This window comes from Saccoglossus kowalevskii, chromosome 3, assembly GCF_978046115.1.
Source record: "Saccoglossus kowalevskii chromosome 3, keSacKowa6.1, whole genome shotgun sequence".
In the NCBI taxonomy this organism is placed as follows: domain Eukaryota; kingdom Metazoa; phylum Hemichordata; class Enteropneusta; family Harrimaniidae; genus Saccoglossus; species Saccoglossus kowalevskii.
Window position 1 is genome coordinate 23,759,018 of NC_140643.1, and position 72,089 is coordinate 23,831,106.

Below are 72,089 nucleotides of genomic sequence, written 5' to 3' on the forward strand. Positions count from 1 at the left end.
AAAAAAAAAAGGGAAACACTACCGCCAAAGAATTTAACATAATATAATAAAGTGCATCACAATGCCATTTTTTGAATATATCTAGCCATGACCGATTTCTTTCTTTAGTCTTGCTTCGTCAGGTCATCGGGGTAATGTACAGTTATAGTATAAATAGTTCTGCGTGAGAGTACTGTAAAAGGGTTAATTATTCATTGGGTTTTAATTTTGCTTATTTCGCTGACTGGAAAATGCGCTAAATTTAAACCCAGTGAATATGTAAAATTAAGCATAGGACACATTATCTTAATGATAAAACCATGAATTTAAAACCTACTGAATATGCCTGAAATGCTATATCAATAAAATTTAAACCCAGTGAAAATTAGTCATTTTACAGTATGAAATAAGATTACTACCCCGGTAGTAGTATATGTTAATATTGGGGTGGACAATTTGGTCTTATCCTTAACGTATAATTTTAACATTACTGCTGTAAAAACCTACCAGAATTTCCACCTGAGTAATGCGATCATAAGGTCATTTGTAAGAATGTAGTGGAAATTACATAAAACATTAGACATGTGCATTGATACTGGTGGTGTACATTACAAGGTGGATGACCTCGATCGTCAGAAAGTAATTACATTGTCAGGAATTACCTCAATGAGTGAGTTCACTCACAGTTCAGTCGCTTTGAAGCGGAAGAACGTGAGCAGGAAATACGGCAGAAATATTAACAAGGCTACAGTTCGAATGCGGATTTGAGAATTAATTTCATTTGAATTATTTATAAATTGAATTTTTATTCGGTCGACCCATGGAGGTATTCCTCCATGGTCTACCGCAAAACGGCACACCCGTCTTCTCGCTTCCGCAGTAATATTTCAAGGAAATCGCAAAGAAGCAGCGCCCTCATTAGTGCAATAGAGAAGTTTATATTGATTCGATCATGGCCGCCGATGTTGCTTACGGGTTTTGTCCAGCGGGGTCTGAAGACGGCTTAGGAGATTATGACGATGACGATTTCGATCTTGGGTGCGGTGGTTTCGATAAAGACTGCAGGGTGAGATAACACAGTGTTTTATTACATGTCACTGCACGATAAACGTTACTGCTACCGTCACATTGACGGTCTATCAAAACGCCCACACGTGGCCTTTCGAATTTCATTCATTTTTGAACTTGTAAATTTGCGTTCGCTGATTTTTTTTGAGCAATGCATACTCCGTAACGCTTTCATCATATAAAGCGTATAAAATAGCTTTAAAATATCCATTCTTTTCTAAGTTATCACCACTCCTGTCTATTTTTACTCTGCGTGCATGGCCCCATATCCCATAAAAATGTTGAATGTTTATCATCACGTAGTGCGCTGGTATAGATTAAAGAAGCGCCCTCTATAGGTGGATTTGTTTTTGTTTTGGTGTAAGAAACTTGTAATATAATAACAGGTTATAGAAAAACAAAGTGACCTGTACAGACTTTGATGTCATTCTATAATTGGCTTCTAACATGGGTGATACCAATACAGGGAAAAGCACACATCTGGGGCTTTACTTATAAATGTATTTATAAAAAAATTGTATAAGCCGATCATCAGCCACTATTCAAATATTTAATAGTGATTGGTTCAGGAGCTGAACATTGTCTACACCCATAATGTACGCACATGCCTTCACAGGACATAGCAATTGTGGTCGCCCACATATTCAAAATGAGGTGTCTGCTGATTGGATAATGATGATCTCATTAATGTTAACTAGAACGTTGATGTCACAATACCGTTTCCGGATTGGTCAGTTTGAATTCTACCATCTATGTTGATTTATAAAAATGTATATTTATAAAAAATTTATAACAACCACAGTTTTATGCCCTTTACTGTAATGTATGCTAATTTGATCTTATGTTATGTCTGTCTCACCACTGATGTCAGTGTAGAATCTTATAGCAAAATTGATATATATGTTGAATAGTTTGGCTAAAAATTGAATTTGTTTAAAATCATGCTTTCCAAAATTCTCTCATCTATGTGTTTAGCATTCTGTGATCTGATTGGTGGAAATGGCCATGGCTCTAGTGTTTACTGTTGTAGAATTCGTAAAACTTCAGCTTCATTAAAAACCTGTTATGTGTTATATAATTAAATCTGACCCGTATCAAATCACACCTACAGGTTGGATTTTCACTTGGTGCCCCAGAAGCGGATATTTTACCACCGACGCCCAATTCCAACTTCAGGGCACCTCTTCCTGAGTTGAGAAAAAGATCTAATAGTTTTGGCCGAAGGAAGCGTAGCCCTCGTCGTCGTGATAAACAAGGGTCCCCATTGGTTGTTGATGATTTAAGATCAGCTGTGATCAGAGGCAATCTGGCTGAAGTGCAGAGTTACATCGATAAAGGTATGGCTCCCTCAGTGTTGATTTCAAGTAAATATTTTGTGCTTAAATATCAATTTTATCTGGAATTGTAACACAGTAAATATATTTAAGTAAGCTGCTTTAAAGGGACTTAATCTGCGTTTTTCACCAATATTTTCATATTTTTTGGTCAATGTTATATTGGGCCAAAATGACCTTAGTGGTAGCAAATGAGAAAACATGTTTTTTTAATAGAATAAAATACTGTTTGCATATAAATGTTAATAACTATTTACCCAATGTATGTCCATTTGGTAAAAACACTGACTATTACAAGAGAACTAATATGTGTCGACCAATAAGCAAATTGACATTGACTTTGACAATGATCGATGATGAGGTCATTACTTGGTAATGCTTACAAATATCTGTCTTATCTGTAGGTGTACCGGTTGATTCCATTTTGAAGACAGGGTGGACAGCATTGATGTATGCAGCTAGTTTCGGCAGTGCTGATATTGTGAAATTACTGCTGGACCGAGGAGCAGATGCCAATTTTCACAAAGGTAGGTAATTCAATTTTGAAATCAAAGCATTGCATCCCTATGTTTTCACAAAAAAATATATGTCAAAAAAATTCAAAGCTCCAAAAAACTAAATTTTGATTTATTGAAGCCCTCAGACACAGATTTTGTCGAGTATGTGAAAGCCACCATACGTACATTTACCCCTCAAATAATTCTGTCTGCATGCGCAATTGCGTCCACTGTTCCTCCATGTATTGAAACAGTGAATGTGATGAGGGACAATAATGTAGCACTTTTTGCAGGGCAAAACAAGTCTTGCGGTTCTCTCACTCTCAAAAAAATCTCGGCGGTCATTTGAGAGTATAGTTTATTTGAGTTAGTGAATGTTAATTTATACTGTAGACTGCTTTAAGTTTTTGCGAGACAAATTTTCGCAAGTTTAGAAAATGGCAATATTTTTTGGAGGTGAACAAGTATATTACACACGGATCAAAAGTAAATGTATGTATTCGTACTATTACCATTCTTTAGAAGCATAGCCATGTAATTTTTTTGTTTGCTTTATTAATTGGGTACTGTATTTATGTAAAAGTGTTGTGATTCTAATAATTTGTTTGCTGTTCATTTCACCACAGATAGATTCACTGTGCTGATGTCGGCGTGTACCTGTAACAAAGAAAACGAAGCCGCAATACTGAGTTGCGTTAGTGAATTAATTCAGCATGGTGCAAAAGTCAACTGCCATGATAGGTAAGCATGTGTACAATGTTGGGATTTCACATTACAAAATTTCTTACACTGGAAGAGGAATAACCTTTGATTATGATAAATAATTGTTTACAACTTCTTGTGTTCAACTGGGCTTGGTTGACATCGGAATAGTGCATTAAATTGCCATTATGACAGAATAATCACACCCTATTGTCAAATATTCTCAAACATGGACACTGTAAGTCAGCATGTATTATATTACCCATAATACCCTTTTTCTTCCTAGGTATCACATGACCTGCTTGATGTATGTGTCGAGACAAGGGTACCAGTCACTTGTGCGGTGTCTCCTTGACAATGGCGTTGATATCGATAAACAGGATGTACGAGGATGGACAGTAAGTTTTGAAATTATTTCACTAGTTTTTATTTTGCATATATGTTTTTTTCATTGTTTAATTGGAAGTGGGTACTGGAGGTGAAACTGAAAAGTACAATGAAACGTTGTATCCTGCTCCTCAGTCGATACATGTATTATGCAATCAAATTATTTTGTCTCAAAGATGTCCGTTTGTTTGTGACTTGTTTCCTGTACCTGGTAGGCATTAACTTGGGCAGCAAGTAGAGGACATCTGCACATTGTAAGAACATTACTGGAGTTCCATGCAGACGCAAAGAAACTAGCGTGTGATGGTCAGACGCCAGCTGATATAGCGTATGCTCAAAACTATACAGCGGTGAGTAATATTGAATTAAAATATTATATAATAACATTTGTGAATATGTCTTGGTCTGTTTGATATTGATCAATAGCAACAGGACAAAGTAAAAAGTTATGGCAAAAGAGCAAAGTATAAAAGCCCTGCTGCTGTCAGTGTTGAAACGTAATAGCGCCCTCTGGAGGCACATTATTGAAAAATTTTCTTTTAATCTGGAAAAATTTCTTCATGATATTTTAGGTAGAAATAATTGTGTATATTGACTAATCATGGATATCAGCTGCAGCTCTTCATAGTTCAGAGGTGGTTTAAAGTTATTTGTCCTAGTACCAGGAAATGTGACCTTTAACCTTTTCACCACCAGAATTTCTCACTCAAATTTTTCTGCAATTTTTTCTTCAATATCTTCGGAAGCAAACTGTGATTTTGGAGCCAGCAGAAAAATTTTCAATTTTTACTCAAAAAATTGGCATACTATAAACGGGACCATTTTGTGAATTTGTGATGAAAAGAGGGATCTGGTGGTAAAAAGGTTGCACCTATTGACACACGTCAGGTTACAGGTCAAATACTATGGTTAGGGACTGACCATTTGAAACCATGGGGGTGGTGGATAGAAGATTTGTTGAACAAAAAAAGGTGCAAGTGAGAAAAGAAGAGGAAAACAAATTGCATGCATGGTGATTTGGAAATGATTGTAGGCAAAATTAAGAAAAATATAATGTGCAAACAAGACTTATTGAAAAATAAATTGCCCTGATCATACTCTTCCAGTCACACCCCATGAATTCAGAAATTTTCACATCTAGAAGCACACATAAACTAAATATGACTTATTTACAATGCAGACACACCTCTATCATTTACGTAAGTGCTTTTGGCGGGTGTCCACGATTTGATATTTTCCTCACCATAATCTGCACCAAACACGCACGGTAATGAGTGCCAACCTTTCTCTGATTTCTAGGTGGCTGATTTATTGGAATTGGCAACCAATCCAAGTCAGCTGGGAAGTAAAATAAATCATAACTCTTCAGAAGATGCTTCAGAAACGACCAACATCTCAACAATAAAGTAAGTCAACTTTTAAATAAACATTTTTCTGTTTTTATCATAAAATCTTGATTATTGTTTACATTTGTATTACATTTTTTGATAAGTGTGATGGTACAGAATATTTGAAAAATTAAAACAAACACAATGCTTTATATTTTCAAAAAGATGCTATGCTAAATGCCCATCATCATATGTATGTATGTGTTCATCTTCCACTGTCAAATTTACAGATTTGTTTGTTTTCTCAGAAAATCATCTCCAGCTGAGAAAACACACTTTGTTCGTTACGGCGAGCTGGAATTATTTCTTTGTGGATTGGAGTTGGCACATTTAGTTCCACTCTTCCAAGAACAAGAGATTACATTCTCTACATTTCTACGACTGAATGATGCAGACCTTGAAAGAGTAAGTTTTGAAAAATAAAAAAAAACAAAATGGCTGCCAGTCAGGCATTTTGAATTAAGGTGAAAACCTACTCATGTTTTTCTAGAAAGTAGGATGTAAATCACATGACAATATTCATTGGTTCATTGTGTATAACCATGAATCTATAGATCCATATTTTGAAAATTAAACTGGCTATTTTAAAACAATTCCACACAACATTGTGTTAAAAAGAAAAAACTGGTCTTTTCTGCAGCGCCCTCTATATTTGTCACCACGTTTTCTTTGATATGTGGGACTTTCGTACTGACTTTGAATGACAGATAGCTTAGGTTCTGCAAATTCTGTTCCTTTGAGAAGTTTTTTTCTGGGGCAATTTTGAGTATGTTACGCAGGCTTTTGATTTGTTTGGCTTACAGATGGGAATTCGTCAACTAGGATATCGCAAGAAAATTTTAGAAGCAATTCATCATGTCCATGTGACTGAATGGAAACCGACGAGTTTGACTTCAAATAATTTACATTTGCAGAAGAATATCAGGTGAGGATTGTTGATTGCCCTGTCGGAAATGGCGTACTGAAATGAAAAGTTATGAATATAATAGTAAATCTTCACATGAGAATTGAATACAATGGTACTTAGCCTGAGCTAAGCTATGGTGCACACTTTGTTAGCCCTTGCTAAGGATCTTGACCAGGTCTTAAAAACAGATCAGATTTAATCCGTACTTAGCGTTTCCTAGCCGTGTTAAGTGTCCGCACTCGTTTTCTTTGCACAGGCTAAGAAGTTGTGTGTAAACGTTACTATTTTTAATAGTTATTTAGGACTACAATTACCAAATATTATCTTCTATATATCACATTTATCAGTCTGAGCAGTGTTTATTAATTTATAAACTACTATTTTGAAAGAAGTAGTGAGGTTTAAGGATAATATAGAAAGTGAAGTTTAGATGCAATCCTGTGTAGAATAAAAAGTCACTAGTTTGCGGAAGGGTCTGGTAAGAGGTTAGATCATTTAAATAGTGGGCAATGCAATACATACTGAAGTTTACATAGGAGATACCATACAAAACATAATGGTGGGATATCTGTGTACTTGTTGTGATTTAGACAGTTAAATCAAGTGGAATTTCTTATTATTATGCCCATGGCAATTAATTTCTCATCAACTTTTTTAGAAAAGTCAGTGTTTAACTCTTCTCCAAATAAACCTGTCTAAATTTTATTAAATTTACTTTTTAAAATATTATTTTGTTAAAAAATTATATTACAATTATTTATTTTTTATGCTGGACTTCAAGTTTAAATTTGATTTAATTAATTGGTCATTTTATTTAATATTTGTATTTTTGTCAGTTTTGGTGAATGTAATGCCATGATTCGTAACATCCATGATCATTGTGACTACATTGGAAGTACAATATACTACATCAGACAGCATGTACCGTCCTCCAGACTGACCGCCAATAACGACAAGGATACTGGTATTCTGACTACGTACTCGCAGCAGATTGCAAAAACCATCACAAAAGTTGGAGCTTTACAGAATGAGCTTCGACTTCTTGAGGCTGAAGTGAAACGGGTATGTTTTCTTTTCAGACAAAGTTTGATATAGGGGACTATTAATTTGGGTTCTTTCTGTATGTCCATCCGTGCGTCAGAAGCCATTTCTCAGACATGCACATTTAATTTAGCATACAGACCATTGTATGATTACTTACATATGCACATCAATTTTCATTACAAATTGATCAAGTAAATGTGTCCAGATCTATTTCTTAGAGATGAACAGGGCAATTTCATTCAAACTTTGTATCATGATGATGCATATTGGATTACATGTGAACATTTTATTTTTGGGGGGATTTTAACAAAAATGGCTGACTAGGGGCCATATTTTTATTTCTGTACATGCTGATTCTCCACTAATATATTGCCTAATTCAGTTGAAAGTTTGCATACAAGTACTATACTCTTAGATAATATCGTAGTTTGTGTTATTTTGTGATTTGTCAAATAGACGGCCATTTTGAACCTGAAATCACCAATTATTAAAATGTCCAAAACTGTTTCTCTGAGATGAAGAGGATGATTTTGTACAAACATTGTATCATGAACATGCATATGGAGTTAAAAGTACATGTTATGTTTTTTTTTTAGAGATTCCACCAGTCGGCCATTTTTGTTTCATTCATGATCATGCCGATTCACTACGTTCAATTACCCACCATAGACTCCGATCAGTCAAAATGACTATTTTGAACTGTAGGCATTAATCAGCGATTCTGCCGGTGACGGAGAGATAGAATCCAGGTCAGGGGAAGCCCCACGACCTCAAGATTCTTTTACCCCTTACGTCACGAACCCACGTGACCGAGGCCACCTGGCAGCGCCACAGGTAGCCGTCCATCACTCTTATTTTTTCTCCGCCTCGAGTGGAGATGAAATCTAGCGAGCTCTGCTGGATCGCCTGCTTTTTTTTTTCCTGTCCAGATTTATAGCTTGGGTTGTTGACATTGTAGCTGGTAGGATAAGTTTTTAGCAATATATAGATGTAATGACAGCACCAGGGCTCGCTGCAGTTTTCTTTCCGGTCTCCTCGTGTTTCGAGTCGACCGTGCAGTGGTTATATTCAGAATTTACCAGCATAGAACCCGCATCCGAGATACTTTGTCGTAGCTACGTGCGGGTTTCAGGTTTTTTGCGTAAAAGCGTGTTTTTTCACTGGAGTTCTGAAGCCTGAGATTTTCTTTCAGAGCCATCAAAAGACTGACCGCATCACAGCAAGGTCGCGCGTCCAGTAAACAAATCGGTTAAAGTGAGTTGCGTGTTTTGCTTGAGTGGAAAGTCCTCACGCTCGGCTACCAGCACTTCATGTACCGGGACGTCGAGTAAGAGGCCTGACGGTGGAGGTACCAATATTTTTCTCGGTCTCCCCCGCTGATCGAAGGGCATCCTCACAGTTTTTTCAGGCGGTGTTTTACCGGCTACAGTGAGGCTGTGCCCCTGGGGGCTTTCCTCCTATGGGGCCCGTTGTGGGTCTCTTTGTGGACCCTTCCTCGCACGGCGCTGGGTTTGCTTTTGGGTTGAGGGCTTTGGTCGAAGGACTGTCGGGGCAATTGCGTCCCTGGCAGGCCGGGTAGATCAGACGCAGTCGGAGCGAGCTGTCTCCACTGTGTCCCCTCGATGGACAAGCAGGAAGAGACACGAAAGCATGTTTGCATTCAAACACGTCTCTTCCGGGGAACCCCCGTTCCCAGTCACGGCTCTCCCACTATTTTGGGGGGTGGCTGAGGCTCAGGCTAATTGCACCGGTCCTTCTCTGGATCCTCGGGCACTGAATGCCATCGGGGTGCTGACAGCCAAGTCGCCGATCTCGGGCCAGGGCTTTCAGGGCAGGGCACACGTTGACCCCCCCCCCCCACTTTCAGCCAGCTAGGATTCGTCATGCGGTAACGGTACAACGGTAACAAATTTATCCTTGTGTCTGGTCCTCGCTGTGGGTTTTGACTCCTTTCTTACCGACCCACGGGCGTCCCCAGAGGAAACCGACCCTGTCATGAGACGCACAGTCGAACACGCTCCCTCTCACATATTTAAAGTGAAAGGAGACGCAGTTCGCTCGCGTCGGATACAGCCAGTACTCCTGGGAGTCCCTCAGAGTCTTCCATCTGTATGACTCGGTGAGCCACGCTTTTGGGGTGAGGCGGAGTATCATCAATCCCAGTGATACGATGTATAAACCCCCACCCTTGATCCTAAAGCAACCACCTAAGGTTGCTTCAACGCTTATGGGATCACGGGCATCGGGATCCAAAGCAACCCCATTGGCACATCTCTCCCTGTCCGCCTGAGTGTGGCGCAGAGCACGCAAACGGTGTTGATGGGGGGCGGGTGGGGATAACATTAGGCAACACTTCCCACTGGACCAAACGCTACCCGGTCGGTGTGGTTTCGGGATCAGACCCCATAGCGTGGGATGAGACCAAAACGCCCCCAACCGGATTCCAAGGCTCCTTCCCCAGACCCCGGTACCACTTATTTGGCAAACCGGGCAAAGGGGGATAGCCGCGTTCCATGGGTGTTTTTGCCAATTGAAGACGACCCACCCAGTCCCGAGGGCAGAGTTGCTTGAGCACATTATTATGCGTGACCAGGCACGTGTTCGGTGAATGGCCAGGTCACAACTTAGTGACTACTTCTGGCCTTGGGGAACTCACCTCATGGGGGAAGGGAGCACCCCCCCTCGCAACTGCCGAACACATGGCCACATATTCCTGTCGTAGTCCGGTTTGGAGACGGCGGGTGACCGATCCCTGGACCTTTCCAGGTGGTGACATCCATTTACGGGATATCGCTGAAATCTCCATTTCCCCCCCTCAGTGTCTCCCCTGTTGGGCACTGCCAGGGGAGGCCCGCAAGGCGGAAGCAATCAGACAGGAAGTAGCAGTTTGCCGGGGAAAGACGCCATACACAGGGTACATCAGCCGGAACTAAGGCCAGGCTTCTACCCAAATGTGTTCGTAGTACCAAATCTACAAGTGGCAGGCGTCCAGTTTTGGACCTAGGCAGACTGAATCAGTACGTGCTCCTCGATCAGTTCCACATGGAGACACCATTCAGGGTTCTTCTCTCCATCCACCATTTTGACTGGCTAGCCCCGCTAGACTTAAGCGGGGCCTGCCTGCATGTACCGATCGCCCAGCTGGGCCAAGTATTCGAATTTCGGGTGAACCCCCAAACACTCCCCAGGCCGCACTATGCAGCCGCCCGGTATAACGATTGTTATAACTCCGAGCTCTCCTATGGGAACTAGATAGGCGGGTTTCGATCTCGGACCAAGTGAAGGAAGCCCTGCCCTGGTGGTCATCACTGGCCAACCTCGGACAGGGGAGCCCCTTGGGCCCGCTCGCCGCAGGTATGACTCTGGTAACAGATATCTCCCCCAGGGTTGGCGAGCGCATCTATTGGGCCAACAAGCCCAAGGATATGGCCCCCGCATTAGTTTCAGGACTATCATATCAACCGGCTCGAACTGAGAACAGTGTACTTAGCACTACCACGCTTTCTACCCGTGGTTCGAGACCACAGAGTCCTGCTCTGCACAGGCAACGCTGCGGTGGTCTCCTTCAAGAAGGAGGGGGGACGCATCCCCCATCGTTGACAGTCTTAGCGGAGCAAAATCCTCCTTTGGTGCCTGGAATACAATGTGGAGCTAACCGCACACCACCTTCTAGGGGTGAGGAACAGTCTGGCGACGCCCTGTTAGGGCGGCTCTGTCTCCAAAACATGGAGTGGCTGATACCCCAGTGGGTAGCCTCCAGGCTGTTTCGACCGTGGGACGGTCCAAGGTTGAACCATTTTGCCGCACCCCGTAATGCCAAGCTCCCGACGTACGTAACACTCCTGCTGACTCCAGAAGCCTGGGCCAGGGTCGCTTTGCTAGCCCCGTGGACCCACTTAGTTGTGTACACCTTTCCTCCCTTCCCGCTAGTTCACCGGGCACCGGAGAAAACTTCGACAGGTGCACACCTGCATATTATCATGGGTTGCACCCAATTGGCCAAGCAAGGCCTAATTTCCACTTTTGTTGCAAATGCTAGTCGAAGCGCCAGCAGTGCTTCCGGACTTATCGGACATGCCGTCCCAACCAGACGGCGCACTACCAACGAGCCCAGCAGGTATCACTTACACGCATAGAGGCTCTCAGTAGACCCGCACATACGAAAACCTTATCTGAGCGGGCTGCCAACGTCCTGGCCAGGGCGAACAGGGATTCCACCTACACGGCCTACATTTCTAGGCTGCAAGCATACACTGATTGGTGTAGCGGAAGGGAGATTGATCCATACCATCCCTCTATTGGCCAGGTAGCAGGCTCCTTCGTCCACCTGTTTGACGAAGTGGGTTTGTCCTACGCAGCGAGCGTTGGCTACAGGTCGGTCTTGCCTCCCACCACTCAGAACGTACGCGAACAAGACTAGCCGATTGTCCTATTATTAGGAGACTATTTACTGCTTTCCAGACGGCAAGACCCCATACAAGGAAGCCGCCCAACTGGGACTCGTCGGCTGTGTTGTCTGCTCTAAGCAGACCGCCCTTTGAGCCTCTCCAATCAGCACCACTCAAATTTTTGACGTGGAAAATAGTCTTCCTACTGGCCCTCGCCTCAGGTAGGCGCCGGTCAGAGCTTGGTGCACTGTCCTTCGCGGACGGTTGTGCCGCTTTTATGGGCAATCAATTTGTACTAAAGACACGAATCGTGTTTCTCGCCAAGAACCAAATCCCAGGACACGATCCTCAACCGATCGTCATCCCCCGGCTGGCAAATATTGTCGGTCCGAAGGATCAGGAGGAATTGCTTCTCTGCCCGGTCCGAGTGCTGAGTTGCTACGTGAACCGTACCAGGTTTTCAAGACCGGGAACCAAACACATGTTTTTGTGTTACGGCCCTGGCAAACAGGATAATCTGGCTTCCCCGACTTCCATCTCCAGGTGGATTACTGCGACTGTACTGGAGGTCTATAATACACTATCCTCCTCAACACAGACCTTGCAGAGACACCAAGTACGAGAACATGAGGTTCGTGCGATTGCTAACTCACTAGCGCTAGCGTCACACGGCAAATGTGATATCCCAGAGTTCAATGCGTTTTGTACCATCCAATATACACTTTATCTCCGCATGAGGGCGCAATTTCAAATTGAAAGAAAAACTAGCATACACGCTATTACCATTCTATGACCTCAATTGACCCACCAGCCTCATTCCCAACTTAATACTGGAATTCTCATTTTTTTGATGTATTTAAAGTTTTTTACCCGGATCGTTTTAACCATTTCAATAAATAGTTATAGACTATAATTGATTATGCGAAATTACTGCATTTTTGGTGGTTTTTGGCCTACTCCTCTCACTGTTATGTTAGAATTACCGCGAGAGTGCCTCCTATGGATTGCCAACATGGCGGCTCACAAAGTTACGTTCGGTAAGTCCTTTTTTTTTACGTTTTACACACAAAAAAAGCAATTTTTAGAAAATAACGTGAGGTTTTCTTCAATTGTTGGCGCCTTTTGTGTTGCAAAAATGCTGGTCGTGAAAATGAAAAACATAATTTTGTTGGGGATTTCGAGAGCTTTACAACGATATGTAGATCGACCATATACACGTTATGTCCCTCATAGGAGTAGTGAATAAAGTGTCATAATGTATTTTGTCATTAATTTGCATACCATATATTCACTATTGAGATAATATATACACTATTGAGATACTATAGGTATAGGGATAAAATGAACATTTTCCATGTATCTGTTTTTGATACCAATGCATTTCATTCGTTTCTCTCAATATTATTTTCTGACATATTATTCATAATAAATTATGTAATATTAAAGTGAGAATATACTAAATATAGTTAATAACAAATGATTTTCAAAAAAAAATGTGCCACGCCCCCTCCATTTGCCCCATTTCTCCAGTAAACGTGACACACATTGATGTGTTTGAAGTTGAAGAATTAATACCTAGAAAATAGTGTCATTACAAATTTGACAATTTAGGCTGACTTTAGAATAGTTTTACCAAGTGTAAATAATAATTTATTATTATGACAGATTTTTTATATTAAATATTGAGATTAGTTTAATAACAAATGATTTTCAAAGAAAATGTGCCAGGCCCCCTCCACATGCCCCATTTTTTACAGTCAAAGACTTCATAGAAAATAGTGTCATTACAAATTTGACAATTTAGGCTGACTTTGGAATAGTTTTACCAAGTGTAAATAATAATTTATTATTATGACAGATTTTTGATATTAAATATTGAGATTAGTAATGCATCTTGTGTTTTGTTTCAGATCTTTTGTGCTGAACTTACCATGGACAGTTTGCATGTGACGAGTGATACCTGGCTTGATTTTATATACAACATGGAGATGTGATGCACATAGTGTGCATTTGTATTCCTTGTGTGTGCCAAATAAAATTTCAAAATGTGATTCAGCAGAATCCAACAAATTCACTTCAATGTGTTCAGTGTATTTAATTTCAAATGCTAGTGAAGCTGCTTCAAGTTTCTTATCAAGTTTGTTAAGATCATCCTTTTTAGTAACTTGAAGTAACTTTGCTGAATGATTTGCTTCATTAATTTCAACCTTGGTATTAAATTGGTCGACCAGTTTTGTTTCATATTGCTTCACATCATGTTTTTGATCTTCAGATAACTTTGCAAACTTTTGTATAAATTCCAGTTGTTGGTCGATCTTTTGAGCCTCGTTGAAGAGCTTGTCAATTAGTTTACCCATGTTTCTCAATTTAGCATGAAGGTGATCCATAGTGTATTCATTTATGGGGTCATACTTTATAAGAGGATGATTACTCTGACCATTACTTTTTTCTTCTGCCTATGAATTCATATCTGCAAGAGTGATAGACATATCCCATTCATGATTTGGATTGTGACATTTATGAACTGTAGCCAAACATAAAGTGCAGAAAAAACTGGTACTCTTTCTCTGCAAGACCAAACTTTTATATTTTTCATCTCGTTCCAGTTTTCTACAGTATTTCATCCCCTTTATACCATGTTGGGCAAATTTTTCAGTGCATGCCAGAACAGGAAAAATATCAACTTCTATCAGTGCATCACTCTCTGGGGCATTTATAATGGCAAATGGAATGCGGCTTGCATCAGAAGACTGAATTTGGATTTCTCCATACTTCATTACCATTATATTTTATCAGACGTATAGCACCACTGATGGCAAATACTTTGAAATTTTGGGACACTCCCTTGAAATCTTGGAAAGTGTAGCCACCCTCACCTACAACTATTTCTAACTTCTGTCTCTCATTTTCATCATCAAGGTCATAATCCAATTTCTTTTCAGTCAATATGTTGAGGACACTTCTCCAAACCAGGCCTTCAATATCATGAACAAACCAGCCCTTTTTATTTTGAGAGGCAGTTTCTGACACCATTTCAAATTATTTCACAAAGTGGTTAATTTGAGAATTCTTGAAACATTTTCTTGTGTTCTCAGAGATTTCTCTAAACCATCATTGTCAGATTCAGATAGACCGCCCCCCTAGATGGATAAATATGTGTTCTGCTTCAGAATCATTCCATAATTTAGTGTCATTTGTAGTCTGATCTAATTTCTGGGAAGATGGTGCTGCTAATAAAGCCAATTTAACAGAAGGAGGCAGAATATCTGATGTAATGGCTTCCTTGAAAAATGATACAGATAATACTGATTTGGCAAATGTTTTATCTTTATTTAATCGTAATTGCCAAAGGGCACTCTCATCAAATCCAGACAACTTTTCACCTACTGCCTGGTGCTGATTTAAGATTTTACTGATGTAGGCTCGACTCCCAGTGGCTTTCTTAGAAATTGCTGATCTTTTCGTGCTAAATAGAACTGCAAGAGAGACTTCCAAATATTTCTTTGAATCAACCCATTCGTGACCCTTTAAATTTTCCAGCAAATTTCTCACCACTTGTCTTACTTGAGATGACCCTTTTTGAATGATCAAATCGGAAAGTTGCCCTATTTCATTAGCAACGAGCGATCTCGCCTTCATCAGCTTAAATCTGTGAAAAGCACGGCTGGCAATAGAGCTTGCCGTCATTCCCATAACGAACAAATCATTCGACGCGATAGCATAAAATCGCCTACAAACCATTCAAAGTGAGCACATCGTTTTAACTTTCTCAAACTGTGAACTATAGTCATCACTGTCATTAAAAAAAGCAACAAAACCCGAATATTCGAGTCAAAATCTCGGAAGAAATATCAGAAAGCGAACAACCTTGTGTGCCGACGGACAACATCGGCGATCGAGTGAGCAGTTGAAGCCAATTTCCCATGTAATTTTGCGGCTAAACTTGCCTGCTTGACTCTTTTGGATACTCTTAGCATGATTGTGTAGGAATACGTCCAGAAAATGTGATATTGGTACAATAAATCGCACGATAAGCACATGGAAGGCTAACCCGGAAACAACTCAAGCGCTAAAAACGTTTTTTGCGCAGAACGATGCCAGAATTTCAGTTCTGCGCATAGCAATATGCGTTGGTACAGAACGTGTTGAATTCTGGGTAAAACCTCGTACCGTGCGTCAGGTGCCCCCCTCAAACACATTCTGAGGGCAGGCTTCTGGAGAACGCAGAACGTCTTCATCAACTACTACCTAAGAGACACCCAATCTCTTCAGGTTAGGCCCTGTCGTAGCGGGTCAGGCCTTGTTTGCTGACCCAGCCCGAACGACCGCAGGGGCCTCTGCGCATAAGCGATAAGTCAGTCTCTGCATTTTTGCGGGCAGATTGTCTGTTCCACTAGCACTTCCTGGAAGCTCCCAGATTTCGCTTCGGTCGACCTACGCCCTCATGCGAACTGTTTCGGTCCTACTTCAAGCTTATCACCCCCGAATTCTCAAGCACACTGAACCCTGTCACCACAGCAGCATTGGCTTCTTGCTTCGTGGACAGCACAGGCAAGGTAAGACACCACCTTTCTTGGGTCTTAACTTAGGTTTTTGGGTTTGTTTTCATCCCGGACTGGGGAAAAGTCTTTCATCATTCTCCTTTTTTTTTTTTCTGTTTGCTCGGAAAAACACGCCACCTATCGGTGTCTGACTCGGCCTACAGTTCTAAATAGTCATTTTGACTGACTGGAGTCTATGGTGGGTAATTGAACATGGTGAATTTAGGCGAGGGTTCTCCGAACCCGCCTATTCACATAGTTCATACCCATCATAGACTCCGGGTCCCCCCCCCCAACCCCCCACTCTTTCCGTCGCATTGGTCTAAGTCCTAGAGGCGGAGAGAAAGAAACCAGAGTGATGGACGGCTACCTGTGGCGCTGCCAGGTGGCCTCGGTCACGTGGGTTCGTGACGTAAATGGTAAAAGAATCTTGAGGTCATGGGGTTTCCCCTGACCTGGATTCTATCTCTCCGTCACTGGCAGAATCGCTGATTAATGCCTACAGTTCAAAATAGTCATTTTGACTGACCGGAGTCTATGGTGGGTATGAACTATGTGAATAGGCGGGTTTGGAGAACCCTCGCCTAAATTCCTAATATACTAATATATTGCCTGATTCGGTTCAAGTTTGCACATTAGTACTATGCTCATACCCTAAGCTGTGTTAGTTTGTGTGACTTGATCAAATTTGTCAAATTGATGGTAATTTTGTCTAAAATCCTGTTTTTCCAGAATAATTTTTCGCAGATGAACAGAGGTTTGTATCAGGATCATACAAACTGGGTTGCACATCGTTTTAACAATTAATTTGATGATCATTTAATTTCGTGTTTTTAGTGTATTGAGATATATAACTGATTAGTCCCCCTTCTGACGATGTCTGAAAACATCTGTTCGTTCACATCCAGCCATACCTTATACATGCCTTGACCAATCAAATTCAAACTTCACCAATACATCATACATTAGGTTGTATAAATATATATAGGTTAGATCACGGTCCGATGTGACTATGAGAATTTGAATGATGGCCGTAGGCCCGGGTTCTAATTCTCATAGTCACCGAGGGGCGTGATCTAACCAACTTCGCACTGGTCAATCAGCCTGAGAAAAGATTTGACAGCAATCAAACTTGTGAAATAGCATTATGTTACATTTTGTCAATGTTGAAGTGATGGCGTACGTGCTGCCAGTAGCGTCAGTTGAATCGAACGCAACTCAGTGGATACTTTGTATCTCATCTTGGTGTTACTAATATATTGTTGCAATGAAAATCCTTTGTTTTCTTGCGTTGTTTCAGCCGTGATCTAAGTGAATTCGTGGTGGATTAGAACCACACTTTAGTGCAACTCTGATTGGTCTAGGGCTGTTGGCCATGTGCTAAATATATCTTCTGTCTATAAAACAAACAGGGACTATGTCATTGACAATGACTTGTTTTCCCCAGATTTGATTCAAAAAGACTGACCGGTGACCTTTTTGTTTTTAATGTATGGTGTTTTTGAACATGGCGCGATTGATCATGTTCAAACATTACACATGTAACACATTTGCACATATATCTGTTTCAGAATCTGATTCAAGATGGCTGACCATCATTTTCATGTTACATGAAAGTAAATATTAAGCGCTAATGTATTATCCACTGTATGGATTGGTTCTATTGACAGTGTCTAACATAAACATTGCTTCAAAATCTTGTGATGTCATTTCTAAATCTAAATAATACACAGTATGAAGTTATTAGTTCCTGTTCTAGCGTGATCTGAAAACAGGGACTTATGGATTGACCTCTATGTATGCGTCTATGTACTCATGCATATGTGCGTCATGACCTATATCTTAGACATGCCTGGACCAATCACATTCAAACTTCACACATACATCATGCATGATATTATACATATGCACATCAATTTGTCTCATGATCTGATTCAAGATGGTCGAATGATGGCGATTTCCGGCATTCCGCAAACGAATCTTGGCTTTTTAAATATGGATTTTCTTCAAACTTGGTACATACATTAAACATTATGGAACCTTGATGTACGTCATTTTGTTTTTACCTTGCCCGTACCATCAAAGATGGAAGGGAAAGGTATATTAAGGGAAAAATTTTGTTCTTCGTTGTCGTTGTTGTCGTTGTCGTCATTGTCGTCGTTAATAATTGTTATTGTGTGCATAATAACTTTACTAATTCTATTCCAAACTTCATCAAACTTGGTCACCGTATTCATCAGTATAAAGTCTTTCCTGAGTTTGAACAACAGATGAAATGAAAATATCATGCAAAAATTGAGAAAATCTGATAAAATATTTTGACTGTTTCTACTTGACTGATCACTGGTGAGACACATCAAAGGTCACTGATCTCAGTGGAAATGTGCATTGTTGTATGTGTTCAATGAAGCAAATGATTTATCTTGTAATAATATCCTTGGTAATGTATCTCAGAATCCAATACTGGGTTTCAAAACCAACTCATGGAGAGATTGCACAGTCTGATACACATTTGCAAACCTACCAATAAAATCTTTACAGAAAACAAGATGTCAGAAAATCAATATAAGCACTCCTATGAACTAGGTACCAAACTTTGATCAAGATCTGAAGCTAATAGAAAATCTGTTTAGTTAAAAGTTATCAAATCAAAAACAATACATAAAAAATACATAAAAAGCAAAACATTTCATCCACATTTTAAAAAGAAAATTGTTCTAAAATATATGTATTCTGTATTTGACAAACAGTTCATTCGACAAATGAAAACTCACAGGAATATGTTTCAGCTATTAGAACAGAATGATAGAGTTTTTATAATACTGGTTTAAAAACGCACTTCAAAGATTGCAGTGTTTGAAGATGTAGATTTTCAGGAGGCAACAGTACTGTTGACTTCTTCCTCCACTGGACACCAACTAACTATTTAAGTTGATTTGCATACAAAGCAGAGCTTGCAACATGATAGCTATTCATAAAGGGTGTTTTTTTTTTTACTTTTCATATAATACAGTAGTCACACAATGAGGCAGTTCATATTTGTCTCAGTGAATCATTAATTTTTGACAGACACTTGTACAAAATACTTGGATAAAAGCCAGCTAAAATTTTCTGTTATCTTGCATGTTTTATGAATCTATTCACGTCTAAATGCAGCACTTTTTTTTTTGCGATGAGGCATTTGTTTTTATACTAAAATATCTGAATTACTTTGAATAAAGCTGGAAATTATGTCCCTTAAAATAATTAAACAAATAAGGCACCAATGTTTTTGTAAGATATTTACATCTTTTAAGGACATTCGGTAGACTGATTCCCCACTGTTGGTTCAACCCCAAAACTTGTTTGTATTCAAAATTAATTATGACAATGCATATTTATATTGAAACAAAATATGTTAAAGGGAATTATATTATATAACAAAGGGCAAGGTCACCAGAGTTCAACTTTGTTTTCATATTGTATTCATGAGGACTGACTGGCAGCCATTTTGTTTTGATGGATGCTGTTCTAGAGCTATATCTCTGACATGCCTTGACCGATTATGTTCAGAATATATATATTCATTCAGATGTATTCAAAATGGCCAACCAGGGGCCATTTTGTTCTAATTAATGCTGTTCCAGAGCAATATCTCTCAATATGGATGAGTAATTGTTTGATGATCAGATACAAAATGTCTGAATGACAATCATTTTAATATTCAAAAATCATCATAAACAAGCATCAGCTTCTGGATCCATATCTCTGACATAGTTATGTTCCAACTATATTACTATAAACAAAACTATATATCTTAAATTTAATAACAAACAGGGACTGTGCCATGTTTTTATAGCCTGCATAAATTAGAGATTTACCAAATTCTTGCTCTACTTACTGCACCCTTTCAGAACTGGACACACCAGGGCACACTGTACATAGACCCTTTCAGAACTGGACACACCAAGGCACACTGTACATAGACCCTTTCAGAACTGGGCAAACCAAGGCACACTGTACATGTACCTTTTCAGAACTGGGCAAACCAAGGCACACTGTACATGTACCTTTTCAGAACTGGACACACCAAGGCACACTGTACATAGACCCTTTCAGAACTGGACACACCAAGGCACACTGTACATAGACCCTTTCAGAACTGGGCAAACCAAGGCACACTGTACATGTACCTTTTCAGAACTGGACAAACCAGGGCACACTGGACATATACCCGTTCAGAACTGGACAAACCAGGGCACACTGTACATGCACCCTTTCAGAACTGGACAAACCAAGGCACACTGTACATATACCCGTTCAGAACTGGACAAACCAAGGCACACTGTACATGCACCCTTTCAGAACTGGACAAACCAAGGCACACTGTACATGTACCCATTCAGAACTTAACAAACCAGGGCACACTGTACATATACCCATTCAGAACTGGACAAATCAAGGCACACTGTACATATACCCGTTCAGAACTGGACAAACCAAGGCACACTGTACATATACCCGTTCAGAACTGGACAAACCAAGGCACACTGTACATAGACCCTTTCAGAACTGGGCAAACCAAGGCACACTGTACATATACCCTTTCAGAACTGGACAAACCAGGGCACACTGTACATAGACCCTTTCAGAACTGGACACACCAGGGCACACTGTACATAGACCCTTTCAGAACTGGACACACCAAGGCACACTGTACATAGACCCTTTCAGAACTGGGCAAACCAAGGCACACTGTACATGTACCTTTTCAAAACTGGGCAAACCAAGGCACACTGTACATGTACCTTTTCAGAACTGGACACACCAGGGCACACTGTACATATACCCATTCAGAACTGGACAAATCAAGGCACACTGTACATATACCCGTTCAGAACTGGACAAACCAAGGCACACTGTACATATACCCGTTCAGAACTGGACAAACCAAGGCACACTGTACATGTACCTTTTCAGAACTGGACAAACCAGGGCACACTGGACATATACCCGTTCAGAACTGGACAAACCAGGGCACACTGTACATGTACCCATTCAGAACTTAACAAACCAGGGCACACTGTACATATACCCATTCAGAACTGGACAAATCAAGGCACACTGTACATATACCCGTTCAGAACTGGACAAACCAAGGCACACTGTACATATACCCGTTCAGAACTGGACAAACCAAGGCACACTGTACATAGACCCTTTCAGAACTGGGCAAACCAAGGCACACTGTACATATACCCTTTCAGAACTGGACAAACCAGGGCACATTGTACATATACCCGTTCAGAACTGGGCAAACCAAGGCACACTGTACATGTACCTTTTCAGAACTGGACAAACCAGGGCACACTGTACATATACCCGTTCAGAACTGGACAAACCAGGGGACACTGTACATATACTCTTTAGAACTGGACAAACAAAGGCACACTGTACATGCACCCTTTCAGAACTGGACAAACCAAGGCACACTGTACATATACCCGTTCAGAACTGGACAAACCAGGGCACACTGTACATATACCCTTTCAGAGCTAGACAAACCAAGGCACACTGTACATATACCCTTTCAGAACTGGACAAACCAGGGCACACTGTACATGTACCCTTTCAGAACTGGACAAACCAAGGCACACTGTACATGCACCCTTTCAGAACTGGACAAACCAAGGCACACTGTACATGTACCCTTTCAGAACTGGACAAACCAAGGCACACTGTAAATGTACCCATTCAGAACTGGACAAACCAGGGCACACTGTACATATACCTGTTCAGAACTGGACAAACCAAGGCACACTGTACATACACCCTTTCAGAACTGGACAAACCAGGGCACACTGTACATATACCCTTTCAGAGCTAGACAAACCAAGGCACACTGTACATGCACCCTTTCAGAGCCTGACAAACCAGGGCACACTGTACATATACCCATTCAGAACTGGAAAAACCAGGGCACACTGTACATGCACCCTTTCAGAGCCTGACAAACCAGGGCACACTGTACATATACCCATTCAGAACAGGACAAACCAAGGCACACTGTACATGCACCCTTTCAGAACTGGACAAACCAAGGCACACTGTACATGTACCCATTCAGAACTTAACAAACCAGGGCACACTGTACATATACCCATTCAGAACTGGACAAATCAAGGCACACTGTACATATACCCGTTCAGAACTGGACAAACCAAGGCACACTGTACATATACCCGTTCAGAACTGGACAAACCAAGGCACACTGTACATAGACCCTTTCAGAACTGGGCAAACCAAGGCACACTGTACATATACCCTTTCAGAACTGGACAAACCAGGGCACACTGTACATAGACCCTTTCAGAACTGGACACACCAGGGCACACTGTACATAGACCCTTTCAGAACTGGACACACCAAGGCACACTGTACATAGACCCTTTCAGAACTGGGCAAACCAAGGCACACTGTACATGTACCTTTTCAAAACTGGGCAAACCAAGGCACACTGTACATGTACCTTTTCAGAACTGGACACACCAAGGCACACTGTACATAGACCCTTTCAGAACTGGACACACCAAGGCACACTGTACATAGACCCTTTCAGAACTGGGCAAACCAAGGCACACTGTACATGTACCTTTTCAGAACTGGACAAACCAGGGCACACTGGACATATACCCGTTCAGAACTGGACAAACCAGGGCACACTGTACATGCACCCTTTCAGAACTGGACAAACCAAGGCACACTGTACATGCACCCTTTCAGAACTGGACAAACCAAGGCACACTGTACATGTACCCATTCAGAACTTAACAAACCAGGGCACACTGTACATATACCCATTCAGAACTGGACAAATCAAGGCACACTGTACATATACCCGTTCAGAACTGGACAAACCAAGGCACACTGTACATATACCCGTTCAGAACTGGACAAACCAAGGCACACTGTACATAGACCCTTTCAGAACTGGGCAAACCAAGGCACACTGTACATATACCCTTTCAGAACTGGACAAACCAGGGCACATTGTACATATACCCGTTCAGAACTGGGCAAACCAAGGCACACTGTACATGTACCTTTTCAGAACTGGACAAACCAGGGCACACTGTACATATACCCATTCAGAACTGGACAAACCAGGGGACACTGTACATATACTCTTTAGAACTGGACAAACAAAGGCACACTGTACATGCACCCTTTCAGAACTGGACAAACCAAGGCACACTGTACATATACCCGTTCAGAACTGGACAAACCAGGGCACACTGTACATATACCCTTTCAGAGCTAGACAAACCAAGGCACACTGTACATATACCCTTTCAGAACTGGACAAACCAGGGCACACTGTACATGTACCCTTTCAGAACTGGACAAACCAAGGCACACTGTACATGCACCCTTTCAGAACTGGACAAACCAAGGCACACTGTACATGTACCCTTTCAGAACTGGACAAACCAAGGCACACTGTAAATGTACCCATTCAGAACTGGACAAACCAGGGCACACTGTACATATACCTGTTCAGAACTGGACAAACCAAGGCACACTGTACATACACCCTTTCAGAACTGGACAAACCAGGGCACACTGTACATATACCCTTTCAGAGCTAGACAAACCAAGGCACACTGTACATGCACCCTTTCAGAGCCTGACAAACCAGGGCACACTGTACATATACCCATTCAGAACTGGAAAAACCAGGGCACACTGTACATGCACCCTTTCAGAGCCTGACAAACCAGGGCACACTGTACATATACCCATTCAGAACAGGACAAACCAAGGCACCCTGTACATGTACCCTTTCAGAACTGGACAAACCAAGGCACACTTGTACATGTACCCTTTCAGAACTGGACAAACCAAGGCACACTGTACATATACCCTTTCAGAACTGGAAAAACCAGGGCACACTGTACATGCACCCTTTCAGAGCCTGACAAACCAGGGCACACTGTACATATACCCATTCAGAACAGGACAAACCAAGGCACCCTGTACATGTACCCTTTCAGAACTGGACACACCAAGGCACACTGTACATGTACCCATCCAGAACAGGACAAACCAAGGCACCCTGTACATGTACCCTTTCAGAGCTAGACAAACCAAGGCACACTGTACATGTACCCTTTCAGAGCTAGACAAACCAAGGCACACTGTACATGTACCCCTTCAGAACTGGACAAACCTAGGCACACTGTACATATACCCTTTCAGAACTGGACAAACCAAGGCACACTGTACATATACCCTTTCAGAACTGGACAAACCTAGGCACACTGTACATATACCCTTTCAGAACTGGACAAACCAGGGCACACTGTACATATACCCTTTCAGAACTGGACAAACCAAGGCACACTTGTACATGTACCCTTTCAGAACTGGACAAACCAAGGCACACTGTACATATACCTGTTCAGAACTGGACAAACCAAGGCACACTGTACATATACCCGTTCAGAACTGGACACACCAAGGCACACTGTACATGTACCCTTTCAGAACTGGACAAACCAAGGCACACTGTACATGTACCCTTTCAGAGCTGGACAAACCAAGGCACACTGTACATATACCGTTCAGAACTAGACAAACCAAGGCACACTATACATATACCTTTTCAGAGCTAGACAAACCAAGGCACACTGTACATGTACCCTTTCAGAACTGGACAAACAAAGGCACACTGTACATATACCCTTTCAGAGCTGGACAAACCAAGGCACACTGTACATGTACCCTTTCAGAGCTGGACAAACCAAGTCACACTGTACATATACCCGTTCAGAACTGGACACACCAAGCCACATTGTACATGTACCCTTTCAGAACTGGACAAACCAAGGCACATTGTACATGTTCCCTTTCAGAGCTGGACAGACCAAGGCACACTATACATATACCTTTTCAGAGCTAGACAAACCAAGGCACACTATACATGTACCCTTTCAGAACTGGACAAACAAAGGCACACTGTACATATACCCTTTCAGAGCTGGACAAACCAAGGCACACTGTACATATACCCGTTCAGAACTGGACACACCAAGCCACATTGTACATGTACCCTTTCAGAACTGGACAAACCAAGGCACATTGTACATGTTCCCTTTCAGAGCTGGACAAACCAAGGCACACTTGTACATGTACCCTTTCAGAACTGGACAAATCAAGGCACACTGTACATACACCCTTTCAGAACTGGACAAACCAAGGCACACTGTACACATACCTGTTCAGAACTGGACACACCAAGGCACATTGTACATGCACCGTTTCAGAACTGGACAAACCAGGGCACACTGTACATGTACCCTTTCAGAACTGGACAAACCAAGGCACACTGTACATGTACCCTTTCAGAACTGGACAAACCAAGGCACACTGTACATGTACCCTTTCAGAGCTAGACAAACCAAGGCACACTGTACATATACCTTTTCAGAGCTAGACAAACAAATGCACACTGTACATATACCCTTTCAGAGCTGGACAAACCAAGGCACACTGTACATATACCCGTTCAGAACTGGACAAACCAAGGCACACTGTACATATACCCGTTCAGAACTGGACAAACCAAGGCACACTTGTACGTGTACCCTTTCAGAGCTAGACAAACCAAGGCACACTGTACATATACCTTTTCAGAGCTAGACAAACCAAGGCACACTGTACACATACCCATTCAGAACTGGACAAACCAAGGCACACTGTACATATACCCGTTCAGAACTGGACAAACCAAGGCACACTGTACATGTACCCTTTCAGAACTGGACAAACCAAGGCACACTATACATGTACCTTTTCAGAGCTGACAAACCAAGGCACACACTGTACACATACCCATTCAGAACTGGACAAACCAAGGCACACTGTACATATACCCGTTCAGAACTGGACAAACCAAGGCACACTGTACATATACCCGTTCAGAACTGGACAAACCAAGGCACACTGTACATATACCCTTTCAGAACTGGACAAACCAATGATTGGAGAATTTTTAGCGTTCCTCAAAAGAACCTTGGCTTCTGCCCTCAGGGCCAGATTTCCTTCCCTCACATCCTGGCCCTGGTTGCGATAAAGCATAAAACTACAGGTAATGTTTCATTGCTTGAACCATGTAGCATTTCAACTCTTCAGCTGGCTTGTCAAGTTGCTTTATTGCTTTTGTTTGCCTCCGAATGCCTTTTTTGTCTTGTGTTCTCCTTGAAAATTGTTAACTAAGTGACAGTCTACTAAGCTGATCGGAGGAGCACTTCCAATTCTTTGTCTGGGTTATTTGATTACTACACACTAATCTGTGCTGTGTTCCTCTGTCATTCTCTGTGAATGGCGCAACATTTCTTTGCTAATAGTGTGGGTGGGAAAAAGGTGGTCGAGAAGGGGAGCACCTTTTGTCAGATTTTCAAAACAACTTGCCTTTTGTCGAAATCCTCTTTATTTTGATCACTTGGTGAGGCATTAAATCCAAATCATATACGTGTAAAATGGACTGCAGGCTGTAATTTGATATTATTTATTCTGTACTTTCATATTCATGATGTTTCCTTCACTTCATTTGCAACCAGACATCACAAGATATCAAAATTTATATCCTGTGTATTCTTGCTTTCAACTATGCCTGAAACAAGTTGATTTGTCTTTCCAGGTGTGTAATGAATCTGGTAGTGACTTGCCAGTGGATTTGATTGTTAATGTCCCGGAAGATCATTACTGGCTTTGGCGAGTCATCCCTTGGATTGGAATCGGCAGCTGCACGATCTTCGGATACTACTGGATAAAGCGACATTTGTGAAAAAGAAAACTGAAAAAAGAAATTCAAACAGAACTTTAATTTGAACCGGGATTGTTGATTGGACTAGTACAGAAGAGTGAATCGTATGTGAGAAGGTTAAATAGTCTGAATGTACGTTTGTGACGAACTGGGGATTAAAAAAAAACCTGAGCTGAGTCACTGGATTGTAATGTGGCTCTAGGCAATCTCATGACCTGTTTACCACACAACTGGTCTTTGTGAGTGAAACGAAGTAGACGAAGCAATTGGTTCTTTCCCTCTAGTTACTGACGACAATTTTTTCTTGTCAACTGAGAAAGCGAGAACCAACCATCGTTGAACCGATAACATGTTTATAGTTTTTTACCAGTTTATTTATTTTGTTAATTTTTCACAACCACTCAAGGATGAGTCTCTTCATTTCACATCATGTATATATATATTTTTTTCTAATGTGTTTTCACTATTAAATAACTTTCAAACAACACTATTGTAAATACAATGTTTCAGGATACAAGTAAAGTTAATGAAAACAAACAAACCAGTGATTCTTAGTTTATTTCTTTTTATTTGTCCACCATATAGAAATGGTATTTACACCTCGGCCTCACAAATTTGGCTTAATTCCACCCACCCCCATGATGCGAGATCTCACTGACAATCAAGTGTTTCAATACATATTTATACATTTTCGGATTTATTTTGAAATTGTGGTCCAGGCATCGGTGCAGTGCAGCCAAGTCAACATGCAACTCTTTCACCAAATTTAAAGAGAAAAATTCCAGATAATTTAATTTTATTGCGGAATGGTTATTTACTAATGTACAATTGGAAAAATTTTAATTGGGAAAATATCTGTTAATTAAAAAAATAGTCCAAGGTACCTTGAGAATTTAAAAATGGCCAATTGCGAAGAAAATTTCAGGAAATTCCTATTCCAAAGGTGTGTTAATATCAATTTTGACAGATGTTTTACAGGATTACCTGTAACATAAAAAAAAATCCAGCATTAAGTGTGTTGCTTAGAAATGTCTATTTGTCAACACAATGTCAGTTCTGTTCAAAATTAGAATTATTGCTATTATAATTGGGATAAATCAGGATGATTGACAGCGCATGCTCCAATGTACGGTCACGGAGATCGCTGTAGTCACGTGACTATCATAAATTCGTAAATTTTGTTTGTTTTAAATTCGTCTTTTTTTTTTAGTCTTCACTCTCATTTATTTACAAACTGTAAGCAGTTTGTGTAAAAATCATGCAATTTCAGTCGAAATACAAACATGCAAAAGAAACAGCCACTTTTCTGTTTATGTTTGTTCAAGCGAAGAAGTGTGCCGGCGGGAACGGTAATTGCCGTCAGTGTGGTTGGATGGTTTTCAATCAGCCGTCGCCAATATGTGTGGGCCCGTCTTCAAGTTACTCGCCTCCTCGTAACAGATAATTCCATGAAAACGCAACTTTCAAAATGTCGCCCAGTCAAAACAATGTATTGTGCCGAATTTTGAAAGTAACACGCGGTCGAATAAGGGTTGTAAAATAATTTACAATATGGTTGCCATGAGTTACGTATTCGTTAACGTCTAACTAGGCTGTTTTTTATGGAGGTTTTAAAACAGTTTTTTTTCTAGACACGTGTGAATGTCATTTTATTGAGGTGTGACGTCAGAACACCTTGCCACCGACGTGACTTGTCAAACATCGCGCCGTTATGCCATTGTGTTTTTGTTTCAGTTTCCGCTTGTTAATGTGATCCGTCATAAACATGTTTCTTTTGTTTTTATTGATGTCTGTTTTTTATGTTTACGCCAAAGCCGTCTTTCTCCCCCCGTGCCGATATGATGGTCATGTTTATATTCCAACAAGAATACGTCATTAAAAGGTTGCATTATTTTGAATATTAGAAATATGCAGTTTGTTATCGTTTTTTTTTTTTGCCAGTAAACCTCTCCAAAACACTGCGCATTTTTGTCCTATCCTTTGAAGTGCGATATAATTCACCGGATAATCGCGATCATTCATGGCGGATGATTTCTACCAATTGGTAAAACACGTACCCCGCACCAGTTCCCTTGATTTTACCTTGGACATAGGTGTAATTATGATAATAATGTTGTTAGAATTTATTTGATTTTGGAGTGTCTTTCCTTTGAAAACATTATTCTCATGTGTTGCATTTAAGATTTATTTCCAATGATTCTTGACTGGTTTATCGTCGCGGTCCAGACAACGTTGACACATCGGTACTATCAATGTTGACACATCGGCTCTGTTTGCACGCGGTCTGGACTCAGAATTGGATGAGAATCACTGTGTTTACTTGAGTGTTTGGTCTGGTATGTAGTGAGAAATGGTAAACACTGGTGTAGACGCGCACCTACATTCACGCGTCATTATCACGGTCTCCCAAGCACAATAGTATTTTCGGAACGCGAAGCGGTCGATGATGGGGTATCAACACAGTTAATCAAATTGTAACATCAACAATAGAGTCGACGGATTGATACCTTCAGCGGGATATACGTGAAGACAATGGTAGATCGTCAACGGAGCTAAACACAGAAGCAACCACTTCGAACATGTATGGATTGTACGACGTTGCTGGTGGAATTTCGGGGAAAAAAACTCCATTTGTTTTTGCAGTAACTCACTGGGTTAAACTAGGAACTGGATAGTCGAGTAAATCCTTTTATTTCGTAACACATTTCAACGAAATTAAACTGACTTTCAGGCTTGTACACATGATCATCGAGGTCAAATGCCAAGTTGAAATTAACATACTCAATCATAGCGTGTATTTCTAATTACCCTTCTTATAGACTCAACGTAACCACCAGAGTGAAAACAGTGACAAAGAATCGGTTCCTTTGGAGTATCCAACTCAATTAATACGAGATGTTTGGGTAGTTGAACCTTTGTTATGAAAACAACAATTGTTTTAAAGCGTAAACTTGATCGTAGTCTATGCAATCATTGAATATCCCGAGTATATTGAAATGAAACTTCGAGCGATCAAGTCATTTATGTTTATCTGTGGCATGCTAAACATAGCGTTCAACTGGGATATGAACAACTTACATTGTATACTTGAAATATTATGTTTTCTTCCACGTATTATAACCAATGTAAGTCTTTGTTTCACGTAGACTGTATTCTCTATATACTATTACAAAAAATATACACATTTAAACAATGTAAATGTACTCGACTGTTACATGGCCCAGATGCTCCTTACGTCCATCGATGCACCGACGACAAATTCCCCCAAAAAGCAAAAGGTACAACCATATATCATGATATGGGGAAAAATAATGACGTAACCATTGCGATAGCATATTACGTAAAAAATATTTTCACCTCGTCGGGAGTCACACGCCTTGAATTGTGTGATATTCCCCCTCCTCCCTCCGCCTTCCATTATGTAGCCGCAGTTACAAAAAAAAAACCTGTACATGCATAGCCCCCAGTAGCGGTCGCTTTGACTACCCCATTTGGCCAATCAGCTGACGAGGCGCATTCTTTGAAGATGCCCAATATAGGCATAGTATGGGGGAACTGGCGAACAAATCTACGGTGAATCGCTGTCCCTAGTGCATGCCGGAATCGGTAAATGCTTTGAGTGGGTTTAGTGGGACCTGTGAAATCGCGCAAAATGGCACACAAGATAAGGATTTTATATTTTCTCTTCTTTTTGATATTTTACTCCGACCAAGTAAAGTCCACGTGGTGGTAAGTATGGGTAGGATTCCAAATTAAATTCCTTGCAGTTTTATTTTTCCGATTTTTTTTCGAATACTCGGCGTGATTCGCATAGCATTCAATTTTATTACGACGCCGCTAAACCCCCTTCTCTTTTATACTGGCTCGTTATATATCACGGACACGTTGTACCATCGTGGAGTAACTACTAGAGCGAAAGCCGTCGACGCGACTTTTGTTTTGTGCTTTATTGCTGATAACAACAATCCCGCTTATCTACACAAGACTACGGTGATAAGGCAACCCAATCTCTGCACTCTGTCTGTAAACAGATAGTCCCCTTACATTTCGCGGTTTTCGTTTCCCAACCTGACTAAGCCATTGTTTATTTATTTATCGAGACTAACTGGAATCCTGACTTTATTTTATTTTATCGTCAAGGTTTCTCAGTCAACTTTCCGTACATGCAGTCGGTACGCGAGTAATGTGCGATAACATCCCTGGACTAGTTGGCAAGCAGCGACAGCTATGCCGGACCAAACCCGATGTTATGGTAAGCATAGGCCAGGGAGCTAAAGAAGGGGTAAAAGAATGCCAATTTCAGTTCAAAAACAATAGATGGAATTGCAGTAACTTGGATAAAGATTTCTCAGTGTTCGGCAAAACCATGCTGAAAAGTGAGTATATGCTAGTTCTACCAAGCATCTTTGCGTTACGCCATGATGTTTTTTTTTTTTTAACACCGGACTCAAGCAATTTTTGTCGACCTTCTTTCATCGTCCAGCAATGGGTCATCCTTTCGGTCTCGCAGAAAGTTTTGTTCACATTATATATTAGTAGATAATCCTATTGCAAGCGTCGTCAATAACGAAATGGCGACTCAATGTGTTGTACAAAAAAAAAGAGAGAGAGGAACAGAATCCCTCTACACAATGTCGTGCGTGGTGTCGTGCTTTGTACTGTTTGATTCGTACTTTACCACCACCACAACTTCATCTTCTACTGTCGAAAGTTCCCCGTTCCCGTTAGTGCAATTACGGGCGATCGGAGCGTAAGAAATTCGAGGATTCTCTGTAATTATTTGTCCTACCTTCGATGAATGGAACATTGGAATGGTAATGCGATGTTCGTTGTTTTGATTGCACCAGATTGTATCATTGTGTCGCGGTTGAAATCACCCATTATTGAATTTGAGTAATTTAGAACGGGGAACAAAACAAAAACAGCCTAGAATGCTGTCCGAATCCCCAATAAGTTTGCCCCCACCCTTTTTAATCAGTGGGATCATGTTAATTAAACCACACTTGTTGAGAATCGTGTAATTCTAATTTGATAGTATAACCGAAGAAGACGGCACCCCTTTCGTCGCCTACGTCCCCAAAACTACATACCTACCCATAGGCTACATGTGTACATACATCTGGCAAATCATCTCATTGCGTCGAATGGGTGGACGTCCTCGGTTGTATTCAAATCATCTTTTACAATTGTATACGTGTTTCACGTATATAACGGTTTTCCCAGTTCCATGTACTAGTATTAAGAACTTGAAAAGCAAGTTTCCTATGCCCAAATATTCGTAGTTTATTGAAACATAGTTTATAGCCTGATAGCTAATTTCATTCGATCTGATACACACCGTGATCGTATATATATACACTGCTTGTAAGGTATGTATTTCCCCCGGGGTCTATGACTCGCTCATGGGGTTATGCAGCGGTCTGTGTATGTAAAAGATCTGGCGGAACAGTTCATGCGTGTACGCGGTTGAAGGGGCCTCCTGAAATGAACGCAGTCGCTATATGAAATACCACCCATGCAACTCGTCCATGAGAAAAAAAAATTGAACTGCGATGCAGAATGCGTCGCTACCTTGTTTATTTCATTTCGATGTGAATGGGAATCCACACCAAAAACATACAACTGAATAGATACACTAGTTTTGTGCTCCGATCCTATTGTAAATCTAGTAAATTTTTTAAACAGAGCAGGAATTTTAATCTGCCCCCTATTGTATGTCTGTCCCGACTTTTTATTTTTAGTTCGCCACAGCTTGTGATGTTTTGTGTCCACATTTCCAAGTGGACAAATTGAATTGACGGCATACAACCAATTAAGATGTACTGGTCCTTAAAATAGTAAAAAGCACAAACACATAAAGGCCATGCGAAAGTTAAAAGCGACATATATATATATATATATATATATATATATATATATATATATATATATATATATATATATATATATATATATATATATATATATATATATATATATATATATATATATAAAGTCACTGCACGTAAAATACTCACCGGTAATAGTTCACCGACCTGACACCTTACCATAAATCCACACTGTTATATCACAATTTGTCGCATCTTACTGACAATGAACCGGTTGGACCGCTACGCGGACCGTCAAGTAAAAAAAACAGAAAATCCACGAGAAATATAATCTAACATAGGTTCAAATATTTTGGCTACCATTTAATTGCAGTATTGTCAATTTGTCGTACTTATTAGGGGTTTCCACCTCAGTACACGTACCAGTGCCTGCGTTTCAACACACCAACCCATTTCGGGACCAGCTTTTCAGCTGATGCGAAAGTCCAACAAATAAAGTCTTGACTCACGAAATAATATTACAACGAAGAATATTGTATTTGCACAATTATATATGAGTGAAAATAAGAATAGATAGGACATACAGTAAACCATTCAAAATTGTATTCAATTTGACATCAAATATATTATATTATAAGTTAAAATTATTCAACAGAATTGATGTTTCCATGGTCTCAAAACGCGTATACCATTACAGTATAGTCGAGTAACGCCTGGTGATATGAAATATTCAGTAAAATACGCTCAGCGCGCCGTGGGTACAGCGACCACGTTCCAACTCGCCATGCCAACAAAAACATATAATATGGTCTACGTACTTGTATCGACGCGGCAATTTTATTGTTCTATACGATAATTGTAAAATCACTGGCTATGACGCGAAATATCCATTTTTTAATTATCAAAGAATGAAATTATCATTGTGGGCCATTTTAATATCAGTCATTTATAAAATTAATCCATAACACGAAAGCATGAAAATCAAACCTTTGTTGTGACAATTCGACGATATGTGGTTATTAAAGTGCTACGATCTAACGGACATGTAATGGGACGTCGTACACAGTTTATGAATCGGTTGGTCTCGTAGTTGGCGGCAATAAAAGGTGGACTGAATGTCCCCAAAACAGAATAACCGTCGTCATTTAGTACCTATGGGGATGTTTGGTTTCATGATAGTCGAGTTTGTTTAACGTATAGCATACGCTTACGTCATTTGCGCCAATGACTGGTCGACGGGGACCAATCGGGACAGGTGATTCCGCGAAAGGTCTTGAAGATAAACAGCTTTTACACCAAAGATTGCGTTTTACGAAACCCTAAACATGGCTGAAACGTTTTATTTCAAACATTGGTAAACGTATTGGCATGTCAATTACTGTTAATCGCCTCCAGGATCACGGTGGTAGTAATACCCCGTGTTCGCATGACTGCCGGGTGTACCAACAACTGATTTGTCGGAAGTTTGTGCGATTTGATCCCACCCACTTCATCCAAACAGGATGCCTTTCCATACATCCCGGGGTTTCATTAATCGGACACACTGGTCTGGTTCATGTCGGTGAACGACTAAAACTTCGAATTCAATACCTGTACAATTGTATGGTATTATCTGGGGACTACATCAAAAACAGATAGACAAAAGTCCGTATGAGAATTTTTTTTTTCAATATTTTTAAATAAAGAAGCCCCTTTTTCATTTTTGACACAACCACCTTCGTCAAACACACACATACATACAAAATGCCGTCATGTAGGGGTTATCTCAGTTCAACTGGTTCGCAGAAACCGTGGAAGCACGTACTCAAATCACGTTCCTTGAAAACAAACCAGACGAGTTAGATGAATTATAAATTATTCCTAGACTAGCTTTACAAGATCAAGCCCCGGGACTACGTCAAAGAACTACGTACGGGTCCATTTGCATAGGCTACGTGCACTTAATGCACACAGTGGATTCAATCTATACCACCGATTTAAACAATTCGTTTTCATAATTTATTCTCCAAAAAACGTCTGAAAATTAATAATTGAATAGATCTTAAATCGATTGCATCACTTTAATCGATCATATTACTGGTATTCGTATGTGTGACTGGTATTCGTGTCTCCGTAGAGTCAATATTTGCAGAGACCACGTACGTCAATACATAAACACGGTGCCGCTGCCGCATATCAATAATTGCACTCAAGAAATAAAATGTTGCGTGCTTGTACTCCGAGCACAAATGCGGATGCATGTTATTTTCACTCGAAAACGTACATTTCTTAAAGAGTATGTGTAGGTTTAAGTTGCTGGCACTTTTTTCATCAAGGTCCCGAGGATTTATTTCATGACGCCATTACTGCAACGAACCAGGTACCTCGACGCATATTTTATTATTTCGCGATCAATGGCATTTAAATCTCCGAATTGGCTCCATTTATGCACACGTGATAAATAACACGACGACGATTTAGCCAATGGCGGAATTGGATGACAAATAAGAGTTAAGTCAATCAAGACGCGCTTCTAAAACAAGTCTGACATCAAGGAACATCTGGAGTACTTTAAAATCTGGAATTGGAAGGATTTCGCCAAAGGCGTATGTTATCAGACGAGTTTATTGACTCAGACCAAATGTACATATCAGTGCTTCGTCGGAAATGGATCGGGTTTTTATTAAAATGCCGCCAGTGACGAATAACCATCTGAATTTCCAATAGTCTGTTGAATTTAATTCCGCCATGTTTATATGGGTATATTCATTCACGTCAATACCCCCCCCCCACACACACACACACACACACAGGCACACACACACTCGGCGTTCGTTTGTGGCCTGATGATGTCTATATAGACAAAATGTCGATTTGTATTTTATGTAGAGTTCAACGGTCAAAGGTCGTGTCAGGTCAGGCGAATTTCACATCATCTGACAGTCAGAAGCCTCGGGCTGACATCATTACTTATGTAAAATGCTAATGGGCTAGCTGGGATGTTAGGTTTCTTTTCAATTTTTTTTGAGCGATTGAAAGAGTAGGTCAATGTACGTAGCGCGTCCATTATTGTCTGTTCGCTTTCCTTAAATAAGTGAACTGCAGTTCTCTAACTTAAAAAAAATAGTTATATTTTATTTAATAACAATTAATAATATCCCTTATTCTCTCTTTGTACAAGAATGTCTAGACTGGTTTAGTTAAATTCTGTGTGAAAATTATTAGCTTAATAATGACACTTTTCCCGACTATGCCGGCGCCTGTGATGGTATACTTGCTATATATGTTCCTTGTGTTTTTTCTAGTTTCAAACAAAATAACGATAACGTATTGCCGATACTACTCATGAGTAATTCAAATGTCACTGTTGTCATTGTTTCACAGCCGCGAGTCGTGAAGCTGCTTTCGTCTACGCAATCTCATCAGCCGGTGTCGTGCACGCTATTACGCGCTCCTGTAGCAAAGGGGAATTGTTCGACTGCGCATGTGACTTGTCAAGGAAAGGTAAACACAATAATAAACACGGAGAATTCGACTGGGGTGGTTGCAGCGACAACATCAAGTTCGGCAGTGATTTCTCGAGGCATTTTGTGGACGCCAGAGAACGTAAGATACGAGATGCCCGGGCTCTGATGAACCTTCACAACAACAGAGCTGGTCGCAGGGTAAGTTTACAAATCCCAATGACGTCACTCGATTTTTTACACTGTATTGTTTATAACATTTATATTGTGTTAAAGGGTCAATGTTTCAATTTCTGAACATGGACTTTGGAAACACATAACATTCCCTGAGTGCGATTTTTTAAATGCTAAGTTAAACAAATTGCGTTTTGATACACACATTTCATAAACTAAAGTCGTTGTTTTCACGGCAAAAATAGCTACATTCGTTCAATAAAATGTAATGCGCATGCGCCTTATATTTACCAGTACGTACAGGTAATTAAAAACTCATGTTTGCAGTGTCCAGTTATTATTATCATTATTATCAAATCATATCTCAATGTGTTTATCGAGATGTAGTATCAAACAAATATTGTATGGAAGTGCATACTAACATGTTCGTTACGTATTAGAAATATCAATTGATCATACACCGAATATTGATAAAACGTTTCGCACATTTTCTTTATTCAATCTTTTTCTTTGATCATTATGAAATGTACATATTTCGATGAAGTAATGCTTATCTTCTTCCAATCATTCTAGCTATATCAGTTGCAAATAAATATGCCGGCGATGCCCAGTAATACCGTGACATTTTCCGCGACGGATCGCACATTTATTTTTAACATAATATCAATTTCCTGTTGCAATGGTTTAATACGTAATACTGACATAGGTCCATATATCCATCGTTGTTTGTGCGAACCGGTTTCTGTTAATGAGTGACCTTTCAAGAACTAGTCACCGTGTAATAAGTGCTGTAATCTCAAGGTTTTCTGATACAAAACTAGTTTGACTTCTGACAATGGCCCTTTTTTTCCCGGGATAATTTCTAATTACGTGTTCCCTACAAAGAACGCAGTATTTTGAAGCAAGTACTTTCTTGTTAAACGACTATTCCAAAATAATATGGTATTGTCAGTTGCAGTAGAACTAACTTGTGAATGTATAGTTACTCACTCACGTTTACGCTGTTTAATTCCCCCCACATTATAATAGAGAAAGCGATTGTGTCATGGAGTTTTTTGGGGGTGAGTGGTTATTTGGATAACGCCTCCAAGACTATTTGGTTAATGCATATTTGCTTGTTAAAATCACATATAATTTAGTGACAAAGATGCATAAATCTATTCCTAGTGCGATTACCGAATACCAAATACAGACAAGGCAGCTGACGAAAAGAGTTTTGTATTTCAAGATGGCCACTTCCGTAACCCCATGATCCGGCGACGACCAGGCAGTTTCTCGAAATTTTTGTATTTTGCAGTTTTTCGAAATGTATTTTTCCGATACTAGTTTTTGTGTAAGCTTGGGTTAAATCTCAGACAACTAATCAATTTATTAGTTGTCTGAGGTTAAATCTGTATCATTAAAACAAATATTTCCGTCTATTGTTTTTATCTCAAAAATAACCAGGCGAAACTGTTTCTGATTGATTAAAAATTATCGATAGGAGTATTAAAGATGCCAAAATCGTTATCAATAAGTAAAAATGGGATTATCAATGTTTCGCTAATACACGATGTTTATTAAGTTACGGGATACCCCAAATAATGGTCTACGGCGTCAAAGTCACTCACGTCTGAGACTACTATAAAGTGTGTGCCATAGTAGTCTGGGCTCACGTGTGTGCAACCATGGTTGTCGTTGAAATTTAGGAGTAAGCTTGGTTTGTGAATCACGTGATCATATTTTAATTTATTGTGTGTGTATGGTATACATTATACTATATAATTTTCAATGGCGGATCTAGGGGGCGGTTTCTTGGGGTCCGGACCCCCCCCCCCCATTGAAAAATGTATTCAATTTGTTTTTGTATAATATAAACAAATCATTAACTTAGTCAGGCGATTTTAAAGTTTGGATCCCCCCCCATAGAAAAAATCCTGTATCCGCCCCTGATTTTGGTCATTGACAAACTAACACAAGCATTGAACCAAATAAGGAAATTCAATTGGACTCATCAGCTAACTAATCGGAACGCAAACTAATGTTCAATTTTTATTCATTTTGAGTTTGCCGCTCATAATCGATAAAACCGTAATATTTTTTTAGGCAGTTCAAAAGAACATGAAATTGGAATGCAAATGCCACGGCGTCAGCGGGTCGTGCACGATCAAGACATGCTGGCTGGCGATGGAGGAATTCCGCAAAGTCGGCGACTATCTCCGCGTTAAATACAACGGCGCAACGGAAGTTATGATGAACCAAGAAGGTAGAGAACTAATGGTGGCCAATAAAAACCACAAGCGGCCGACCAGATTGGACCTTGTTTACTTCGAGGCATCTCCCGATTATTGTGTTGCCGATGAAAGCACAGGTATGGATGATTACTAGTAATTGAATTGACTGAACGAGGTTGGCGGGGGGGGGGGGGTGTTACATGCTTTGGGCGTCTAGTTCAGTTACTATTGAATTCAAGATTGGACAATCGTTCTTTTCCACCCCCTTATGTTTCTTCATACCAATCTGGCAACACGCAGTTGTGGAAGTCGCCAATTACGCTCGAATCTCAACTACTTTCAAAAATAGCGGTGCGAGAAACCGTATCGTGGCCCGGTCCACTTTGTTCAGCCTATGCGGTCCCCACAAACAACAGCTAACATTTAAATTGTCCACACAAATTGGTCAAGTGACAAACTAGTGACGATAATCCTTGAATTCCCGCGGGGGACTGTCAGATTATCACCACACTTGAAGACTTGATGAGGGATTGATTCATGTTCCCACGTTCCAGCTTGTTAATACAAGGCGACACGGGAATGTTTGCAGTAATTGCCAACGATGAGAGAATCGGTCGCCAGAAAACAGTGTACCAGTTGTCGCACGCATGATACTTTAACAACATTTCCTTTTTACGAACACCGTTCACCTTAACTTGTCTCGTTTTCAAACCAACAAACACGTCGTTTAACCTCTTAAACATACGGACATTATCTAGAAAATGAACCAAGTTTATTTCCCGTGATGCACAGCTGCATTAAGAAGTGCACTTTCCGTCGTCAGCATGAATATATTTATCTTTGACTTTGGAAAATACAATACCTTGACTTGGAATGTACAAAGGGTGATAAATCATATAGACATGTTCGTTCAAAAAACTGGACCAATATCAGTCGCGATCGGCTGTGCATGTCGAATTCTAGTTATTGAGTACTTTACCACATTATTTAGGAAACACAAGTAATTATTGGTTGTGTCATGATGTTAAGATAAAGAAGTCCGCCGGCTCCACACTTTCTTCAGTTTTCTCTATTCGATCGGCAACTTAGAGTTCAACAACTACGGCCATGGAATACTGGCATAAATAGTGCGAACTTCAACTATTTGACATTGGTTTTGGATATATTTTAATAGTTTAGTCATCTTCTGTGTTTTTTTTCTTTTGCATTAATGAAATCAATAACATTTTTTTTTTAATTTAGGCTCTCTTGGGACAGCTGGGCGCGTTTGTAACAAGACGTCAATGGGAACAGGTGGATGTGACATAATGTGTTGCGGACGAGGCTATGACACGACTCGGGCTAAAAGGACAACTAAATGCGAATGTAAATTTCACTGGTGTTGTAAGGTAATATGCCACGACTGCACGGATATAGTGGACGTACATACATGCAAGTCCCCGCGCACGGATCTCAAAATAACACACAGAAACACGCCGGGAGATGGCGCTGTGCATTTGGTGAGCCGAGATGTGGATTCGCTGGGTAATTTGAACCGAGAAGAACGGCCGGTGACGTAGAGGAAACAATCATCGCGCGCGATAGTTCTCGCGAAAACTGGAACTCTTTATACTGAAGCACGAGACAGTGAACTCAACATTCCAGCCCCAAACGAAAAAGACAATTCGACGCAGTTTGGGACCCGGTCGATGACTGTGATGAACGGTAAATGCCAAAAGAGTTCTTTTTTTGAGCTCGACAATTGATTTACCATAATGTAAATATTTCCTTTTCAGTGAAAAGTTATATTCCCGAACAATTTTTAGAATTTGGGATATCGCGGGAATCTCTAGGGTGACGTTTATAAATATAAATATATTTTTGTATATGAACTCTTTATTTTGACCTTGAAAAGTGTATTTTGATACCTTTTTGTCTGACGTTTCTCAATATCAACATGGTTCGAACGTCCCCAAATTTTAGATTTTTAAAACAACCAAAAGCAATACGGAAAAACGAAAGACGACCTCTACTCTTCCCAGTGCCTGTTTAAAACAATATGACCAAATACGGATTATTTTTAGACTTATATGGGCAAGAGAAATGCGTCATCAAATATGACCAAATAAGAATTATTTTTAGACTTATATGGGCAAGAGAAATGCGTCATCAAACTGGCAACGTATACACGCATCCCAAGAAAATATTGTTTGTGCCTGGAAGACGGCGTTGTCGTAGAAACGTTCACATAATGTAGTATCTGAGTGTAATAATAATATCATAATCATAAAACTGAATTCTGATGAACTGTTTTTATTATGCGTCTCTACTTTGTTTATACATAAATTATTTATCCGTTGATGTGTACATATTTATCGCCATATTTGGGCATTGATTGACTCACACTGCGCAGTAATCTATTGCGCAATACATCATCGCTCTCGGCTATTTTAGATAATAAACAAATTACAGAAAGTTGTCATATCGGTTACTAAAAGTTTATTAAGTAATATTCCTTCCCGCTTTACGTCACCAGGCATGCAAATCAATATAATATCTACCGGGACGTACGCATAGAAAATAATATGGATTGTACAGATAAAATCTACTTGTTTCCTAGCAACCAAAGATAATTAGTACATACCAACATACTTCCGGCGGCCAGACAGTGGATTTTTAGATTTATCCAGCGAAATTCAAGAAGAAAGCTAATATAGCTGCATTTTGTCGGGAGCCAAGATAAATAACGAAACAAGTAAAGCAATACTATCGGCTAAATATGGCCTAGTCCGGGTTGCTCTCGCGCACCACACTTGATTAGATTCAGCCATGTATTGTACCGACTTACTAGTTCACCAAAGCCACAATGTCATATATTATGTATTTGTTTTAAAGATTTCATCTATAAGTTAACATTATTATATTTTTTGCGGGGTGTACCAGACGTGCTTGCTATATTTATGAAGTAGTTTCCATGACGACTTTCGTTTCCAGCTCGTACAACCACTCTCCGGGGCTTAGACATAACAATGCTATGATGCCATCCTGTTCACACTCGAAATTCAATGAAAAGTGTAATCCGCTCGCGATAATCCTTCCATTACGAAATTGCCAATTGTAACCAAATTACAATTCCATTGAGGAAGCGTCCGCTAATCTAGGAAAGTTGGTGTCGCTCTACGAGAACTAGATCCAGTGGCCATTGAGCGCATAATATACAGTCTATAATTTTCGTAGCTCGACAGTAAAATTAAACTTTTCAGCCAAATAAATTTATACCTTCACTTTCATAAATAAATTATTAAGCAATTAAAACGCATTGCTCTTTAAAGAGCCCCAGCAGTGACTGTGAATTAGAATGGACGTTTGTTTTGTTTCCTCGAGTGAGGCGAACTCTACGTGCCCCCAACAGAGGGCGCTAAGCAAGACACGTGTTGTTGCATATATATATATATATATAATATACATTATTCTACTAAATGATTTACGATTGGTGATATGTCTGTGTGTTCGCAAAAACGCTATCGGCTTACTTCATGTCTGCGCTCTTCTTTGAACTAAAATCCCGCTTTGAATTTTGCATTGCGCATCTTGATATGCGCAGTACGTCACCATCGTCGACATAAATTAATTAGTAGCGTTTAATGTGGACCATGCTTTTTTTGTGTTTTTGTTTTGTTCTGTTTTTATGACAATATTTTATTGTTATTTATATAAAGCGAATTTCATTTTAAAAGAAATGTGTAATATTACCAATAATTACCCACAAGTCATTAAACATTATATTAAGAAATATGAATGTGAATGTGAACTTGAATATGAATATTCTATGTTGTCTTTAAAGGGAGAACGAGTGAATTAATGAGTAGTAAGTAGGTAATCGCTTCTAGAAAACGTATCTTGGTCTTTTTTAGCTCCGCTGTCGACTTTGTCGAGCGGAGCTTATCATATGAGTGATTGTCCGTCGTCGTCCGTCGTCGTCGTCCGTCGTCCGTCGTCGTCGTCCGTCGTCCGTGTCAATGTTTTACTTTTTCGACTTCTTCTTGAAAACTACAAGCCTAAATGCTTTGATACTTGGTATATATGTACCTTGGGGAGACCTCTCTTAGGTTTGTTCATTTCATGTTGATATCTTTAATTCTCTAATTTTGGTGAATATTTTTGTCATTTTTGGTAAAAACTGATATTTTCGACTTCTTGTTAAAAACCGCAAGTGCAATTGCTTTGATATTACATCTATAGGTACTACATGTGGACCTCTCTCAGATTTGTTAATTTTGTAATGATATCTTTAATTCTTTAATTTTGGTGAATATTTTTGTCATTTTTGGTAAAAACTGATATTTTCGACTTCTTGATAAAAACCGCAAGTCCAATTGCTTTGATACTACATATATAGGTACTACATGTGGACCTCTCTCAGATTTGTTCATTTCGTGATGATATCTTCAATTCTCTAATTTTGGTGAATATTTTTGTCATTTTTGGTAAAAACTGATATTTTCGACTTCTTGTTAAAAACCGCAAGTGCAATTGCTTTGATATTACATATATAGGTACTACATGTGTACCTCTCTCAGATTTGTTCATTTTGTAATGATATCTTTAATTCTCTAATTTTGGTGAATATTTTTGTCATTTTTGGTAAAAACTGATAATTTTCGACTTCTTGTTAAAAACCGCAAGTGCAATTGCTTTGATATTACATATATAGGTACTACATGTGGACCTCTCTCAGATTTGTTCATTTTGTAATGATATCTTTAATTCTCTAATTTTGGTGAATATTTTTGTCATTTTTGGTAAAAACTGATATTTTCGACTTCTTGTTAAAAACCGCAAGTGCAAATGCTTTGATATTACATATATATGTACTACATGTGGACCTCTCTCAGATTTGTTCATTTTGTAATGATATCTTTAATTCTCTAATTTTGGTGAATATTTTTGTCATTTTTTGGTGAAAAGTTATATTTTCGACTTCTTGTTAAAAACCGCAAGTCCAATTGCTTTGATACTACATATATAGGTACTACATGTGGACCTCTCTCAGATTTGTTTATTTCGTGATGATATCTTCAATTCTCTAATTTTGGTGAATATTTTTGTCATTTTTGGTAAAAAGTGATATTTTTGACTTCTTGTTAAAAACCGCAAGTCCGATTGCTTTGATATTACATATATAGGTACTACATGTGGACCTCTCTCAGATTTGTTCATTTTGTGATGATATCTTCAATTCTCTAATTTTGGTGAATATTTTTGTCATTTTTGGTAAAAAGTGATATTTTCGACTTCTTGTTGAAAACTGTAAGTCCGATTGCTTTGATATTACATATATAGGTACTACATGTGGACCTCTCTCAGATTTGTTCATTTTGTGATGATATCTTCAATTCTCTAATTAATTTATTTTGGTGAATATTTTTGTAATTTTTGGTAAAAAGTGATATTTTCGACTTCTTGTTAAAAACTGTAAGTCCGATTGCTTTGATACTATTCATATTGTTCATTTTCTAATGATGTCTTCACTTCTTTAATTGAAATGTGCATTGCTAACAGCGGAGCTATCTCAGCCGATAGGCTGCTTGTTGTCCAATCTCACAAATACATCACATATCTTGTGCGATATATGTACGTTCATTCGTTTCAGTCATGATCCGATTCAAGATGACCAAATGGCGGCCATTTTTGAGCTAAAATTTCATCGAAATCAAGCATTTCTGCATTTATGGAAACGGATCACGTGTAATAGACGGATTTTATTTAAACTTAAATATTATATATATTGTTTAATTATGGGGCCTTGATTTATATAATTTTTAAAATGGCCGACTGGTGGCCATTTTATTTTAATGAATGCTGTTCCAGAGTCATATCACTGACATGCTTTGACCAATCATATGTACTAGTATATATATATATATATATATGTCATACATCATGTTGCTCACAGATGATGATCGGAATGGCGGCGATTTCAATGTTGAAAATTCATAAAATTAAAGCATTTTTGTCATTACGGAGCCAGATCAGACATTATGGGCCTTGGTGCACGTCAATTCTGTTCCAAACATTTTCAAACTTCAGATATACATCATGTCGTACATATGCACATGTGTTCATCTCACAATTCAAGATGGACGGAAATGTTAAAAATTCACCAAATCAAGCATTTCTGCAATTTCTGATCTGGATTTTGGTCATGCATAGATATATGTTTTTCAAACTTGGCATGTACATTGAACTTTGTTTGTCAGATCGGCTTCAAGATGACCGACTGGTGGCCATTTTGTTTTTTGTGAATGTAGTCTGGACTGTCCATGTTCAAACTTTATATATTTTTTAAAAACTGAGTACTCACGGAGCTATGTAATACAATTACTTGTTTAGTAATGGGATGACTTACACGCGTCATAAATGTAATATTACCGTATTGAGGGGATTTGAGTGGAGGTCGAATTTTAGTGTGTCAATGTGCGCCTACTAACGCATTGTTATACCAATATTATGGTAGTTCAAGTTCCGTATATGTTATATTTAATTTGCGCGGGAAACTGTGTCATTATCGCATTGCAATATGGGATTTGCGCTTACGAGTAACGACGGTTTTAGTGGAGGCGCCCCCTCAAATCCGCCTCTGTATCTGACCACGTGGTTCCTAGAATGTATGTAGGGCGCGGCATTGCAACGAAACATTTCAAATGACTGAACCGTCGCAGTGTCGGATTCAAGTTCATGTCGTAGTACATTTAATTTGTCTGGAACTTGAAAAGAGCCCGAGACCTTAGAGTCGTCATGTGTGCACGCACGAGAATCCTCAGTACCTCGAATACAGCGCGTCTGTTCGATTCGGTAGTAACCACGTAACATTCAAACTTCCGGGGTCGACACGTTTTGTTTTCTACTGTACGAACCACGCATAGTGCACGATGTTTAACGCTGAATGGCAAAATAAAATGCAATGAACCGTCATTCCAGCTATCATAGAAGTAGAGTCATGTCTGTCATTCCAGCTATCATAGAAGTAGAGTCATGTCTGTCATTCCAGCTATCATAGAAGTAGAGTCATGTCTGTCATTCCAGCTATCATAGAAGTAGAGTCATGTCTGTCATTCCAGCTATCATAGAAGTAGAGTCATGTCTGTCATTCCAGCTATCATAGAAGTAGAGTCATGTCTGTCATTCCAGCTATCATAGAAGTAGAGTCATGTCTGTCATTCCAGCTATCATAGAAGTAGAGTCATGTCTGTCATTCCAGCTATCATAGAAGTAGAGTCATGTCTGTCATTCCAGCTATCATAGAAGTAGAGTCATGTCTGTCATTCCAGCTATCATAGAAGTAGAGTCATGTCTGTCATTCCAGCTATCATAGAAGTAGAGTCATGTCTGTCATTCTGTGTGTTGTGTATTTTCACCTAATAAAATTATAGAAATTCAGTATTCACATCTTTTTGGTGTTAAATGTGTCATTTCTCTTCAAACTTATGTTGTATATTTGTACACGTCACTGGAACACATTAACTCATCAAAAATGATTGAATACTGGTTGGCCAATATATTAAACCTCAAAACATACCAGTAATGTAAATATAACTCTTACTACCCTCGTTCTGCCGAGAATCAGAAATATGAACTATTTGCTCATATAAACTGTTCTTTTTTTGGAAAACATATTTTTTTATTCGGAATCCTTTTTTTCCTGTGTTGGTTCAGTTATGGGACCAAGTTAAGATTATTTCCATTTATTTTTCTGTCCACTTTAAATCCGTTAACTTAATATGCGACTTTTATTATGTCTTTATACTATGCTGAGATTATTTTTATTTCACGTTTTTCAGCGACTAAAACGAGTGGAACTCTATCTAAGTTATAATAAGATTGACATTTGCACTTACTCAAATATTTCAACATATTTTGAACAACCTCTTACAAATTGATACTTGATAAAACACTCTCGGAAGAACGTCGATCAGTTCTTCGCATGAGTTATGCAAATGTCGACTATGTCGACCTTTTCCTGTGATGCAATGCGCGAAACACAGAGAAAACGTTCCAAAGACGCGCGCGTTTTGTATTCGAGGTAGTGAGTGACTATAACAACGCGCCAAAACGCAGAGGATTCTGGGTAGACGCTAATAAAATTACATATTCGTTCGAAGATGATTCCATCGATTGGGGTTTTCTGTCATGTTTTTTTTCGTAACAAATTTTCCCGATTTCTACAGCATTGTCAGAATTTAGTAAGAATATTAACACTGAAATAAAAATAATTGCTTACACTGCCACTGGCAGCGGTCAGGAAAAATTTAAACAAGATGGCCGGCCGACATTGCTATCTGGGAGTAAAATGTCTGCAAACTTCGATAACATGAAACTATCATTGTTTAAACTAACATAGAATTCAATTAAAAGACTCACAGATTATAATTCAGTTTACAAAATAAACTTATGAAACGTTCAGAGATGCATTTTTAGGGTACAAATCTTCGTCGCCATGTTGGACATCAGCAGACGCAGACTTACGATCGCCCTACTGAAACGATGTTTTTTTTTTACATTAACCTAATATTTAACTCACAGAAATGATAACAATGTAAACTATAAATATTAATTTAACAATGCGTTGTACTTAAATATAATTTAATCCGACTTTTCAGCAATTTTCAGAACTGTTACGACAAAGTCAGCCAAAATGGCTAACCTCGACAAAAAAAGTGTTATTGTTTAAAGTTACGATTGAAACTAGTAATGATAATCGTAGCACAGCATTAACATACCCAAACAATTACGTAGTAACGAATACTAACAATTTAGAACATTCACAGACAGGGTCTTGGGGTACAAAATGCCACGGCAAATCTGTCAACAAACCAACTATCGGTAGTTAAATTTTTTTTCGAGAACAACGAAACCTCGAGAATCACACTGAATTCGCACAGAAGTCAGTGATGCTTCTACGTCGATCTTTCGGCTTCAGGTTCGTGGGCACTTGGGAGTGAAATTGTTTTCTTTGCTTTTTATTATCCAAACAGTCTTGGCTATAGACTGTTAAAATTTTGTAGAATTGTGAATAGTGGAACATACTCAAAAAACGATTTTAAAATATAGATAACGGGTGCAAACATTCTCTCTTTTGAATGCTTAGCAAGATTTAGCAAGGCTTTACATAAATAATAAAAAAGAAACATGGTGAAAAAAGGAAATGACGGGATTGGGGCAGTCAATTTGCAAATTCGCTAGCGAATTGGCTAACTGCTTGGGTTTTGACTGAACGGTTGGCTTTCGAATCTCGCAGGCGCCGTCCTGTAGTCACGCCCACTCTGGATGATTCTATATTACTGTAGGGGTCGGCCGATTTCTCCCTGATTCATAGGAAACTGTTTCTCAACTTGTCTCTTTATTTAGTTTCAATCAGTGTTCAAGATGGTTACCCCCATATAGTAAATATCGGTGGAGTAATCGCATTTATCATATTATCACTTTTACGCCAGCTGACTCTGGCCATTCCCAAGCCTCGCAAAGCAAACCATTCAGGGGAATCCAGACATGTTCCAGGCTACGTAAAAGCATACTATGTTCCCTAATGCGATATAGACTCGCCCAGAGTGGACGCGACCAAGCGTCGGCGCCAGCGAGATTCGAAAGCCAACTGTTTAGTCAAAACCCAAGCAGTTAGCCAATTCGCTAGCGAGTTTGCAAATTGGCTGCCCCAATACTTCTGAGACTTGCTGTAACAAAACGATAATACATTTAAATTGGAACTGTTACAGCCATTTTCATTATGAGCATTAGCAAACTTCTTACTGAGTGAATTGTTATGCAAATTAGCAATTATCTCAGCTTCTTTTTAGTGTACATCCCAGAACTTAAAAAAAAAATAGCTTCTAGACGCTTTGACCTTTTGTTTTGAAATTTTCACAAATGATTGACAATGTGTTTATCTTCAAAACGCCGTCGGGGCATTGTTTTTAGTTGAACAGTGTTACAACAATCGTACAGACAACTAGCCTGGGTGTTAATTTATGCATAAACTTGAAATTGACAACTGGTAGACAGTTTTAAAGACGGCACTTTTTTCATAGCAAACAGATGTACCCATAAACCAATTTTGACAGCAAACGGAAGCATGGTTTAGAAGCTAATTTTTTTTTAAATCACTTTTGACCAAAAAGCACATTTTTGTGCATATTTCAAACTACAGTGTCCAAAACAAAAAAATACTAACAAAGTTTTAAAATTCATACAATAAGCTTTCCGAAAATATATAGTTTTGTGGACAAGGGAGGTCATCTTGGTTCCCTAATTAACTAATTAAAATACCTGTCAGGTAAACTGCATCTCTACCTTAATGATCTCTATTTCATCAATTTAGTGGACACAGAAGATAGCAATATAAGCGATGACGCCATAGTGGTTGGACACGCATCACGTGACGTTTGCAATATACTAGTATGTTTTCACTATATGAAAAAATGACTCGCACAAGGGAAAATTGAAGAAATGGTGGAGTGATGCGGTTTCGTTTTATTAAGATTATTCAAAATAAGATATATGCATGCTCAACATTTTACATAACTGAATATTCATTTCGTATACATTATAAAGGTTTGTTTGGATCAACAAAACAATCTCTGAAACAGAAAACACCCGATTCTCTCGTAGATGGCGCAATTTACTGGTACGCAAAATTGCAACAACAAAAATGTATGAGGCACAGGTAACAAAATGACGCTCGCAATAACACCGTAATAAGTAAACCCTATATTTTGTCCTTAATGGTGAGTTTATTGTTGGTTTGTTAGGCATTACTCCACAAATGATAATACTCATTGTACTGACATACCCGTGGGGTAGTACGAGACCCCGAAAATGTTCGAAGAAAGTGATCATGTATCAATTTATGTGGTCTATTGTTTGTTTGAGAGTGATTCCAAATTTTGGTGATATTAGTTCAAAAATTATATTAAATCCGAGATTGAATTATGTTTAGAAATAAAAAAAAATGTGCTTGTTTGTTTTATATGCAGATTTAAAGCGGGAGGATCGTCACCTCCGCACGCGCTGGAGTCCCAAGCGACGATAACAACACACGTTAAAAACGCAAAGGCTCGTGGGTAGACGCTTGTTTGTAAACAATGACGCCATCTGACGCATGCGCAGTGGCGACTCCCCGCTTTAAGCTGAGTGTTTTTAATGATCTGCACAGCACTTATAGCTAGTACTCGATAAACTGCTCCACTTGTATTTACACGGTGAACAGTATATTCCATTTCATTACTTGATTTCTACAACTTTGCTACAATTGTGCACAAAATACTTATTGCTTTAAGGTTTATTTTTGCTTGATTATGTTGGATATTTAACTATTTCTCAAACATGCTAGTGTAAAAGAATTAAATATGGGGATTTTATGGTATGAGTTGGTTGCTTTCTCGGCTTTTGACTTTTACTCATGTGTATATTTTCAAAAAATCACAAGCCCGCATCAAATGTACGTATTTGTTTCAACTTTCTACAGCTTTTTCATGATATGGTTAGGCTGCTTCACGGTTGCTATGTTTAGGTTGGGTTGGTCTGAAGAGATCAACTTTTCAATTTCTATTCAGGTCCCCAAACAGAAACATGAATTTTTAACATTTTAAAATTCCACAATGTGTCATTCAACCGACCAGATCTACGTTTATATTTGTATCACTACCAGTCGCGTACTCTGTATTGTTTATACCAAAGTAATATTCCTCTTGTGCATTCAAGTATTATTACATCATTCAGTTTAGCCACTATTAGGTGAGCCATTTTTTTCAGCTTGCTTTACCTGCTGTTTCTGTCTTTTTATGAGTATAATTTCTGCTGTTCCAAGTACAAAACCAGTATCAGCAGAAACTTAAAGCGGGGGAGTCGTCGTCTGCGCATGCGTCAGATGTCCATAGCGTGTCATTGTTTACAAACATGCATCCATCCATGAGCCTTCGCGTTTTTAGCATGCGTTTTTACCGTCGCCTGGGACTCAATTCCCGCGCGTGCCCAGGTGACGACCCTTCCGCCTCAACATTGACGTTATTTTTTTTTCAATTCGGGGATCTTGGCAAGCAGTAATCGACCTTTCTTACGTTTTCACTCTGTTTTCAATGGGGGTCATATCACGATATCCTGGCCATTTTTGTTATTTGTAGCCTTGCAAATTGAAAACGGCTGATACACAGTTAATTACGTCGAAAATGCGCGTGTGCTCTTCAAGCGGGAGAGTCGTCATCTACGCATGCGTCAGTGGCCATAGCGTGTCATTGTTTACAAACAAGTGTCTACCCATGAGCCTTAGCGTATGTTATCATCATTCGGGACTCAATTCCCGCGCGTGCTCAGGTGACGCCATCCCGCTTTAAATGTCTACCCCTTCCTTATATACACATTTATTACATTGTGCATGTATTTATTTATTTAGTTAGTTAGTTAAAATTAAGAAATCTGATGAGCCGTTAGCGACAATTAAAAGTTTGTCGCATACTAGTACAGGAGAGAATGGGTCAATACTCATCAGCAGTACTCAAGGGGTGACGTTTTTATGAATGGTACCTATGGTTATGTATAATTGATTCGCAATTCTGCTTCTTTAGCGTTAATTGACCATAATGTCCCGTATGAGCATGACCCATGTCTCGTACGTTGCCAATCTGATTAAAATCTGATGTAGTGTACGGGCTTTAATTATTTTGGCTATAAACTTATTTTAATTTTATTTTTTATTACTTTTGTTATTAATGCCCTTTTATTTTATTATTTTACTTTGATTTTGATTTTGTGATTTTTTTTTAATTCCGCCCTACCTACATCTGAACCGATGCCTATGTAACGAGATTTCAAAGAGACCCACTATCGACGATTTTACTCGTAGTCAACGAATCACAGACCTCCTTCTATAGCGCACATGATGACGTCACCGGGCATAGTCTGATGGCAAACACACTCAAATAAAATGGCGGATTATACCGACCGAGAAAAACACGGCTTTTCGGTAAGTTTATCATTGTCAAATGCAACGAAAGTCATTTTTATGTTAATATTGTGGCTCGAATGGTTCGACTTTAGATCGTTATTTTGCATAGTTATTCTGGAGTGACGATTTTGTTTCCACCGGTTCGACCGAACACCAGTGTCTTTTTCCAGTCGCCTGCCCTGGAGACGGGTGATGTTTTGTTGACGATCGGGCCAAAATCGTCTACGGTATTGAAGCCGTAGCTGTAAATATTCATCGAATTGTATCAACATTTTGTACATTATACAATAACACTTTATTAAAGTAAATGAGCTGATTTGGACTGGAATAAAATATTTTTTATTTGGAACACATCGCAATTGATCAGGAAATATTTTTTTGCTCCAATTTTCTGCGTCGATGCCGTGGGCCGGTGACCGCTATACAATTTAAAATCAGTTTGCATTGTTTATTATAGCTGTTTACAGTGTTCTAATCATTACGATTTACTTTTTTTTGCTTCCATTCTAGATAATTATGCTCAGTGATGTAAAATTGAAGCGATGACTGAATAAACGAACTTTGGCTGGCGAAGATGTATCTGGAAGTGTACACATTTGTTGGAAGTGAAAAAAATATTCAATGAAATGACAAAAATTGTAAAATGCTGTGGAATTTCTTTTGCAAATAAAAATATACTAGCAATTTTCTATTAATGGTTTATTCAAGTGGGCAACATATAAATGTACAGAAAGATTGCCCGTATACACTGAAAAGTAAGCAACCGACAGCCTGTATAAAAGGGGGACTGTGATTGGCTGTTACTTACGCGAGATTTGAACGGGACTTACATAGGCGTCGGATCAGATGTAGGTAGGGCGGAATTAAATAAAATCAAAATCAAAGTAAAATAATAAAATAAAAGGACATTAATAACAAAAGTAATACAAAATAAAATTAAAACAAGTTTATAGCCAAAATAATTAAAGCCCGTGCACTACATCAGATTTTAATCAGATTGGTACGTTGCTTACTTTCGCCCTCTACCGACACCGGTCTGCAAAATAGTTCATTTTCACCGACAGAGGGTGACACACGCGCGACAGTTTAGGTTAACCGATTACCCGGTAAGCCAATGTGACCTCACTGCCAAAAAAATGTTTAAATATTGTTCCGCTGGGAAAGTGCTGACAGAAAGAATGTGAACTGTGAGACCTATTCGCCTGGTGACAATCGTTTCTGGTCTCGCTCATTCCATCTAATTCTAACCTGCCAAGCGGACTCCACGAGAATCAGGCAGAGGTGAAAATATGTAGTTATGTCTGGTGGGTTTCATAACGGATATTTAAACCCTGGCCTCATTGAATTTTGCTTTAAAAATGTGTGTTTTTTTGTTTTGTTTTTTTTTCTGGCATAAAGTATTTAAAATTCAATAGAAAAAAACACGCATCAACAATAGATGTTTAACCGTTAATCACCTCTTGAAAATGGGTTCCCGGGTTTCATACTTCGAAACATGCACATCAGCTGTCTTTGTTAACTAAAATTGCAAATATCCATTGTTCGCATAATTAACATTTAATTAATTATTAATTTCACTGTATTTTTTTTTCTATCGAGTCATACAACAAGTTCAGTGTCAGCTGACATCGGAGTACCACAATGTCCGTCATTGTCGATATGACAATGGATATAATATAGTAGTTGAAATGTTAACCCTAATTAATAATAATGGATCTAGAAGAAACATAGATTAATTATGATGAATGAAAATATCATTAGGGGTCCCGGGAATGACCTTTCTGACATCTCATAACATTAATTTAAATAGACAGGAGACAGGTGATATATTTCATCTGTTGGTTCCAAATTGTTTATGTTCATTTTCAAAGGAAATGGTTAAAGCGTGAGGGTCGTCACCTGCGCACGCGCGGGAATTTAGTCTCAAGTCACACACGCTAACAACACAAAAGCTCAAGGTAGACGCTTGTTTGTAAACAATGACACGCTATGGCCATCTGACGCATGCGCAGGTGACGACTCCCCCGCTTTAACAATTGGAAATATTGCGCAGTGATGGTCGAAACTTTAATTTATTATTTTGTACGGGTACAAAAATCAAAACAAAGTATATGACCCCCTAAGTCAGTCCACGTGAACGGTAACGCGTCGCTGTCTGCCATGCCGTGACATTGAGTGAGCGTTTCAGTGCCGCGCTGTACTGTCAAATCAAAATCAATTCTCCGTCTAATGCGAGATGGGTTTCTTGACAACAACGACAAAGCAAAAACAATTATAGTTGACAGTTGATGGATATTGATGGTCTTCACCGCAGGTAATACGAAGCCTCTCTTGTTGCACGTATATCCGTGGAGCCAGAGACAAAATATTTTCTAATATTGACGGTCGAGTACGAATAGTCGGGTTTCGGGTGTTGTACGATGACATCGGTAACACTACAGAATCGTTCGAAGTTCGTGCACGACGCGCGAGTTAAATTTTAGTTGTTTCGTAACAACCAACTAAGAACAAGGACGACAAAATGGCGGTTAATTGTGACGTATTCTGGCAGAAATACCACGTGACCCAGAAACCCATAAATGGTCCTTTCGACCTGAGTTTTAAAGGGAATAAGCAAGACTTTTTCTGAATGATGTGACCAGAAATAAATGGAAGAAAAACTTATTAACCATATTTGTCAACACTTGTAGTTCTCACAATTTGAAGCTAATTAATTAATGACGAAGGTTATAGTAATACGAAGATATGTATATGCAAATGAGGTTAGTGTCACGTCATTACAACCGTGTTTAAAATTTGAGACACGGTTTGTATTGATCTTGACTTTTACTTTTAACGAACTTGAATTCTGGTCGGGAAAGGTCGCCATTCACGTTGATTTTGCTTTACTTTTATTATGTATGTGGATCGCATGTGAAACCTTTTATTTAATAAAACAGAATATTGAGCGGTTTACAAGAACCACCAGAGACGTATACGGCCAACGGGCAAGTGGAGGATAAATAACATCGCTTCCGGGGTTTTTCATTTTTTTTTCTCTTGAAAAAACGAGAAATGCTGAAATACATGTTTCGTTGACTAAGTGCTCTCAATAAGATTGTCGGCACTGTTTCTTTTATCTTTTTTCTCAAAACTCTTGGATTACCATGTGAGGGAAAACATAAGTAGTAACTATGTTACGACCGACGGAGCTGGGAGTTTGTTCCCTTTTCTTTGCCTATGATTCAATCCGTTTAATCAACCAACCCCTGTCAGTCTCCAGCGCTCACATCAATAACGAAAAACGTGGGATATCAGAGGCCAGACAAGGCGCCGCGATGACCAGTTAATATTCGGATCGTGCATTCAGTACATAATACTCTTCAATATTGGAAGACAGATTTTAATATAGATAAATAAGAGCTATGGTTCCACATTCTGACCTTAAATTACACAGATCCGTGAGCGCTTGCTTGTTTATCACTTGCGTTTTGGTTATACTGGATGTCAAACCAAATTCTATATTCAGGAAATATGTGTACGCACATGGTGGTATTTCCCAGAACGAGTGATTAATGGTTTTGTTTTGTTATATACCCTATCATACCCTATCCAATTACATGTTATTATCCGTGCATATGCCTTCATCATCTACCCTACTTACCAATCTATAAGAATGCGCTAATGAAATACTAAATATTAATCGCAAGAAGAGAATTTCTTTGGTTCCTTCTAAAAGGCTATAGAGGTATGATTTTATTAAAATGAGAATACTCCGATTGTAAGGTGATCCATCTTTTTAAATCCGACTCAGGTAATTTCATATTGAATGCCAGGGAAATTCGGAAACCTTGATTGCATGCGACACGATCCGCACGCCGCGTTGCTACCACCCAAGCTCGCCCCTGGCTTTAAAACGGACAGATTCGGACAATAAAATCCACGATTTATTCCAAATTCGTATACATTTGAAAGAAATTAAGCCACGGGAAATTGGAATAATGATATCAGCTTAGTGCATGTATTTTTTGGTGAAGGGATGGGTGGGATTGGAAGGTGAGGTAAATATTATGAGATTAAAATCACGGAAACAAAATTCTTTATAAAGCAGTGAATTGGTGCATTGACACTAATGCTACTATGTATATTTAAATGTGCCGTGTGTTGGAGTTTTTGATGATTTTTTATACCCACCATTTTTCAAGAATATATATATATATATATATAAATCAATGAAATGAACTGAGAAAACAACGGAATTCGAATTGCAGTAAATATATCGGTTATAAAATCCGGACTAATTACAAAGGTTTCTCACAACTCTATATGCAGTGCTAGGGGTGTGTGTATTCTCATAAGGTGCGGTAAATGGGTAAATAAAAATCGTTACAGTATTAACATCAAACTTGAATACGAACATAAATCTCTCATTGTCAATCTCATTGCACTATGCCGTGCGTTTCGTCGCAAATACTCGGTGTCCGTATTTCGTTGTACATTATAATATATGTCTGTATATTGAGAGATTTGATTAAACAGTTCGTAAATTAAGTTTCGCCATGTTGCGTGTAAATTACAATTGTTATGCTTAGCCGCTGATGTACTGGGGGTCCCTCTTGCCGGAGTAAAATTGGGAGTCTTTCTTGCCACTGATGAACTGTGGGTCTCGTTTGCCGGATATGTACTGCGGGTTTCGCTTCCCCGATATGTATTGCGCCGCTCTCTTCCCGGAGATATATTGTGGTTCCCGCTTTCCCGATACAAACTGTCCGGCAGCCTCTCGTTTGCCACTGATGAACTGGGGCTCAGGGTCACGTTTTCCAGCAAACCCGTAACCAGCACTGAGGAACTGTCTTTTTCCTGGATAGCCGTTACTTAGAAATTGCCTTTTCTCTGCCGGCTCTTCTATTACCTCTCCTTCAGGTTTTTCGTAAACGCCTACAGTTGTGAAAAACAAATAGGTACAAAAGTGTTATAAAAAACGTGAATTAAATAGTATCAATAACTGTTTTTATGATAATTCAAACATCAGCACTGTCATGATTGAAATGATTGATAGTCAAAAAAGAAAACATGATAATGAAGCATATTTAGCATGATATTTTATTGGTTTGACGGAGTTTCTTTTTTGCAGATACGACTCTCAATTTCGTCTACTAGTATTTCGCAAAGGGGAGGTCAATTGGGCTACTGCGACCGTTTCACTGTTCCTTTTAATCAGCGGAAACCCAATACGTCGTTTTATCGGATTTATATAAACCTATTCGGTAAGCTCTATAACAGAAACCCGACTTTGTTTTAATTTCGAAAAAAAGTATAGAGAAGAAAATGAATTGAATTAAAAGTAGAAACCCGCTGTGATTCAGGATTGGAAAAACAAGTCCGAAGGAGATGAATCACGCCCGTTGACAATTATCCCATTCGAAAAGTTTCAATTGAAAAAATAAATAAATGAAACTGGATTATATATAAATGTGCTTGATCAAATCTAAACGTTTTCACGAGCAGGGAATGTACGAATGACATGTAGGTTAATTCCGGTATATCAAAGATTAAAATCACTCCCAACTATACCTTTAGTTATTTAAATTCCGAGACTTGGGCAATTTTGACTTCTGTCAAGAAGGAAATTGATTTATTTCCGTCGCGCGAAATCGAACATTTTCGACTAGGAGCCCAGAACGATCGATGACATTTTATTCATGATCATGGGACGATGTTTCACATTTAGTCAACCGAAGTAATCACTATTGGCGATGTAATTTAAGAAGGGCATTCCAAACGAATGAAGAGGTTCGGTTTTAATTGCTAATGCGAGATACTGGAATACACGGTTTATATGTTAAAGGGTGGATAGCCTACAGTTATCGCAGTGTAGGCAATAAAGCAAAACACGTAAGAGACGGGAGAAAATGTTTATTCATTCCGATTGTATCTGGCGAGTCTAAATAAGTATTTGGGTCAACATCGCGTTACTATGGTAATCGATATTAAAACCCGATTCTTCGATTAACCCATCATTCATTTTAGAGATAATGGACTAGTATCTTTATCGTATCTGTCGAATCTTAATAGCCCTATTTCCATATATTAGTCGGCGTGGATTCTGTTAAAAACACATAACGCAGTAAAAGTTGCCAAAGTTACCTGGTAGATAGTTTAAATCTTTGTAAGCTTCTTGTTCCTGGGCACTTGCTAGAAAGCAAGACCAAACAAATACGATCACAAAAAGACACGTTCCATATTTGTAACTACAGCGCCCCATGTTCGGCGTTATTTCTTCTATGTTCTTTTTACCTGCAATGAGTAAATAAAGTTGACTAAATATACTGAAATATACATTATTATTATTATCTCATTTACATAGGATTTGCTGGTCACATATACGTGCTACCTTTGCATGAACATGATATGTATTCTCATCTTATGTCGAGATCTCGACGTACAGCACCGCCCCATAAAGCGCTATTTCGTCCTTCTCAGACAATTTAATTACTGAGAAAATGTCAAGTTTAAGCCTCACCCCAACAAATTTCACCGAAATCTGATCCACGCGTCTATAGTAGTTGTTTTGACTAAAGTGCCGATTTAATTACTTTGCCTTTAAAGTACTATATACTTCGGTAAACCACTCTGAGCGGGCTTTCCTATGACATACAACTAGTATTAAGGCTATACAGGATTGGATATAAGGATTGCAATTGAAACATTCGCAACTGGTGAGAGTTTCCCATCAGGGAGGAAGATCCCAAAATGTTGCTCGTACTACATTTTTGTAGTGAAATAAACAGGTAACTGGATAGACGTGGGCCCACGTGCGTACTCTACATCTGTCTTTAGTGTACCTTTTACGCACTGCATCGCCAAATTCAGTTGATTTCGTGATCGACTAACTCGATCTGTACGCGCCGGAGCGTGAGATGGCTTGACTGACAGGGTGTATCGACATGGATGGAATGACGGTAATGACCACAATGTAGAGCTCGGCATAATTTGAACGAATTGATAAGTTTAGACAATATTATCAAACACGAAAATTGGAGAAATTAGAACTACTTATTTCTCTTGACGCTGGAGCTGCAGGATACATTCCGACCCTGTTATTTAAGGGTCAACACACGCGTTTGACAATCCGAATTCCCATAATGCTGAACCATGTAATTAGTACATTTGCCGTTTTGAATAAAGAAATTGAAAAAATCATTCTGTCGTTATATGTGAGATCGAAGGTATCAGTTCTGCTTCACCCTATTTTAACGCATGACACGTTCACCCCCTGCCATATAATGAAACAATCCACATTCGCTGGCCTGCGTGTACGGCTTCTTCTCGGGGAAATCAAAATGCGATATTAACTTAAAGAGGCTTACAAATGAACAAATGGCAGATTCTAAGTCATTAGTGGACTAATGCATCGCTGATTACATTGAATCGTTCACATACATCGTCACACGTTTGGCGGGAATTATTAATTTTTGTTGTGTAATTAAAATCATAGCCAGTTTTTTTTTTTATTTGTAACTGATTATTCCTAACATTTACTAACAGTGGAATTAACGCGGATTATTGTTAAGAATGTTAAATGTATCTCTTCACGAAGCCGCAGCTGTTACGCGAAGGGCAGTGTTATCACAGTGAGTTCACATATATAGCAAATAGACAATTACGTTTTTTTGAATTGGATTTCCAGATTTTCTTAGCCATGGTCCTGAAGGTATTCAAACAAAAACAAATCTACGATTTTGTTTTATTTCTCACCGGGGCGTCTTCAATTTAATGGGAAAATCAAATTAGATAATCATTTAGCTATCTGACATTTGTTGCATTTTTCAATCTATAAATTTCCTAAAAAAAAATCCCACACCCATCTCATTTACGGAAATATCTTTGACTTTGACGTGACGCGACATGGCGCCACACTCACCGCCCGCGCCTTTTTTTAAATTGACTTTCAAACGCGCGCTGAACAACGTAACATTTTAAGCGACTGCGCGATTATTGGCGACGTAAATACATGAATAGATTAATAAAGAAATGTTCACAATACAAATGACTTGTATGCCATTTGTCAATTACACGTTGATTAGTTGATTAACAGGTCACGTGACCACGCACCATATACATAACTGTTGCAGTCAGACAGTGAAGATGTATGCACGTATCACCCAGCTTGGCGACGCAAAAAAAAAAAAACAAGTTAAAATTTCTCTCTCCGAATGTTCCTTAAAAACGAACCATTGTTACGTATTCGCGGTAATTACTTTTCATAGCGATTGACGCTGAAAGACGAATTCAAACCATTAGTGGAAGAAAATTGCGAATTTGGGCAGAGATCATTGACGAGTTGAATAACAGTAATCAGACATATAGTTCGAGGAGCATCGTGTGTTCAATATGATCCTGATGAAGCCATATAAGATCTGCATTTCTATTGCCTCGATGGTTTAACGTTGTGACGGCTTGGAAAATCCTACTACCCGAAGAAACTGATACCCAAGTTAGTATAATCTAGTATTTTGTGCACGTGTGATTAACATTACATTTAAGGGTTTATTATTAAAAAACAAATTGTAAAGCATTTGCAGCGGCAAGCTACGTGCTATAATACAACGTTTCATATTTCCATACGATTGTTCGTTTCACCTAGGTTCTCGGTGTGATCAGCACACCAACCGATACTTCGGCTGTTTGATCATGGCATTTTCTACTAATATCTTTTTTACGATTTCTATACATTTTCTAGCATGAATGTCACGACTCCTACTATCGTGACCAGTATGAGGCCACCGTAATACGGCTACGCAGTCTGCCCCATCCATTATGGTCGAATCATCGCAATAATTACCGGAAATGAAAACCTGGAATTGACTTTATTGATGATCATGTGTAATGTATGCAATGTTACCCTCGGTGTGCTTGTTTGTTTGACTAGAGTAATTATCTTTCCTTGTTAACAGCCGCGACCGGGAGGCCAGTGAAAAAAAAATGCCTGTATCACAATGAAAACAACTTGTTGACAAGTATAAGTACTGACGCCAAAAAAGCCCGAATTATTGAACCGGATGCGTTTTAAATGTCGATGAATCATGAAAGTTGCCATGATCATATACTCGCCTCTAGTGATTGTATACATTAAATCAACGAAAAAAAGACACATACGAAGCGTCCACAGGCATATAATAATTTAACCGTTAAAACGTTCACAGTACTCAGTAAGAGATTAGACTCGAAACTTATGGCATCGTGACTGGTGTGAGTGTACCAATTCCGTATTCAGCGGACGTATGGAAAGTGTAAGTCGACGAGGCTTTAACTATTTAAAACAACGTCCAAGTTGAGAGTTGCACATTCTGTAAACAAATTGGGGAACGCCGACTGACCACTGTGATGAATTATCAACAGGATAGATTGCGAGCGGTTTCCCGTAGAGGCTGCGAAATACTCGAGGCCAAACGTTTTAGTGCTTAATAGCGTGATGCATTGCTTCGATGGTGTTGACATTTCTAATTTTGTCCACATTATCGACAACTTATTAATGGCATCTATAAACATGTCAGAAACGAACACACTGCTAATTAGTAAATACGAGAAAGAGCAGTTTCTTGACGCTGTTTTTGTTCAGAAATAACGTTGTTTTTTTTTTAGCCGAGCATAATCATTAAATACCAAGTATAGTTTCTCCCTGACTAGCAAGACTGGCGCCAAACTTATTGCCTAGTGCAGAACGGATAATCAATTAACCCATGTTCGGTTTCCATAAATGTTAATTACTGCCCCATAATGAAACCTTGTTATTAACACGCACGATATAGCCATATTAATAATTACAAATGAAACTAATTAAAATATAACAAGTGGTCAATCTTGTAGTATTTCAATACATGCCATTCCTTTTTGACTCTGAGTTTAATCAACTTTATCATGCGAACAAATAAAAACACATTATGCTTGTCGGTGCGAGATCTTTTAATTGTACCACTCGTACCCAAAGTTGTCGGCGCGCAATTTTATTCACGCAACATATCAACTATGGCGCAAGGATTCTATAATGCCGTAAATTGGAACCTACTCTAGTGAAATGAAATCAGGGAAGTATCACGCTTCACCAGTCTGCTCACATATTAATCGACGTTTCATCGAGTCATTCATGTCCTATTCGTTTCAGATTATTTTCTAGATATTTATTTTAATTATCGCTACAATTGATAATTGTGTGAAAATATCGTCATTATCGAAAGCTGTGTGAAATACGAAGTATAGAAAACTCAAGGTAAATGAGTTTTTAAATTTCTGCGCGTTATTTGTAAGACAAATGTCACCATTAGTCACTTCGCATGATTATTAGAAACCAATCTGTACTTTTTTAAATATTTTATAGTGTGTATTAGTAACGCAATCCTCATCCCTTAAATCTACAAGTCAATAGCAATCCCCATATCTCTAGGGTCTGTATCTTTATAATTGAAGAACCGTCGTGCAATATGCCGAATAAAGGAATCGAGTGTGAGCGATCTCTCCTTTCCTCTTTCTCTCTTCTCTCGCGTGTTATTTCTCTTGATGTGACTGCGCGCATTAATATCATTATGGGACGCGGTTGATATGAAGGAAAGCATGCACAATATATAACTTGCGGTTAATTAAATAGAATCGGCACACACGCGGAATCTAAACCCCAACTACAAAACGCTGCGATACGGTTATTGCTAATATCATACAACGCTCAAAGAACGAATATGGTACAAGTTTCATCATAAAATCCCGAACAAACAAACGCTTGTAAAAAAAACACACAAAAAAAAACCAAAAAACAAATCTGCACCTCTCTAGTTACGGGTGTCAATATATCAATCTTTACTTACCAGTCGTCAGCTACAACGTTTCCCCCTCAAAGACGCTGGCACACAAAACAAAGCCCTCGTTTATCGACTCAAACTTGAAAGAACGGCACAACGTCGAGTTTGTATATATGTGATCTATCAGAAGGGGACGCGCACACCATATAGCAAGCTTCTGTTCCCAGTGTTCCGTCGCACTGTCGTACGTAGTGAAGCTGTGCACATATTTATATATATGAGAGAACGCCCCCTGTTTGGCTGAATTCTATGTATTTATTTTCTCCTATGTCATAACCGCCCGCCCTAATAGATATTTTTATTTAAATAACCAATAGGAAATGTGCACAGCGAAATACAGTCACTGGGGAGGATCAATAGAATCGTATGCCAGATTCGAAATAGCTACAATTATCATTTAAACAGCATCGCGAACCTATCAAGCCAATGAGCTGTATAATGAAACACGGCGACTGTTTCGACGCAAGGCTTCACCCATCTTCAAACTCAGACCATCGTAGTTCATTCATGATTTAGATGTTATGCCGTCTTTTACGACATGGCTCAGATTTGCTGGGATTTCGAGTAGGTTTTCCTTCTCCTCGAGAACACGTCCCGGGAGCAAATAAACGCGAATGTTGAAAAAGATTGATGAAGGGGAAAATTAAGGATTCAGAGCGTATTTAAGATACGCGGCGCCGAATCCATTTAATTTGGTTGTATATTGGATGCTTATGCCAATGCGTTAATTTAACGTTGTTTTTGGAGAGGAAATGGGGTGGACTAAGTACGCGTGAATTCCGGGAATCGCACCAACTACATGCGAGCCGATGTCGCTATATTAATAGTCAATTAATAGTAATGAGAAGCGCCAGGAAAACAACAAAAAGGAGATTAAGAAAACACATCTGTGAAGCAGATACATTTCTCGCCTATTTCATCAACCTCTGAACTAACAAATTTCTAACGAGACCTATTCACGTACGGTATTCCTCACCTAATAACTGACTATAGCCACACGTATGTAGCTAAATAACTCACTGCGGCAGGTTTGAACACAATTAGCGACAATCGCGTCAAAGCTGTGAATACATCATAAATTGCATTGCCGTTAAACCTTGGAAAGTAGCCACAATACTACAATCACAAATTCCGTGTTAGAAGCACGAACGAACAAACATGTGTAAACGTTTTCAAATACAGTATGATACGTCTGTTTCACAATAACAAGTATAGCAATAGCCTACGTGTGTCTGGGGTGTAATCAGTGACACAGAACAAAAAAACGATCTCATTAACTAAACTATTATTTTGTAGTATGCTACACTAAAACCTGACACGGCAACATCATTACGTCTAGGCAGTGCAATGTGTAATCATCCTTTAGACGTAAACCCCATTGAAAACATTGAAAGTATCGATGTAGCTTAACATCTAATTCATCCAATTTCATCTACCGCATCATTTTAATCAAGACACCATTAAACGACGAGGTTAATGTGGTAATATTGAGTCTTTCATAACAACGGTTTATATCAGATTCTATCGAGGCATTGGTAAGTTTAACGTTGGTTTCAAATGGAATTGATCATCGAAGGCAGTGTGTGCTATAATACTATTAGATACGGATTCTGAACTGGACAGAATAAAGGCGGGCTATATTTAGAAGGTTTGCAATTAAACTTAAACCTTTTTAATCATTTATTATTAACGACAGACGTTTTGTTTTATAGATTAGACACGTGTTTTTGATTCAGAATTAACCTATGAAACACAAATATTTCTAAAGAAAATAACCATTGCCACTTATATTTTTTTATTATTAAGTTATTTAAAAAAAAGATGACAAGATTTCTGAATCAGTCTTCATCTTTGTAATCAATAGTGATGATAAAACACACAATAATAAATACATCATCCTTTCTCCTAGCTGTACGTCAAATGACAATACTTATTACTCATTTCAAGTAACCCATTTTAAACATAATATTATCAAACATATTTATTGTCACTCTCTACTGTCATAGTCAGTGATGTCAAGACAATTGGACTGCACACATTTGAAATATATGGGTTTTTTTGGTCCTTGGTGTTCTGTGTCCTCTTTTACTTTAACACTCAAATATGGAAACTTCATTTGTAATTATTTTTATTTAAATTTTATCAAATATTTACAACTCTTACAGACTCTTCCAAACATGTTGATTCGTATGCTACGACTACATTTGAATATCGAAACCCCAGATATACAAATAAACAAAAGATAGAAAGAATATTTAACGTTTTCACTAGCAGCCTACAGAGAAAGATGAACATTTAACATTATCATGTTGATAGCAAATACCACGGACACCACCATCATCATCATCATCATCATCATCATCATCGCGCATATACGTCACAGCGCTGCTTTGCTTCCCGCTTACGATAATGGAAGTAGTAATTATTTACGTAAAGAATGGAGTGTGTTTCCTGATACATTTGAAATCTACTGATTTCACGCATGGGAACATTTTGTCCATCATTGCTTATCTTAGCTAAACAATTCACATTGATCACAGTCAGTTATTACAGTTTCACCTCAGGGAAATCCAGCAAATGTTCTTCAGCGGTATTTAGAAACCTTTATTACCATAACTTCACTATTTAATACTTCTCTATTAACTCTACTGAGTTTAATGTAGTTGCATCTTTCTTAACCGTGTGTTCAGGAAAGCTTTCCATGTTCGACAATTCTTGATTTAATGTCACTTATGTGATGTTATTTGACTATTTTCTGCTTTTGTAATTAATTATTTTATTCTTCTATCATGCGCACGTGTAAAAAGCGCAATATAGGTAAAAGAAATATTATATTAGCAAGTATTATATGCCACATTCTTTACTTAATTGGTGTTGTTATATAACGGTTGAACTGAATATTATGTTAACGTTTTTGCTATATGTTTCCAAAATATACTTTGCTAATTTTGAACCAAATGGACATAAATTTTCATATCTCGATTATAATTTTCAAAAACAAAATATGGACAAATTATGGTTTATTTTGTTGGTGGCGAAATAGGTTAACTTTAAATTGATGTTCCAAAAATTAATGAAGTCAGTTAAAGTTATTTCATTTCGAAGATGTTTACACACAAAGAGTAACATATTTACATATAGTATTCATTTTTTGTCTGTAATTACGCATTCACACAAACAAGCATTCTAAACGTGAAGAAATTCCAATCTGTGTTTAGTTTAATTTTGAAATATCAATAATAAACTAATAGTTACAAAAATGGTGTTCAAAATTCAGTTTTAATGATTCGTAATTCAAATGCGTAAAAAGAAATCTAAGTCATTGGGTTGTCGTTATTGTCTCGGAGTCAATACAGATATGTATGTACTGTCAAAGTGGAAATAACAAGCGTTGATCATTTACAAGTATCGTATACCAAAATTTACAAGTAACACTTGTGCATCTAATTGGGTTTGTTGCATTTGTGTCGATTTCACTTAGTTTAAAAGCTTACCAATAAATATAGCTGGAAAGATTTATTGATGAAAAAAGTTGGATTTAACAATTGCAGTTTGCAGTTATGTCTTTCTAAATTCAATTTTCAAAGACAATATTTGACAATGTACAAAACGCAAACAAGTGTTAGATCTGAAAACGCAAATTAACCAACTGGCAACAAGCATCGTGAAACTTGTCAGTTACAGTAAAATGATGGCACCAGTGGAATACTCCCTACAAGCCATCATGACGTCCAGGAAACGAAAACATTAATCGACAAAAGGAAAGAAGGAAATGAAGATATTTCAAATTCTTAGTTTGTAAATCTTCATTATTCATGCATTTTATAACCACCGCAAGTTACAAGCAAATTTGCTAGTAAGTCAGTACTATTGCTACAGACATGCATGAATAATTTCCGTCAGCAGGGTGGAACTCGCCGTGGAAGAAAACAGTATTTTTTAGGAGTAAACCACACTACAGATTTTTGAAAATCGACTATCACAATCTGTACGTCATTTTGTGTGTTACTGTTAAACAATATAAAAATAATCATCTGTTCCACACGTATGAAACAATTTCCCGGTCTTTATTTCTGCTATTACAATTTTATCATGAAATTTCTACAAACTGTTTTTTTTCATACATAGGCATTGCACGTAAGTCAAATGGAATATTACGAACACAATTCCGTGCAAAGGTTTGTAGACAAGATGGATAACACTCGGGGGTAATACTTGTCAAGATGACAGACACACGATCATTTCACTGTTTATAGCCTGCCCTGCGAGCTGGCCATTCTATGAAAAAAAAATATCGAATACAAATTTTGTGCAGTAAGATTTCTTGTATATAATCATACATTATCAACGCACTGGTTCATCATTTTGTGCACAACTTCGTCGGCGCCACATGCAAAGTACTGGACTCTTGCCTGAAAGCAACATTGCTAACTGACACGTTTGCTCGCTAACGCACTGCATTGGTATTCGATCATTATGTGCGGTGGCACGATATTCATGTGTGTACTTAGTGATTCAAACGATCTACGTCTGCGGCAAACAACACGATTTATTCGACGATTCTTGGCCTGCATCTCAGTAACAACTTGTCATTGTAGTGACCATGACACCATTTGTAATAATACCATACACCTACGTTACTGTACCAATATCTGGACGGTTGTTAAACATGCTTCGCTTGGTTTATTTAAACATCAAATGATATCAATGCGTGGTAAAATTCATGGTGTTAAGGACAATAACAGACACGGTAATTGCTTGGTACAAATCTATTAAGTATCTTAATCTGCATACTAATTAATGTCACTCAAGAATAAAGTCTTGTTCTACTGGTATCAGACACTCACAATTTTAAAAGTCGTCTATCATAGTTACTGCAAACCATACTATTTTTGTTGGCCTACGTTGCCTGGACAACGTTACACGAGTTGATGTACTGCGACTGAATATCTTTTTTAAATTGATAAAAAAAGAACTGAGCACATGTGCCCATATTAGCTTGAACATTGAGTGATGCAGCATAATCTGAGCCCAGCAATATGTATCTTTCGCGTATTTAATCAGTGCAGTGTAGATAATGTTTATTTGTTATTTCATTAACAAAAATAATATATTGTGGAAAACAAATGCATATATAGGTAGAAGAGATATAAACCATCGTCTACAATGCACACAATGTCTAAACTCTGAGACTGCTGCTTATACCAGGGGTATACGTAACCGCAAAAGAAGCAAGACCGATTTGTCGGTATATTCAGTCACATTTACTGTGAACGAAAAAAGCAATCGAACCAGCAGTATTGTGATTCAGCTATGCATGTTTTACTAACAACTTAGAAATATTGCTACCATAACAGAGTGTTACATTTGAACTATCAATATAGCCGTTTTGTTAGCAAAACAGTGAGCTATTTTGCAATACTGTTGTAATTCTACGGCTGGATTGCTTTTTCGTTCACAGTAATTTGAAGACTTTGCGACCGTCGTGTATTTTAGATATTTCAGAATAAAACAAATGTTCAAACTATGATAACTACAGAATTGTGTTATGTAACGTGACGTTTTCAACAGTTATTATAGCGGAATGCTTGGTTTGTTTTTAAATACATGTCCAAGACAATTTCAGATGTGATAACAGTTTTTTTTCTCCATATTGCAAATGTATTCTGAAGGGTAATTTTTCGCATGAAGACTTTTATCGGAGAAAAAACACATCTGACAAACTATTAAAATCTTATAAAGCAGACGTTTTCCACATACAAACATTTACTGATACAGTTTCACCGTCAGAATAACAAAACGAGAATCCTATCTTTTAAAGGACAATTTTTTTTTACATTGAGAATAGAGCGATTGAACCGAGAAACAAAAGGTCACTTTTCCATTTTTTACATTAATGACATATACACAGACAGGAAATTGCATTGAAGGAGAAACTGAAATTACACAGTATGGATAATGCAGTGTTTGGGTATTCACTGCGTTACCTTCTGACCCTGGTCAATCGACCGCGTTGCTAGATAAGGTATTTCATTTCTGGGAAATGGTTGAAACAATCAAACTAATCCGAAACCTTTTGTCCTACAAACCTATGCCGGCTGGGTGAAATTTTGTATAACGCAACGAATGTTAAATATCTAAGATTGTTATACAGTAAACATCGGTCTTTGTAAATAAATGAAATTGACGCTCTTCTGTATTAATTATTCCTCATCTGCGCACGGATTAAATAAAATACTTTTAACCGAAGACTGAGATATAATTAAGCAATGCCTGACGGGGACATCCGATGTAGATGCAAAATATACCTTCCTGCTTAGAGTTTGCTAATTCCCCCTCTAAAAATAAACTTGAACTTCTTCATATTGTGAAGTCATGAAAGGGTCAGTGACGTACATCGATTGTACGTCTAGATAAATAATAGTACGCATAAAGAGAGGCCACGTCCTTGCGGCTTACGTCGAACGATTCCAACTTACGCTAAAAGCACCTAACTATTAGGAGATCCAGTGACAACAACTAGTTAATCTGTCATTGATTCCCTAGCCAGAAAATGGAAAAATAATGGAATGAAAGCATAATAATAGTTTCCTTTGACAGAATTCCCGCGTGTACATGTTTTTAACGCTGCAGGAGGTGACTGTGGATAACGACAGATATTTGACGAGCTTTCTATAAAAAAAAGAGTAATTTTAAATATTTCTTCTGTTTCATATGTCCGAACTGACAAATCGAATCGCATCGAATGCATAACTGGTAATGCTAAGTTCACGTATGATAATGAGATTAAAAAAATATATTTTGAAATTCAACTGAAATGTACCAAAAATATATTTAAATATAATATAAACTACCATATTATAATGTCATAATAAAAGAAAATAAATGAAGTGAAGTTAAATGCTAACATTACGTGACTTTCCGAAGACAGTCAATCACAGGTCGATTTTACCCGAGGTGTATTGCGCTGATTTATTTCAGCAAAAACGTTCACATTTCTCAGTTAACAATAGTATATATTATCAAATATATAATTGTATACAAATTACATTTATCTAAATACGCAACTGTTATTAAATCTCCATCATCATAACAGTACTCTTTGTAAAGCGCAGAAATTGGTCTATAATACAGTAAAATAACTGCACTGATGATCTCTAATGTTTTAATGGCTGAAACCTGAAATTAAAAGCCTAGTCGAAGAGTGGTTCAACTCTGCCTTTTAGCTGATGGATTTGACAATCTCAATGCGATTTATCTTGGACTTCTCTCGGGAGTCTGATGTAATATTTCTAACATTAGTTGTTGAAAGATATGTCATTTCGTACTCAAAGACGTGTTGACAGTAGTGAACTGCGCACCATGTTCGCGCATGACATCAATGTACACACAATGCAAGTAAGTTGCGACATTTAATTGTTCTATATGTATACAATGAATTTATCCTCCGTCCTTTGTTATTTTTTTATAACAGAAATAGACAGTTTTGTTGATTTTTTTTACAGACATAAGTGTCAAAGACCATAAAATCCGAATCAAGAAAAAGGGTCAAATAATATTACAATTCACAGCGGATGAGCATATCTTGTACTGACCTTGTCTATTTGGGCAATCCAATGAATAAATACATGAAATACGGCGATGCCAGTTCGTTGCAACTTGCGATATATTATAACTGATTAGTACGTGTCTTCATGGAAATAAATAATTTATATAATTGTGAAAGTACTTTGACCAAGTATACAGACTAGTGCGACGCTGCAGATGAAAATCGGGACGATACGGAGGATAATGGTTCACGAAATTACCAACACAGTCTCACTCACATACACACACTATGCTATCCCAATGTGTAGGGAATTACGTGTTTTTAGATGTATATACAAGTATATCATAGTAAACTTGGCAATGATTGATGAGATATTCTTTTGATCGGTCGAAAACGTCTGGATTTTATGGATTTTATTTAACCAATGTCACAACGCCCAGTAAGTACACGCAATGTGATTATAACGTAGTTCGAGGCTAAATAATGCCTCCCTGGTACTGAAACCGTTACCCCAACATGGACTGCGTAGCTCAAAATAATAAATCCTTTTTTAAAATATACAAATCTACTTTTTTTACTGGTTTATGTGTCTTATCACGTCTGATTACAGCCGGAAGTGTGCTTACACAATCGTCAAAATTATGCAAACAGTAAATCGTTTTCGCACCCATTGTGTAGCCACCATTGGGTGAGTTTAACGTAATCATAATATAAGGAATGTAACCTCGTTGTAGCCGTGTGTAATACAATCATATGAGATTTGCTATTTGAATAATTAACTTCGGATAACAGAAGATTTACAATGTAAATGATGTCACAGTGTTTACAATTATTGCACCTATCGCATTACTTCGAAGTAGAAGTGAATCGTATTTTTAATTAATTTTAACTGAGGTACATGCAGCTAGATTTGGTTCTTTAATTATTCCTTTCTTGTGCAGACAACCACATGATTGAGCAGCACATGCCTTAACATTTAAAAACCTGGAAAAAATCTTGAACGGGTGCGAATAAAAGAGATTCATGACAAATCGAAACATTTACAAGAGTTTAGTTTGGGGCGTTTAAATGATTCTAGTGATACGTTGAAAAGAAATTGAATTATTTGTTGTTCACACAAATAAAAGTAAATTCTACCGATTATCATAAAATATACATTAATTTGAATATGGTTACATTTGATTATGTGCGATTGGAAATTGAAATGTAAACCTAATCTATACTTTACATCATTTACAGTTTGCAATGACAGGAAATAAGCACATCATGTTACAAGAACACATTTACCGCATTTCCCCGGTCATAAGCCCAGGGGAATTAACATGTAAAACCGACAAAAGTAAGGGATGGGCTTATATCCGAAGATTGTTTGCTTCAACATTGTAACATTGTAATGGGGAATACTACGTATATTGTTCTAAAGGGCGAAATAAGTCGTCATTGATTACACAACACTTATTTTAAACATAGGTTCGAACAATTATTGAATTGCAGATTAAAAGTTGTTCTGCCTTGACACATTTTTCAAGCAGACAAACAATCGATTCGTCAATATAGACACAACTGAAATTTATATTGTGTTGGTGAAGTCACAAATATTTGAGACTGTGGTATTTTTGTATATTAAATTTTATAAATAATATAAACATATTTTGTTGTTGTAACTATCGAACAGCAATTTTGAAGCTAGATCTTTGCAATTGCTTTACATATTCAAATCTATTAACACACTGTATTACAAAAGCGAAATAAATTCATCAAGCGTTTATATAACACCTACATGCAGTTCAATCCACAATCTGACAGAAGAACATTGAATTGTAATATTAATATTTGATTTAGTTATGTCACAATTTCTTACTACGTAAGTTTATTAATGTCAATAATAGTATTAATCATAACACGATCCGATCTTCTTCAAAACACATGCTTTACATCGAAAGTCTAAGAAAATGGAAACAATTTGAAAAACTCTATGTTTTAGGGTAGAGGTTATTGACTCAGGTGTTCTAATTTCACATGTTTAATCAAT

At 38.5% G+C, this 72,089-nt stretch overlaps 3 protein-coding genes and 2 long non-coding RNA genes across 5 annotated transcripts; 4 read left to right on the forward strand and 1 right to left on the reverse strand.

The window, feature by feature from the left end:
* Positions 1-914: 914 nt before the first annotated feature.
* LOC102806285 (ankyrin repeat, SAM and basic leucine zipper domain-containing protein 1-like) lies at positions 915-27,527 on the forward strand. Its single transcript, XM_006816332.2, has 11 exons — positions 915-1,045; positions 2,159-2,384; positions 2,786-2,908; positions 3,505-3,619; positions 3,867-3,978; positions 4,183-4,317; positions 5,267-5,373; positions 5,604-5,760; positions 6,159-6,280; positions 7,099-7,324; positions 26,917-27,527. The coding sequence occupies exons 1-11, from the start codon at positions 932-934 to the stop codon at positions 27,061-27,063; spliced, it is 1,584 nt and encodes a 527-aa protein (XP_006816395.1). The 5' UTR covers positions 915-931; the 3' UTR covers positions 27,064-27,527.
* LOC146747571 (uncharacterized) lies at positions 12,693-13,768 on the forward strand. The gene is made up of 2 exons (XR_014928873.1): positions 12,693-12,731; positions 13,605-13,768. It is a non-coding gene; the product is annotated as an uncharacterized LOC146747571 (long non-coding RNA).
* A 3,128-nt stretch (positions 27,528-30,655) lies between the features above and the next one.
* Positions 30,656-41,207, forward strand: Wnt2 (wingless-type MMTV integration site family member 2). Its single transcript, NM_001164983.1, is given in 5 exon segments — positions 30,656-30,771; positions 31,183-31,418; positions 36,234-36,514; positions 38,573-38,837; positions 39,943-41,207. Coding segments are annotated over 5 exon segments (1,176 nt in total). The 5' UTR covers positions 30,656-30,694; the 3' UTR covers positions 40,260-41,207.
* A 10,413-nt stretch (positions 41,208-51,620) lies between these two features.
* On the forward strand, positions 51,621-52,360 carry LOC146747572 (uncharacterized). The gene is made up of 2 exons (XR_014928965.1): positions 51,621-51,694; positions 52,187-52,360. It is a non-coding gene; the product is annotated as an uncharacterized LOC146747572 (long non-coding RNA).
* Positions 52,361-55,584: 3,224 nt separating this feature from the next.
* LOC100376517 (uncharacterized) lies at positions 55,585-62,692 on the reverse strand. The gene is made up of 3 exons (XM_002734602.4): positions 62,515-62,692; positions 57,803-57,952; positions 55,585-56,593 (listed from the first exon to the last, which is right to left on the reverse strand). Exons 2-3 carry the CDS (start codon positions 57,918-57,920, stop codon positions 56,244-56,246), a joined length of 468 nt encoding a protein of 155 aa, XP_002734648.1. The 5' UTR covers positions 57,921-57,952; positions 62,515-62,692; the 3' UTR covers positions 55,585-56,243.
* Between the last annotated feature and the right edge of the window lie 9,397 nt (positions 62,693-72,089).

Bases quoted from the DNA above. Each gene is read 5' to 3' on its own strand.
- LOC102806285 (XM_006816332.2), top strand. From the start codon at position 932: ATGGCCGCCGATGTTGCTTACGGGTTTTGTCCAGCGGGGTCTGAAGAC. The intron at 4,318-5,266 runs GTGAGTAATATT...TCTGATTTCTAG, and splicing joins ATGCTCAAAACTATACAGCG to GTGGCTGATTTATTGGAATT. The intron at 6,281-7,098 runs GTGAGGATTGTT...TATTTTTGTCAG, and splicing joins CATTTGCAGAAGAATATCAG to TTTTGGTGAATGTAATGCCA.
- LOC100376517 (XM_002734602.4), bottom strand. From the start codon at position 57,920: ATGGGGCGCTGTAGTTACAAATATGGAACGTGTCTTTTTGTGATCGTA. The intron at 56,594-57,802 runs GTAACTTTGGCA...TCACAACTGTAG, and splicing joins AGATTTAAACTATCTACCAG to GCGTTTACGAAAAACCTGAA.